General features: G+C 39.8%; 2 protein-coding genes across 3 annotated transcripts in view; both read right to left on the bottom strand.

Annotated features, from left to right (window-relative positions):
- Positions 1 to 13,864: 13,864 nt before the first annotated feature.
- On the bottom strand, positions 13,865 to 50,948 carry Tcea1 (transcription elongation factor A1). Of its 2 annotated transcripts, XM_032906398.1 has the most exons (11): positions 50,748 to 50,948; positions 40,500 to 40,562; positions 31,100 to 31,205; positions 24,499 to 24,586; positions 21,800 to 21,945; positions 20,667 to 20,723; positions 19,560 to 19,714; positions 18,249 to 18,395; positions 16,734 to 16,805; positions 15,215 to 15,242; positions 13,865 to 14,523 (listed from the first exon to the last, which is right to left on the bottom strand). In XM_032906398.1, the coding sequence occupies exons 1-10, from the start codon at positions 50,808 to 50,810 to the stop codon at positions 15,234 to 15,236; spliced, it is 906 nt and encodes a 301-aa protein (XP_032762289.1). In that variant the 5' UTR covers positions 50,811 to 50,948; the 3' UTR covers positions 13,865 to 14,523; positions 15,215 to 15,233. The 2 variants fall into 2 exon arrangements, with proteins under 2 accessions (XP_032762289.1, XP_032762282.1); XM_032906391.1 differs by having other exon boundaries at positions 13,865 to 15,242.
- A 10,896-nt stretch (positions 50,949 to 61,844) lies between these two features.
- Positions 61,845 to 72,089, bottom strand: part of Lypla1 (lysophospholipase 1) — a 28,752-nt gene continuing 18,507 nt past the window's right edge. Inside the window, exons 6-9 of the mRNA XM_032906381.1 lie at positions 70,624 to 70,697; positions 68,243 to 68,344; positions 67,156 to 67,332; positions 61,845 to 63,492 (exon numbers count right to left, since the gene is read on the bottom strand). Of these exons, the coding sequence (XP_032762272.1) occupies positions 63,439 to 63,492; positions 67,156 to 67,332; positions 68,243 to 68,344; positions 70,624 to 70,697 (407 nt within the window). The 3' untranslated portion in view covers positions 61,845 to 63,438. The remainder of the gene's footprint in view (positions 63,493 to 67,155; positions 67,333 to 68,242; positions 68,345 to 70,623; positions 70,698 to 72,089) is intronic.

The raw sequence follows: 72,089 nt of genomic DNA, 5'->3' as shown, positions 1-72,089 counted from the left end.
ATCTAGGAGAAACTAAAAATTAGCAGGTGATTTTCCTGACATGGTTCCACCATGGACTAAATCTGTGACAGATTTGCTTCTCTAGGCAAGGTCAAGAGGATCAAACCAGAGGAAAGATCTCTGCGACTGATATGCTTTTTCTTTTATTACTAATTATATAATAATCACTAGGTATTGACCCACCCTTTTGGGCAGATCTCTACAGACCTACAAAGATGTACTAACTTATAGTGATGTTATATAGACAAATACATAATGATTCTATAGAATTCCTGACTTGATTCAAATAATTTTAGGAAGAAAGTTTTTAGAGATGGTCTTAGTTGCTAGAGAGATGTAATAAAGTTAGAATCAAGACTAGAGTGTGTCCACTCCTCATGATAATAAATAAAGGCTGTGTTTAAGAAATACAGTGAGCTTCCATAATTATACTAAAAAGAGAAATTTATGTACAAGGAAAAACATTTAGGTCCAAGGATAAAGTCACAGATGTGCACTATGATAAGGCAAGGCTGTGTAGAAACTGTTGCTTTGAACTTATAATGAGCATATTATAATAAAGTACTGCTTTGAACTTAATATCAACATCCTTCTGTATCTCCCATTCTCTGGAACATTTTATCTCTGAAGCAATTTTCTAAGGAACTTTTTGTCTAAGAAGGTATAAAAAAGACCAGAGAAAAGAAATAAACTTGTTGGTTGAATGGTTTGTCTTGGGGAGCTTTGCCCCATTCACCCATTGTGATGGCTTGCATATGCTTAGCCCAGTGGCACTATTAGAAGATATGGCCTTGTTGAAGGAACTATGTCACTGTGGGGGTGGGCTTGGAGACCCTCCTCCTAGCTGCCTGGGGATGCTCAGTCTGTTTCTGACTTCCTTTGGGTGAAGATGTAGAACTCAGCTCCTCCTGCACCATGCCTGCCTGGATGCTGTCATGCTCCCGCCTTGATGATAATGGACTGAACCTCTGAATCTGTTAGCCAGCCCCAACTAAATGTTGTCCTTTATAAACTTACACCGATCATGGTATCTGTTTACAGCAATAAAACCCTAAGACAGAAGTTGGTACCAGGGACTGGGTTATTGCTGTGATAGGTTTGACCATGATTTTGTTTGGAAGAATGTGGATTTGGGGACTTTGGATTTGGAAAGCAGAGGAATGCTTTAAATGGGGCTTAATGGGCTATCTTAGTAGGAATGAAGAAGTCTTTGTAACTGAGAGTGATTTGAACTGTACAGGCCTGGCCCAAGAGGTTTCAGAGGAGAAGAATTTCTGTATGTGCTGTAAAGACTGCTTTTATGGTATTTTGGTGAGGAATGTGCCTGCTTTCTGCCCTTGTCTGAAGAGTCAGCCTGAGGCTAAGGTGAAAAGATTCAGATTAATTGCATTGACAAAGGAAGTCTCAGAAATGCCCATCATAGACTTTGTTCTCTGGTTAAGTCTCATGGAGAGCATTTTAATGAAAAAAGGGAAGTTGAAAAAGGAAAAATACAAAATATATGGTTTGAGTATTAAAGGGACACCAGGAAGTGAAATGGAGCTGAATCCTGTGTTCAAGGGTATTAAATTGAATTAAGGGAGTAATGACCTTGGGGCAAGATCCCACCCAGCTAAATTAGCTCCAGGCAACTTAGTACAAACCTTTAATCCCAGGAGACAGGCAAACAGATCTCTAAATTCAAGGTCAATCTACAGAGCAAGATCCAGGACAGCCAAGAAAAGAGGAAACTAGTGATAATGCAATAGACCAAGGGGTCCATGTTCCAGCTCCTGCAAGCAGCAGAACTCAGCAGCTTCAGCCATGTGTCTCTGGCTTTATATCCAAGAGGAGAAGGAGACAGTTGATGCTCGTTAACTGGGGCTAAGAAAGAGACCAGCATCTTTGAGGTGAAATCTTCTGGGAAGTGTATTTTGAGAGCTGTGTTCCAGAGATGCCATGGTTATACTTTGTGCTGTGGCTGGACTTGATAATCTGTAAGAGTCACCCAGGTGGTACTGGTTTTGAAGGCATGAAGGTGTCATGAAGAGCAGTTGTGGCTGGGCACTGTGAGAGGCTGTGGAAGGCCATTGGTGAAGGTGCATCCTCAGTTGCAATTGACAGCCCAGGACTGAAAGGGTCATGCAAAGGAGTTGCGGCTTGGCACCAAGAAGAGAGCCTAGGAGAGGCTATTAGTGAAGCCTAGTTGCAATGGAGGACCCTAGTGTATTAGAGATGCCAGTACTATGGGAGGATCACCAAGAACATCTGAGGCAGTGGAGTGGATCAACAGAGGGCAGAGCTGGAGAAGTGAAGTCAGCCCTTTGGAGGATCATGTGTGGATTGAAACAAGTTGCCTTGGGGACCCAAAGATGTTAAAGATGCCAGAGCCATGGGCTATCTGCTGAGGAAAGCTGCTAACAGGGATGGAACCAGCTCAGGAGAAAGAAGTTTGTTGCAGTCAACAAAGATGAAAAAGGAGTTGAAGATCTGAAAACCACTTTGACATCAGACATGGAGATGACAGAATGTGAAGTTTGCCCAGCTGGTTGCCTGTCTTAATTCAGGGATTACAGTTAAGTGATTGGATGGATCTCAGAAGAGACTTTGAACTTTGAAGTTTTGACATTGTTGAGACTGCTATAAACTATGGGGACTTTGGAAGTTGGACTAAATGTACTTTTTTATTATACTATGTTTAGGTATGGTCTCTATAGACTCATGTGTTTGAACAAGCCTATGGAGGCCAGGGAGTGGAATGTGACGGTTTACATATGCTTGGCCCAGAGAGTGGCACTATTATAAGGTGTGGCCTTGTTAGAGGAAGTGTGCCACTGTGGGGGTGGGCTTGGAGACCCTCCTCCTAGCTGCCTGAGGATGCTCAGTCTGTTCCTGACTTCAGTCAGGTGAAGATGTAGAACTCAGCTCCTCCTGTACCATGCCTACCTGGATGCCGCCATGCTCCCACCTTGATGATAATGGATTGACCTGTAAGCCAGCCCCAATGAAATGTTGTCCTTTATAAAACTTGCATTGGTTATGGTGTTTGTTCACAGCAATAAAACCCTAAGACACCTATCCATTCATCCAAATGTATATGTGTTTGTCTATATGTTTGTATGTAGGTATATGTAAGCATTCACGAATACTTGTGGAGTTGATTGTGTCAGTCAGGCCCAACCAGAATGTGGGTGTATGAATGTTTGAATGTATGTGTGTCTGTGCATATTTGCCTGTATTATGCATCTTAATTCTTTTCCTTTCCTTTTTCTCTGGTTCACAAAGAGTTAACCAGCTTAGCCAGGGAGGTTTCTGGCTGATTAATTCCCTGCTGCTAAACAGTATGTGTTAATTGCCAGATATTAAAGCTTATCAAAGCACAAGAAAGAGTTAAGAAAGTTAAGTTCTGGGGGTTGGGATTTGGCTCAGTGGTAGAGCGCTTGCCTAGGGAAGCGCAAGGTCCTGGGTTAGGTCCCCAGCCCCGGAAGAAAAAAAAAAAAAAAAAAAAAAAAAGTTAAGTTCTTAGTACAGAACAGTAAGAAAGAATTGTTTCCCTAGAGCTTATTTAACCATAAAGAGTAAAATAAAGCAACGAGTTACAATGCTTAATAAAGCACAGAGTTGAGGAGAAGCTAGTGTTTTTAAACCATAGAATAAGAAAGAAAGTCTTTAGAATCTTTTAGAAGTTCTCAGCAAGCACTCAGTGTAGTTAGTGAGCTAGAAGGCCAGAGACCATCAGGCTTTAAAGCCATGTCTAACGCCATGTCCCACTTCAAGCCCATTCCAGTCTGGGCAGGCTCCCAGCATGCATCTGCCCATTTAAATAGTAAACATGTAAAAATGACTCAGAGGGTAAGTACTTTCTGTGCAAGTGTGATCACCTAAGTTCTAATCCCCAGTACCAGTGTAAAACTCTGGGTTCATTAGTGCATGCCTACAAGCCCAGGGACTTGAACACAGGGACTTAGGGATGAAGCCTGGGATCTTGCAAGCCAGCTAGCCTAGCCAATACGTCAAGTCTCCATTCAGTGAAAGAGCCTGACACAGACCATAGGGGGAAAGTGATAGAAAGAGACATCTTGCATTATCCTCTGCCCTCCAGAGTGCACACGCCCAAGCATCTACACCTACATTTTTATGTGTATTATGTATATGTACACATGCATTGTATCAGGGCCCAGATCTTAGCACAACTAATTCCATGATGGAAGTACCATTTGGGCCATAAAATTCAGCACATACCACCTGCCAAAATAAAAACAAACAAACAGGGGCTGGGGATTTAGCTCAGTGGTAGAGCGCTTACCTAGGAAGCGCAAGGCCCTGGGTTCGGTCCCCAGCTCCGAAAAAAAGAACCAAAAAAACAAACAAACAAACAAACAAACAAACAAACAAAAACCTACACACCTAATCCACAGCTCTGCAAAAGTATCTAAATGTATTAAACTTGCTTTTTGGCCTCTACAGTTCTGCTTCTAGCTAACTACCCTTGGTAACTGAAGTATGTCAACCCAGAATATGGTTTTTGTGCTTAAAAGCTCATTCTGAGAAAGGCTTGGGGCTTCACTGGGATCCCAGTGGCTGGCTAACAACGACGTTCTACTGGCTTAAAACCATGTCCAAACAGTCTTGTCTAGTGAGTACCCCTCAACAACACTGTGTGTGGTGCATTCAAATACATTATATATAACTCCATAACACAATATTAACAAAAACACCTGGCTTAAAAAAATAGATCAAGAAGAAATACTTGGACAGTTATTTCTCTAAAGATGTACAAATAAAAAGAAGCTTATAATCATTAATAAATATTTCATATCTGGTACAATGAGTGGGCATCAGAAAAACAGCCTAAGCACTCAGATGCTGAGTCAGGGGGATAATAAACTAAGGCCAGCCTGAACTACAGAGTCAGACCTTCTCTTGGAAATGCCCAAACGAAAGAACAAATAACAAGTTCTGGGGAAAGGGGGGCAAATGGTGGAATCTGTGCATTGCTGGAGAATATTGGAAATCATCACAAAAATTACCCAAAAATTAAAAATGAAATCACTATTATTACAGGACTCAGTAATTATTATTATCACTATTATTTCATTTTTTTCAAAAGAAATAAAATTGGGATCTTGAAAAGAAATACAAACCCCCAATTACTGCATTACTATCACAAGAGTTAAGAGGTGAAATAAATATTCAGTGGTGGACTAGTGGAAAAAGAAAATGTGTTCTATAACACACACACACACACACACACACACACACAGAGAGAGAGAGAGAGAGAGAGAGAGAGAGAGAGAGAGACAGAGAGAGAGACAGAGAGAGAGAGAGAGAGAGAGAGAGAGAGAGAGCTGGAATGGAAAATATTTGGTACAGGAAAAGGAAATTCTGCTGATTTTGAAAATGGCTGAATCCTACAGACATTATGTTCAATGAACAAGAGAGACATAGGACAGATGTTGCATAGTCCTGTGTCAGTAGAGTAGAGGGCCACAAGAGGCATCAAGATAGCTATAAGAAAGAAGTCAGTTGAAAGAAAGGCTAGAAAGCCTGCATAAGGGTTACACAAGGGTCAGAACATGTGCCAGGAAAGCCCACACCCAAATATGGGGGAAAGTGCATGCTATGTAAACGACCTCTACAGCTCTCCACTGCCATGGCTGAGCCTGCAGGTGTCTAAGCTATCTTGGCTCTAGGCCTGCTGCCTGCTGCCACCCTCTGAAGTGCTCTTAATAACCATCTCTTTCTCTGCCACTATCTAGTGTTCCTGGTCCAGTTCTTTGTCCCTGGACCAAAGAATCTACATGTCTCAGAGGGTGCCCTCCAGAAGTAAGCCACACCTGTAACTGCTAGCAAGGCATCTAGGGGTTAAGATTTTTGTCTCTAATCTTGTAAAAATATCAACTCAAAAAACCCCAAAAACCTGAGTGTATTCCTTTCTATGTTTCTTTAACGAGGGTACCCATCTCACCAGCTAATCAATTTGTTCCTTCTCCTCAACCTTTTACTTTCCCCAGAGTTCTTAAAAATCCTGGGCAAGCTCTTATGGCCAGCAGCCATTCCTATTCAAACCACCACATAGGTCAGAGGCACATCCAGACAGTGAGCCCTGCTTCCCAACACCGCATTTCCAGGTTTACTGTGCTACCTCCACACTCCATTCTTCTCTCCTTGTTCTTTTTTTTTTTTTTTTTTTTTTTTGTATTTTTTTTTTATTAACTTGAGTATTTCTTATTTACATTTGGCAAACATCCCCTTCCTCCCCCTTCCTTATGGGTGTGTTCCCCCCCACCCTCCCCCATTTGTTCTTTTTTTTTTTTTTTATGAGTAAATATTTTATTTTGATAAAACAATTTATAACAATTCTTTTATTATTCCAATATTAGCACTTTATTTACCATTCATATTTTAACCTTTTTATTTTAAAATTCAGGTTTCAATCTCATTATATAATTTTAAAATAGTAATAGAACCACACTTATGAGAAAGTTCATAGATATAATTTTTTTTATCTTTATTAACGAGTATTTCTTATTTACATTTCGATTGTTATTCCCCTTCCCGGTTTCCAGGCCAACATCCCCCTAACCCCTTTCCCTCCCCTTCTATATGGGCTTCCCCTCCCCATCATCCCCCTATTACCACCCTCCCCCCAACAATCACGTTCACTGGGGGTTCAGTCTTGGCAGGGCCAAGGGCTTCCCCTACCACTGGTGCTCTTACTAGGCTACTCATTGCTACCTATGAGGTTGGAGCCCAGGGTCGGTCCATGTATAGTCTTTAGGTAGTGGCTTAGTCCCTGGAAGCTCTGGTTGCTTGGCATTGTTGTTCATATGGGGTCTGGAGCCCCTTCAATCTCTTCCAGTCCTTTCTCTGATTTCTTCAACGAGGGTCCCGTTCTCAGTTCAGTGGTTTGCTGCTGGCATTCGCCTATGTATTTGCTGTATTCTGGCTGTGTCTCTCAGGAAGAGATCTACATCCGATTCCTGTCAGCCTGCACTTCTTTGCTTCATCCATCTTATCTAGTTTGGTGGCTGTATATGTATGAGCCACATGTGGGGCAGGCTCTGAATGGGTGTTCCTTCTGCCTCTGTTCTAAACTTTGCCTCCCTATTCCCTGCCAAGGGTATTCTTGTTCCCCTTTTAAAGAAGGAGTGAAGCATTCGCATTTTGGTGATCCTTCTTGAGTTTCACGTGTTCTGTGCATCTAAGGTAATTCAAGCATTTGGGCTAATAGTCACTTATCAATGAGTGCATACCATGTGTGTTTTTCTGTGATTGGGTTACCTCACTCAGGATGATATTTTCCAGTTCCCTCCATTTGCCCTAACAATTTCTTGAAGTCATTGTTTTTTGATAGCTGAGTAATATTCCATTGTGTAGATGTACCACATTTTCTGTATCCATTCCTCTGTTGAAGGGCATCTGGGTTCTTTCCAGCTTCTGGCTATTATAAATAAGGCTGCTATGAACATAGTGGAGCATGTGTCTTTTTAGTATGTTGGGGCATCTTGTGGGTATATGCCCAAGAGAGATATAGCTGGATCCTCAGGCAGTTCAATGTCCAATTTTCTGAGGAACCTCCAGACTGATTTCCAGAATGGTTGTAGCAGTCTGCAACCCCACCAACAATGGAGGAGTGTTCCTCTTTCTCCACATCCTCGCCAGCATTTGTTGTCACCTGAGTTTTTGATCTTAGCCATTCTCACTGGTGTGAGGTGAAATCTCAGGGTTGTTTTGATTTGCATTTCCCTGATGACTAAAGATGTTGAACATTTCTTTAGGTGTTTCTCAGCCATTCGGCATTCCTCAGCTGTGAATTCTTTGTTTAGCTCTGAACCCCATTTTTAATAGGGTTATTTGTCTCCCTGCGGTCTAACTTTTTGAGTTCTTTGTATATTTTGGATATAAGGCCTCTATCTGTTGTAGGATTGGTAAAGATCTTTTCCCAATCTGTTGGTTGCCGTTTTGTCCTAACCACAGTGTCCTTTGCCTTACAGAAGCTTTGCAGTTTTATGAGATCCCATTTGTCGATTCTTGATCTTAGAGCATAAGCCACTGGTGTTTTGTTCAGGAAATCCTTTCACCTTCCTGGATGCCTGGTCCTGATAGGCCTGTGTTGCTACAGTGGTGACAACACTTCAGCTCATGCCCTTCTGTTCAGAGCACAAAGGTCCTTGTGCCCACAGATGACCAGGAAAACCAGGAATGCTAAGCATCTTTCAAAAGAAAAGGTGTAAAACCTGTCTTTTCACCTAGAAGGCTGTTTCTCCTGTTTGTTTTCCCCTGCGGGTAGCCAGACCTGTTATGCACCAGGCTAGACTGTAGGGCAGGGGATACAATACAGGATCTTGGTCAGCTGTGAGTGCACAGGCAAAGAACACACACCCAGGGAACAGCTTCAGAGAACTAATTCAGTCCATTGTTGGGGGGGGGGTAATTTATGCTCCTGAAGAGATCACCAGGGTCTCTGGGACAAGATTTGTGTGGTCATGTACAATTGGCCAGGACAAGGATGTTGGAAAAAACTTCATCTGCATATTCAGAGGTTGGAGGATCAGGAGTTGGGGCTGCCTTTTAAGGTCAAGGAGTGAAATCTGATACTCTCAGAGTGGTAAATTTGTTACTAGAGTTAATGGTGGGAAAGCTGGCTTTCTGGTGCCAGGTTGAAAGGAGAGGAAATAGCCAATTCCTACTGTCCTGTCTCTGAGGTTTCTGGGGTTGAGGCAGTCTGACCCTTCTCCATCCTTTCCTCCACATCCCAGGGCCATTAAGGTCCCGTGGAAGGCTGGGAATTGGAGATGATCTGTCATTAAGGGCCAGGTCCTATGACGCTCCCACAACCAGGAGCATAATACATAATACATAAGAGTCTAAATGGCCCTTACATTATCTGTATAGCTAGGGGCTTCCCTGTGCTTCCACAAGGACTGCAGGTGGCTAGCAGCCCAAAAGAACTCTATGCTACTGTATGACTTTGACCATACCAGATCCTTCCCTAGGCCCTAAGCTAATACAAGTAGTCTATCTCAAGAACCCATCTTTTGGGAAGGAATGACATGTACTTTGAGTTGAGTTGCTATGTAATTATGCCTCCTTGTACACCAGGTCTTGTATTTACACCAGGAAACTTTTTCCCAAACTGTACTGTTAAAGTGTGCTTACAATACACTGCCTGGCCTCAGACTTCCGAAGTTTGGTCCAGCTTGGCTGATTAAATCAGGCTACACTGAATTCCTTTGCCTCTTTGCTGACTGCTTTGCAGCTGGTCCCAACACTTGCAGGGACTCCCATACCCTTCTTTTACCTGAGGTAACTTCCTCAGAGACTGACTGGTGTGTGGTGGTTTGAGGCAGACCGATGCTATTGATGACTGTTACCTGAAGAGTCCTAATAGCCATGTTTCTCTCGATGTCTCTGGCTATTCTATAGTGTCAAATCCTGGCTGGAATGGGGGGTTTCAGGTCTGTGTTCCAGTCTCAGTAGGATAGCGAGATTGTAAAACTGGCATGGCTTCGTGGCAGGGAGGCCATGGCCACCATTGTGCAGGGCTCAGTGGCTGAGAGCGAGAGTCTGAAGACTCACATGGTGCACTTTCCCTCACAGGCTCCCAGAGGACTGTCACAATAGTCTCAGTGCTATATGCTTTATTTCCATTTCCCACTTCCAAATTATGAGGGAATAATCCCAGTTCGAGTACAGTAAGTAATCTCCTATCTGACAGTAAGGACTTAGTCCCTAGGGTATTAAGACAGTCCCTTGAACATGCCTGACCGGTCAGGGGTTAGGGCCAAATATTCCAGCACATTTCCATTTTAACCTGGAGGGCAATCTGAAACAAAAGGCAGAACCATTCACACAGGAAAACCTTCTCTGAACCAGGCTACCTACCAACTCTGATCCATCCTTGGAACCCCACACTATGCTGCTTAGAAGAGAGACTGAGAGAATAAATGTCAGAGACACTCCTAACAGGAGCTTGCATCCCAGTATTCAAATTCAAACCCTAGGTGGGCGAGTGTTTGCACCCATGTTTGTATATCTTGTGGTCATGTGAAGGCTCACCAAAGGATGGGAAGCCTCTTGGCTTTGATGCTGCAGAACAACTCAAGGATTCGGAAAATGGATGAAGCTTCTCTCCTTATTCTAAAGGCCCTCTGTATTTGTTTCTCCTTATGAATGTGATAAAAACACTTGGACTTCTTGCTGTCGTGCATTTTCAAAAGTGGGAATATGGGGTTAGAGAGATGGCTCAGCAATTAATAGCACTGACCGCTCTTGCAAAGGACTCAGGTTCAAGTCCCAGAAACTATATGGTGGCTAACAACCACTCATTTCAGGGGATCCATCACCCTCTTCTGGCCTTCAGGCATTCATGGCCACTCGGCACATACATGGTACATCGACACACATGCAGGCAAAATGCTCATCTGCATCAAATTTTAAAATCTTTTTAAAAAGAGAATGGGAACGTGTTTGGTCCTGAGATAAGACATTAGCACTAGCCTCAATATGAGCCAGATGATGGGAAAGTTTACTACACCTGTACCTCTACAGGTTGCTTTGGGGTTTGTTTTTGTTTCTAAGTCAGGGGAAATTGTCTGAAGTGCCTTATATTCAAGTCTTCATGGCCTTCTTCTGGGATAAGGGGCAATTAATGAAAAACCAAGAGAGGTCACCTCTGATTTCTTGGATGAGCCTCATTTGTTCCCAAACTTGTTTTGAAGCAGATCTACAGAGTTCTACCCCATCTCCTTACTTTCCTATTTATCCAGGTTACCAGGGAAAAGGATACTCAGCCCTTGGGGGTATACCATAAACAGCACTTCTGTCATCTCTCCACTACTACCCTTTCAATATTTTCCTTTAGCAGAAGTACATGAACAATTAAGAGCCCACGTTCATTTCTCAGTCATGGAACTGCAAAAATGCAAGGAAGAGGGAGGAGAAATAAGGAAGTTTTGCTAAAGATTCATCTCAACTTACCTGTGGCTTCCAGACCTTAACTTTGGCTCTGATTTTACAGGGAAGCCTTTATACTGGGTTCTAGTCTTAGGGTTTTACTGCTGTGAATAGACACCATGACCCCGGCAACTCTTGTAAGGACAACAGTTGGGTCAGGCTTACAGATTCAGAGGTTCAGTCCATTATAATTAAGGCAGGAACACAGCAACATGCAGGCAAGCATGGCATAAGAGCTGAGAGTTCTACAAGACTGCTTACAGGCAGTTAGGACGAGGGTATTAAAGCCCATGCCCACAGCAACACACCTACTCCAACAAGCCACACCTCCAAATAGTGCCACTCCCTGGGTCAAGCATATATACAAACCATCACAGTTCTATTTGCTGCAACCCTCAGGGAAAACAGAGGAATTTTGTTTAATTCTGAGAATTAAAAAGCATGCAGATAAATAAACTATTTGTTTTAAAATCGTACTGGCTATTTATCAGGAGGGTGTAAGTTCTCCTAGATCAGGAGTTACCTATTGCCTGAGATTGTCAAACAACAGAAGGGAAGTAAGACATACTAATGATAGGCTCAGTACAGGATGGAAAACTGCAGTAAACCTGTTCATGACAAATTAGACCCATACCGGGAAGGAAAGAAAATCCCAGCTGATTTTTCAGCAGGCTGAGGCTTTCAGATTTACCAACCTGGATCTCATCTCTCAAAGGCAAACTGTTCTAGGCCACCATTTTATCAGCCTGTCAGCTCACAACATCTGTACAGCGTGAGCAGGGACAGACGGAATCCCGCACCCAGACTCAGCTGTGCGACACTGATTTTTCAGTGTGAGAATGAGGACAGGGAAAATGAGAAGGATTTCAGATGATTACACTTGTCCTTGTAGGCAGCACTAGCCAGGCCCATCCAAGGGATTTCTCTGATAAAACTAAGAACAGCTGTTTGAAACACAAAGACCCAGGCCATAAAGCACATGAATACTGTCCCCTGCCCTCCCTTAGCCACGTCTGATATCTAAGGTCCCAGATGCCTATCAAAGTGCTGTGTCTGTTCCCAGAGCACCCTCAGATATGACTGTGTACACAACCGAAAATATTCAGTGAGAGAAGCTGGCAGACAGTAAAACAAGAGGTTCATCTACAGATGCCCCATGAGTCAACGTTATTCCCTCCGACAGATAAAAGCCTTTTTACTTTGCTCATGTGCCATGTGTCCATAAGAAATATTTTCACGAATGTCAATCTGTGTCTAAGGCAACATGAAACAAGACTTAGTACTCCTCTAGGATTCCCCAAAGTAACTGAGAACAAAACTTGGAGCCACTTCGTTTTCACACTGCTTTTACTGTGTGCTAAAATTCTTTTTGGCACGCCTCATTTAAAATGTGTGTGTGTGTGTGTGTGTGTGTGTGTGTGTGTGTGTGTGTGTGTGTGTGTGTATCTTGAGGACAATATACGTGTGCCCTGATAAATGCACACTGTCTTATAAATTTAGTTACTATTAACTTTTAAAAACCTATTAAAATGGCACACACAACTAAATAAGAAACCCACCAAAACTAGTATCTTACATTTTAAAGAGAATTTTTAATTTACAGTTATGATATAAACCCAATGGCTAGTCTATCAGTGCTTTCCTTTCATTATTATTACATTATCACAGAAAACCCCACACTTTTCAGGGTTCTTTTCATACCCAAATTTAAAACCAAAAAGGAAAAAGGGTCACTTAAAATGATGTTGTTGACGCCTGTTAGGACTATTTAGCTCTTTACTGATTATTAAATTAGGCTATGACCATTGAGGCACTTCAGGCGATTCTGTAACTGTTTAAAAACTTATTTCATTAAGTGTGTGTGTGTGTGTGTGTGTGTGTGTGTGTGTGTGTGTGTGTGTGTGTGTGTGATCCCCTGGACCTGGAGTTACAGATAGTTCTGACCAATCTAACCTGTGTTTGGAACTGGCAATCCATGCTCTTAACTGCTGAGTCAGCTCTTTAGTCCCACCTTGGTGACTCTTGGTAAGTTTAAACATGTTTTCTCTTCAATAATAAAACTTCATTCTTTGATTTAATCAGTAACTGAGGATCCCTTTATCAAATGAACTTATATACTGACAGTGTTAACAAGAGCGTCCCAAAGCACAAGAAATCATACCTGTCAATCCCAGGATTGGAAACGCCCAATAAGAAGGCACAGCTTGGTAGTCCTTTGCCTTAAGTCAGAGACATTCCTAGACCCATAGCTTACTTCGTGTCTTATTTACTTTGCTTTCTATAATAAAACATGTATTAAAAAGAGCTGACTTTCACAGATCCAGATGGCTAGTTTCTAAGCACACGGCAGGGCCCACAGTAACAGGAAAGCATGCATGGCACTGAACAGTATCTTTGTGGGGGCTTTTGAAACTTCAAACCCCAGCTCCAGTGGCAAACACCCTCCAAAAAGGCCACATCTCTTAATTTTTCCTAAAAAGTTCCATAACTATGGACCAAGCATTCAAAACATTTGAGCTCACTGGGACCATTCCCCTTCAAACCTTCACAATTCTCCAGCCAAAAGTTGTACCAGGTGGCCAACTAGGACATTTACAGCAGCTATGATAGCTGAGCCTAGTTAAAAGCACAGATATTCTGATGTTTGCTGACACGGTCTTAGGGTAGATAAAGACCTACACTACTCAGACCTATTACGTTCTAAACAACAAAGTTTTACCCTTTGAATATCAACTACCTCAAAAATATCTCAACTTTTAAAAATTACCTCCGTGTATGGCTGTTTACACACGATTATGTACATTATGTACCACATGTGTACAGTGTAATCAGGCCAGAGGAAGGCAACAGATCCTCTTACGAGGAAATCATTCAATTAAGGCTGGCTTATACTTACAGAGATCATCAAAATAAACCACAAAAACAGTTATATTTAACAACAAAAAATTTTATTGATTTACAAATTTTAAAATGGATCACTTAAAAGTGGGGCTATTTTAACCTTATTACTTTTAAACTAATTCTTTCAAAATGTACTTTATTTTTAAAGTGACAGCAATTACCCATGGACCAATCCTTTTAGCATATTGTTTTCTATGTTATGTCAAACGGTCTGCAGAGCAGAGCAGAGCAGAGCAGAGCGCAAAGCTTGTGCAGTGGTCTTTACACAGAAGTCTGAACACAGGCAGAGGCACTTAAGTTGTAAACTTTAAATAGTGGCCTTTGCTCTGTGCATTAGGACGTCTGTGTCAAGAAAACGATGTGAAAGCCACTGCTTAGTACTAGCAAAACAAGTGGGACACATTTAAACAAAAGTAAAACTTAATTGTGAAGTATGTTTTGTAAAACTACTTGCTACGGCCTACATTTCAGTTGGCTTGACATCATCATGTAAGAAAAAATTTAGCACAAAAGATTCAGTCTAAAGGATTTTTTTTGCATCCTCCATATGCAAAGAGCACAGCTTAGTAATTTACATAGTTCTCAGGCTTAATCCTTGGTCAGTAGGTTTCCAAGTGCAAGTACAGTCATGCTGCCTCCAGGAACTCTACTCAGATACTAATATTTTCTTCACAGCATGGCTTCCTATGGGGGAAAATTCACCAGAAGTATGCCTGTGAGGGGCTTTGTGAAAAGCTTAGCTCTGTAAAACTAAAATACAGCACAAAATCAAATAAAATAAACTGATGGCAACCAAGTCAGTTTTCAAAGTAAAATCTATTAAAAAATGGTAATATACATGTGTGAGAAATACAAGAAATGGTCACTGTGGTTAGTCACAGACGCAAGAGATCTAAGGATCCGAGGCTTGTGAACACAGTAATTAAGAGTAAAGTAATATGCGAGTTCCAATTGTGTGCACAACTTTGAGAAGCCGGTCAAGTACTACTAGAAAACATAGTATAGTTGGTAACTCTAAAATTTATATTATTCCTTTTCCTTTAATATTTTTAGGTACATACCAATGAGAAAAGCAATTTATCTGTATGTAAGATCAACAGAATTTTTGTGTTCTAGACTATAAAAAGTTAATATTTAATAAAATGCAACATCAACTTATAAAAAAGAAGAACAAAGCAACACATTATATAATTATTTTATGGTCTCCCAGCTGATCTGAGACCACAGAAGGCATTTAAGAAAGACTGTCAGGTAAACAACAAAGACCAACCCATGGGATGTATACTGTTTACGAATTTCACTTGCAGGGAAACGAGTAGCCTGGCTTAATTTTAAAGCTAATTACAAAATTGGTTTTTCTTAATGGTCCAGATACCTTGCCAATTCTTCCAAACTCAACAGAACTGCAAAGACAAAAGAAATATTTTGTAAGATTTTAAAAATATAAGCAATGTGTATATATCTTAACTTTATATACTTTATTAAAAAGGTATTTTTGAAAAATAATGTTTTATGCATAGTAGTCACTCATTTTTATCCTCCATTATAGAATTACAAGAACTATGTAACTATAGAACAAATATATCAAGTTTTCATGTTTTTAAAAGTATTTCTCTAATGTTTCTTGGCTAAATAAATAACACTTCTTATTAGCTTTCTATATTAAACTAAATTTCTTAAATTCATTAAGAACCATGTGGTACAACATGTTTTAGTAGACTATATTAAGACAAACTGTACACTGCTCACAGCAGTGATAAAAAGCTCTAGCATATATAACAGATTTAAGAGCTATCTGGACAGGTCAAGTTTGTTCAGCAGGACTGGAAAAGAGTGATGACAGAGGGAGCTTAAGTATTATTTATGCCTAGTACATGAAGAAATAATAGTTGAGTGAGGGTGAGAGGCAAGGGAGTGCCAATTATTGTGTGACTCCAAAGACATCCCTACTATGGGTATCTCCCGACCCCACACTACTAAGATCCCCAGCTTTATTAATAATAAAAGTAACACTGAGATTGATGTGTAATCCTAATTTCATATTTTGCTTTGGAATTCATAAAACAAAGTCACTCAAAAATTAGCTTTCCAGTGGTCTATACAAAAAGGCGAGTGTCACCAACAGTCAATCTCAAGTCAGGAGGGCATCACAACCCTACTCCTTAATTATTGGTAAATTCTGGGGCAGAAGCAATGGAAACTAATGAACAGTTCAAAACCTGTAGTCATAGAGGCTGCCCTGATCAAACTCAGCAGGTCACAAAACAAAACAGCATTAAGGTGGGAAAGGGCCTTGGAGGGAAGGAGGGGCGATGTGTAAAGGAGAGATGAGGGCTAAGGGTGAGTAACTGAGTACATCATATACATGTGTGAAGTAAGCAAGGAAAACATACGATGAACATTAGAATAGAAGAACACTAAAAATATGTCCTTTAAAAAATATAAACTTGGGGTTGGGGATTTAGCTCAGTGGTAGAGCGCTTGCCTAGCAAGCGCAAGGCCCTGGGTTCGGTCCTCAGCTCCAAAAAAAAAAAAAAAAAAACAAAAAAAAAAAAAAACAAAAAAGCAAAAAAAAAAAAAAAAAAAAAAACAAACTTGCTTGTATGAGACAAATTCACAAATACAAAAGCAAAATAAAGGCTTACTAAAAAGCTACCAATCCACAACTAAGCCCACTATAATTCCTAAAATAAACACTGATATCAAAGAACTCTATAAATTTTTCCAAGATCAAAAATGTATACACATGGGAATGTGTGAAAATAATTTAGTATTTTTCCCTGGTGTTAAACATATGTGTTGGTAAGATCAATTCCTAGGAGGGTACATATTTATATCTTAGTCCACTTACAAAGAAACAGCAAGTTATGATATACATGCAAGGGGGGCCATACCTTCCACCGATTTCCACATTCATTACATACAACAAAAGTTGTCATTGGTTCATCAGCACTACGAGTTTGCACCTGCCGTAAAATTAAATGAAAATTATTGCTTTTTGAATGACCATTAAAAATAATCCAACATATAGCACATTCTACATAAATTTAGACAGTAACTCCAGTGATATTACCTTAAGATCTGCAAGAGCTTACACAAGTTCAAATACACCATTGGCAAAAGAGCATAGAATTTCAAACTTCATTTTTTTTATCTGTTCGTCTTTCACGTGTAATTTATCCAGATAAGTGGGAAGGAAAAAATCCTCTAAAAGTCACTCATTAAATTGTGCTGGTACATGCCTTTAATCCTAATACTAAGGAGGCTCTGTGAGTTTTAAGCCAGCCTGGTCTACAGAGTTCTAAGACAAGCCAGGGCTGTTACAGAGAGAAATCCTGTCTCAAAAAAAACAATCAAACAAACAAATAGCAACAAAAAAGTAAAGAAATATTCTAATGAGGACTGAAGAGATGACTCAGCAATTACGAGCACTTGTCATTCTTGCAGAAGAGCAAGGTTCTATTCCCAGCGCCCACTTGGTACTTCATAACTCCATAAATCCAATTCTAGAGGACTGGACAGCCTCTTCAGATTTCCAAGGGCACAAAGATGCACAACAACATGCAGGCAAAACACTCAATGCATAAGACATAAAATAAATAAATCTAAAAGGAGGAGGAGGAGGAGGAGGAGGAGGAGGAGGAGGAGGAGGAGGAGGAGGAGGAGGAACACACACTCTAAAAACAGTAGTATACAAGGCCTTCTGGATTAAAAACAAAATGTCCTTCTGGCTCTGTGAGATGGATCAGTATGCAAATGTTTTTGCCATCAACCCTAACTTGAGCTCAAGTCCCAAATCCATGGTGGAAGGAGAGACTCAAATACCCCTCTGGTCTCCATGTACACACTCACACAAACACACACGCATGCACGAGCACGAGCACGCGCACGCATACACACACACACACACACACACACTCACACACACACACACACACGCACGTACGTACGTAAGTATCTCTCACTTTAAAAAAAATCCTCTGCCATTCTGTACACAAAGGCAATAGTACCTAGGCCCCTGAAGTAGGCAACTTCCTGTTGCCTGTGAACATCTCTCTGTAAGGCAGGTAAACCTCAGCACTCACAAGCCATTTGAGAGTGGACAACTTTCCTTAAACTATATGGTGCTGCTTACCCTGACACAGTAACCAGTAACTGCTTATGAGCTGCTAAAAACAACCTGGTCATTGTAGGACATCTTTTATTTTATGTAACCATTACAGTTTTTACTGTAAATATTTTTATGACCACATAAATGCATCAACTTCTCTTCAATTAGCTGGAATCTACCAAGAAAGCACTTTTTCACTAAGAAGTCATAAGAGTATGAGATTCTTTAATTATCTTTACTCTTGAAACAGGAGTGAGACATTCTTAATGTGAACATGAGACCCGAGTCCATCACAAACCTGTGTGTAAGTGCAGTTCTTCTTTTTACATTTGCCACAAGTGAACAAGTCAGTCTGGGTCCCACCGGTCTTGGCCATCTGATGCTCCCTGATGGCTTCTTTGGTCAGGTTTTTCCTCATCTCTTTGAGCTCATCACTAGCCATTTCCTATGGCAGTATCAATCAGTTAGATGCTTCCTACAGTCATTCCTTATCCTCAATGTTTTCAAGTTCACATAGCTTACCAATAATCAACAATAAAAGTAAAATCAGCTTGTAAAGTTTTAAAGGCTTGAAACTAATATCCCTCAAAAGACTTAAAATAGTTTGCTTCCTTTAAAAATTTATTTAAAGACTTGTAAATATTTATATAAAACTTAGGTCCACATACTGTTTATAAACTAACAATGCAAAATTGTAGCAATCAGTAACTCTAGTATTCTCAAAGTGGTCTAAATATTATCAACTACCCATGCCATCCTCAACCCAGGGACCTTTGGAGGAAGATCTGGATTTGTTTTGAGCCAAGTACACAAAAATATGCCAGGAAAAGTAGCATCAAGGACAGTGGTGGTCCATAATAAGAGAGCATCTTCGGTCACTGAAATAAATACTTTTAAGAAAAAATATCCAGGAGGTCGATAGGCTCCAAGTCCCTAACAGGACTTAGTAGAGGGCATAGACATACAAAAGAATTATGCTTGACATAATTCAAGAGAAAAGAATGAAAAAGAAAAAAGTTACTTAGAAAAAAGAAAGACAAATTCTCAAAAGTAGTTAGAATTCAGGAAACGGATATATAGAATCTGATTACATTGTGTTCTCTGCTTTACAGAAGTTTTAGGTATTTTTTAATAAGATTTTAAGACAAAATTTCTTAAAGATAGCAAATTTTATTAGCTATTTCAAAAGTTAATATTACTCTGCTGGGTGGTTAATAAAATCAAGATTGTAGATACACTATGGCTAATGTCTATACATAGCAGACTGAATCTATCCCATTATTTTCTACATATATTTAAGAAAGAACCAGTAAGATGACCAAGCTTATCGTTTTTAACCATGGTAAAAGGGTTAGAGGATACAAAGTCTGCTCAAAACTAAAAGATTCATAATTCATATAAATTCACATGATAAATGGATCCAGGTGATTTAATGTACCACACAAAGAACATTTGGACAGCTCAAGACAGAAGGAATAAACCAACAATATCAATGGAGAAAATAATCTTGAGTGTTTCTAATATATAAATATATTATAGTTGTTTTTGCAGTATATGAGATACACAGCACATAAGATATTTATATAGCTTTATATACAGACTTGCTCACCTCTGCTGTCATTCTAGCAAACAGGTCAGGAGGAATATTCCCACACAGCACATTTTTCCTTAAATTTGGATTCTTTGCATCTTTAAGATTTGATATCCTACTTCGTACTCTGTTTTTGTATTTCATGTCTGTATTCCTTATTTCTTGATATATAGGTACTTGGCCATTAAGGGAAAAAGAGTAAGTTATATAGATAAGAACTTTCTTTGATCTGCCAAATTCATAATTCTTAAATTTCAAGCAATTTGCAAAACTGGTTTGCAATTTAGATAAATGATAAGACAACACTTTCTAATTCCTTCATCTGTAACTGGTCATACTGTTAATCTTTACAACTGTGACTAAGTGATGCTTTTTATTTTTTAATTCTTAATTTCAGAAGCATGCAATAACATGATTTCAAAGACTAATTGCCACAACCAAAGTTAGCAAGTGTTTGAGAAATTACAATTATGTAAGCTTTTAATTTGCCCAAGTCTAAATCCCACTATGGACCTCAAATTTCTATGAGCATAGCCATAGCTCCCTTAGAGGTCTTCTGAGAAGAGACCATTGGTGGCAGTACTGGAAGCTCATCTCATTAACCAGCTCAGTGACAAAATATTACAGCTGGTTCTTTTCCACAGAAGACCAGGTCAAAATAGAGACCAAGGCCTAGAGGAGCTTACTTTTTACAAAGACCAGTTCCTCAAAAAAGATGGTCCCATCTTATACTGTCACCTAGGTACTCCACATGCAAGGCCTCTCTCACAGAGTCTTTTCTATGGTGCCAGGAATAAACACATGGTCTGCCAGAAAGAACAGAGGACTCTTGAATATTCTGCTGAGGTCCTCCACTGAGTGATCTTTGTATTTTTCCTGTCAGTTTACACAACTTAAATTCAGATGCTACATTCCCAATTTGCAAAGACAGAAAGACAAAACTACCATCAAACATGTGCTGTTAAATTTTGAATAACAAAGAAATAAATGAAATAACATGAATAAATACCCTTCTCCTTCCTAAGAAAGTATAAAATAAATCTCTGACTTATATAGCAGAAGAAAAGGGACAAGAAAACCTCACAGACTACTAAACACAGCTACAGATGTGCACACAAAGGATATCTTCCTCAATCTGAGATCCCAGTTCTTCCTCATCAGCTCCAATAGCAACATAATCATCTAGAAATAAGAAAGGAAAACTCATTATTGTAAAGCGTAAGCAAACCATTTCTATTTCTTCAACTCCATTTGCCTTCTGTAAAGAATGTCTGCGTTAGATCTTGCCCACTACTCTTCCAGACTTTGTCTAAGATCTTTGCCATAGTACTCCTGCATTGATGACTCCTTTTCCTGAGGAAACAATTCCTATACTAGGCAATTCCTCATTTCATAAGACCATAAATGCTGGGTGTTCCAACAGAGAGAAGAGAAAGAACAGATATTAGGAAGAACTGTCCTGTCTCTGTGACTCAGGGTTCAGCACAGAGAAACTACTCATTTCATCTGCCAATCACATACATAGAGATACTCAGAAGAATTACACAAATGCTCAAAAGGATAGAAAGAATAAATAGAACTGCTAGAAAGAAAAAGGGGGAAAACAGAGACAGTAAAGAAATTAAAGTAGCAAGAGCCAAATGAGGAGCAAAATTGGTCACCCTAGTTATACATGGTTCAGCATAATTGAAAGGGAAGAGGATGAGTTTGTATAACATGTCAAATATCCTGCCAATCAAGCTTACTTCTGTAGCTAATACACAGACATTCGACATAGTTTATGAATACCACATTATGTTTCACTGTATATGAATCCTTAAAGTCTAAAGTTTACATGTTAAGTCTAAGAATCAGTCCTTTGTAGTACTTTCTACATAAGTATAATTGTAAATACATACTGCTTTTCCAACTATAAAAAGTATAAAAATGAATTATTAACATAAATACTGTATGTCATACTAACATTTGACAATTCAGTGTTCGTACCTCTCAACCTAAGGTCAGGGTAATGAGTTTGCAGATTAAAGATTTGTGTGGGAAAGCTTAAATTAGCATGAATCAGGAAAGGCATCAACACCCTAGAAGGCTCTGCTTGTTGGAGGTCAAAATGTCCTGCGTTCCTCTTTTTACTGTCCTCTACTAAGTGCTACTGAGCAACAAACCCCTAAGCTAAGCAGCGGGAGCTATCAGCAGGATGACACCTATAAAATACTAACACAAAGGTAGAGGTGACATGGGAATGAAAAATGTAAACTTACCTCCTGTCCGGAGAGCTGCAGCAAGCATCTCCCTACACTTGAGCCGCACAGAATCAGAAGTGCTTGGTGCCCGAGGAAAAGATGAAACATAAGTATCTCGAGCATTTGTCTCATCCTTTCTGCTGCTTACATGGCTGCTAGAACTACTAAAATACAAAAGACATACACAGAGCAGAAAACAATCAGGAAATCCTTCATAATAGCATTATCATTACTTCTCTAAAGATAAATATTTGAGGTCTCTAAAGTAGACCAGGCTGGTCTCAAACTCAGAGGTCTTCCTGCCTCTGCCTCTTGAGTGCTCAGATTAAAGTGAGCGCCACCACCCGCCTGCCCTACACTATTTCTAGTAGAAAAAAAAGGTATACATTATACCTCAGTATAGTACATAAAAAGTAGGGATCTTGGCTTTATAAAAGGAGTGAGGGGACAGGACCAGAGAACAGGGCAACCTGCAGGCAAAATAGGAAGAAAAAAATGCTTAAAAACCTGTTGTAGTTAGACAATAAGGTTCTAATGAAACTGTCTTTAAGACAAGAGCAGATTAAGTTTCAGAATTGTAAAAAGATTTCTTCCTAGAAATACTGGCTTCGTCTCAATAGTGTAATAATTTTCTAATTAACTCCAAAATTTCAATTACATCTGATTAACTTCTGTTAGACATTCACCAAAACAAGTTCTTTTCAAAATGTTTCTGTCTAGTTTCAGTTTTGTCATATTAATGGTATCTATCACAAACCTTTTTAAAAGACTAATTATGCTGCCTTGTACCCTCCTGTCCATCGTAGAACTAACTAGCTGTGCTTGCTATTAAGAATACATCTCATCCCCTTTTCTCCAAGACAAGGCCTGTGGTGGTGGTCACTTTAATTGAGCACGCAGAGGCAGAGAGGCAGAGAGGCAGAGGCAGAGAGGCAGAGAGGCAGAGAGGCAGAGAGGCAGAGAGGCAGAGAGGAAGAGAGGCAGAGAGGCAGAGAGGCAGAGAGGAGAGGCAGAGGCAGGAAGACTGCTGAATATGAACTGTTAAACACCAGAACTGGACACTTCATCTGTATCATCTAACTTGTCAGTTTCTTCAGAGACCATCTCTTATGACCTACTTTACTTAGAAAACACTGTTTACACAGAGGTTTGCACATAGCTTTTCATACACGCTCCCCTGCAAGACTAAGTTTCCTAAAAGCAAGAGCTAGGATTGAATCCTGTGTCTATTTTCAAGGTATAAATGATATCTGTAAGTAATAAATAAAAAAGGGATTGCTTATTTTTGATGATGTCACCTTTAACTCTCTATGTAAGCCAAGAACAATCTTAAATTTCTCGTCCTTTTGACTCTACCTCCCAAATACAAGGATTACAGATGTGTGCCAGCATGCTCTATTTTATGGGGTTCTGGGGGTTCCAGGGCTTTGCATATGCTCAGCAAGCACTACACCAAATTGAACTACAACTCTAGCCCCCAACCAATGTTAAACAAACATAAAAAAACTTATTGAATAATTTAAAAGCTTTCACTTCTTTGCCTATGGGCAGACTTAGTCAAAGCACTGCAAACTGCCAGTGTGGACTAATGAAGACTAACCTCACTATTCCAAGCCCTACCTCTTAAAATGTGATGCCTAGATTTGACCCATTTAAATAAACTGTTTTTCAAATTCTTGCACCAAATGATAAAACCTTGCTCAGCTCCCAATCACTCAGCTCTGACTTTTCCTTATATTATACCTCAGACTTGTCTGCACAGCCCTCTACCGTTTCCTCCTGTGTTCTGTATTGGACAGATGACAGGCTTTAGCAGATAAATACTCCACCTAAACTTCAATTACAAATAAAAATACACTAAAAATTAAGTTTCTTCTAAATGGCTAAATTTGGGAGGAAAAGTGTTCAAAAGGCAAATGAGTTCCAAGATCAATCCCTAATCAGTACCTTCATATCGGATTTATTATTGCTAGCCCTTGCAATCTTATTCAAACTTATTAAAAGTAAATATAAATAATCTCGCTTTATGTTGACTTTTATTTTCCTTTTACAATCCTAAGAAATCTTGCTAAATTTAAGTTAGCTATTCATGTACACTAGTCCCATTTGACTAGATAGTGGGAAGAGGAGTGCAGGCATGATCAGACGACCAAACAAAGTGACAGACAGAGCAGGTAAACTACCTAGTTTTCTGGCTGCTTGCTTGTTTGTTTTTGTTAATGTGACATAGAGTTATTTGGTAGGAGGAACCTAATTGAGAAAATATATCGTAGATCAGGCTTTGGGACACTTTTTTCTTTTATTAGTGACTGATGTGGGAGAGTCCTGCTCACTGTGGACGGTGTCACTACTAGGCAGGTGGTCCTGGGACGTACGAAAGAGCAGCCAGCCTTAAGTACTAAGCCAGCAAGGCAACAATCCTCTATGGCTTCTGCTTCAGCTCCTGCTTTGGCTTCCCTCAATGGACTTGTCCTGGGATATGTACCCTTCTGATCATTTGCTTCTTTTCTTTTTTCTTTTCTTTCTTTTTTTGGAGACAGGTTTTCTCTGTTGCCCCGGTCTCAAATTCAGAGACCCAGTTGACTGTGCCTCCTAAGTACTGAGATTAAAAGCATGCATCACCCACCACTGCCGAATGTGACCATGATCTTCATCACAGCAATAGAAATCCTAAGACAGCAACCTCAGCAGAAATTAATTTACACAAAGTGAGCTACCTTTCTTCTCTTGCTTCAGGGCTATTCTGTGATGAAATTGCAGGTTCTTTTTTCTTTTCTTCAGAGTCTTTATCAGTTGATGGTCCATCTGAAAAATTTATCAAATTCCTAAACAGTCTACTTTTGTTAAAAATGAAAAACAATCAAAGTATCATACATTAATAGACAATACACAGTAAATAATCAAGTCCCAAAGATCATTAAAACCTTCAATTTCCCATAATTATGTATAAATATAAGCAAAGTATTATACTGGCATATGTCCTGGGGTATTTTTCATTAATAGGCATATCATCAACATTCCTAAATTGTCACTTGGAAAGAAACAGATATTCACATACCAATGGCAACTGAAAGTTTAAAAGAAAAATATACAAAGGAAAGAATGTGGATGAATGTGAGCACATCCATTCTGAAAATTAATGATCTGTCAAGAGAGCATTCTTTAAGACTTAGAGCAGGGGTTCTCAACTTGTGGGACACATATTCTGCATATCAAACAGTCCCATTACAATTCATGTAGCAGTAGCATAATTAAAGTTAAGAAGTAGCAATGAAATAATTCTATGGTTGGGGAGAGGGGGGTCACCACAACATGAGGACCTGTATTAAAGGGTCCCAGAATTAGGAAGGCTGAGAACCACCGACTTACAGGAATGCGATTTAACACTGTAAATACATGTAAAGTTAAAGCAATTATTTTTGCAACAAGAAACAATCATCTTAAGCAGAAACTGCCTCCAAATTAGGTTTAGAAAATGTTTAGGTCTACTGTAGAAATTATTTCACTTATCTATACTTTGCTCTCTAGCTATATATATATATAAAACCCTTTTAATGTTCATCTACTCCCTGCATAAAACACTGGAGAACAATATTCAATTGATAGGAAGACCACATAGGCAACTTTTAAACATGATCTCATCCCATGCTTCAGTCTAGATCCATTCAATTTAAGTCTCTGCCAATGAAGCAGAAGCATAAGCACAACTGGTAAATTCCAGACAATTCTTACACTGCCTAGGATTATTAGCATGGCTACAGAAAGGTCTATAATTGTAAGTGTAATTTTATCAGCCCAAAACACAATTACCTGAAATACAAAATCTTCTGTGCTATAGCATGAATATAAACTTTAGTTTTTACATAAAACTAAATTCTATCACATTTTGTTATTTTCTATCATTTTCCTTAAAAGCCTAAAAAATTGCACCCTTATGATCCCAAAACCCAGGAGGCAGAGGCAGGAAGATTGAGAATTTGGGGCTAGTCTGGGATACATAGCAAATCCTTGTCTCTTAACCACAAAGCAAGCAAACAAGAAAGCCCCAAACCCTAAGATGCCTTAGTACTGAGAAGCAGAACACCAATATGAATAATGGCATAGGGTGCGGTAAGGTGTACACCCAGCACTTGGGAGGTAGGGCAGGCAAATCTCTGAATTTAAGAACAGTCTAGTCTTTATAGGGAGTTCCAGGTCAGTTAAGACTACAGTGAAACCTTGCCTCAAACAAAAGTAAGGAATGACTTATGAGGAGTAAGAGACAGCTCCAGAGTTGTAGAGAAGAAAGGCAATACAGGCAATATAACAATATACTGCCCTCACCACTCTGGCACTGTACATGTTCAATCCTCGAAGACAGAACAGTTTAGAGGCATGAACAGTTTCACATATAACACTGGCATGTAACAGGCTTAATGGCAGAATGGCATGGTCAAGACCCTGGGTTGATGACTGCTACTTGGGGTAGGGGCATTCCTATTTAACACAGTGTTGTGCCAACACAGCACAACTGGCAGGGAAAAAAGTACTTAGACCACCTACAGTCATATTCAAGCCCAGGTATTTACCACTGACCCAATGTTTCAAAGATATATGAACTGGTCTCACCATACAATAGGAGTTTATAAATAGCACCTAATGCAGTGGATTACAATGAGGCTTTGACATGTCCAAAGTTTAAAAAAAAAAAAAATGCACTGCCTACTAGCAGGAGTTCTAAGTCTTTATATCAAATTAAGAATCTTTAGAAACAATTTTAAGCAGAAACTCATCAGGATGTACCATCTACTAAATTAAAAGCAACAATAACAAAGCTAACAATAGCCAACAATAAAATCTTTGCATCACAAATCGAGTGAATTATTTTGAAGCAAATTAAATGACAATTACAATGAAAAACAAAAAGTGCCTTTATATGTAAAAATGATACACACATATAACCAGGTAGCCATACGTAACAGGGACAAGAAAAACTGATGGGCCTTGTCCTGATTAGTGTTGTAGGATATATGATCACACTGTTAACCTCAGAATTGTGTTGTTTACTGGGAAAGTCTGTGCTAGTTATGGTGGGCTCAGCTTTGGCACATACCCTAAATCCCTATGGCTCGAATACAGACAAGTCCTTACAATTTTATATCCCAAACACTGAAACTAACAATAAAGTTAGTTTGTACAAGGAAGTACCCATGTTTGAAAGTGATGTCTAATTGAGTGACAAATCAGAGAAATATCTGATAGACAGGATATGTCCACCTTTCATAAAGACAGCCAGGAAAAAGTACACCACAGAAAAGAGAGAGAAAAAGGAAGGAAGCAGTTTTACCGAGACAGGTTGAGGAGCAAAAAACTAGACACAGGTGAAGACAGAACAAGCCAGAGAATAGGACTAGAAGATTAGAATAGTTTGCTAGAGTTAGTATGAGGCCACGCAGAACAATTCAAGAGGGGCCCAGAAAGAGAAAGCAGATTTAATTAGTCAACTTGGAGAGCTGTTTGAGCCAGAACAGCTGAGTTGAACCAGTCAGTCAGAATTCAGGAAAACAAACAAACAAACAAACAAACAAACAAAAACAAGAAAGGGTGACCCTATTCAGCAGTAAGTCTCAGAGGCGGAGAACCTTCTAGGCCTAGATGAGATTGTATGGAGGCTAGAAGCTTCCAGGATTAAGCCTAGGTGAGCAGATGGAGGCAGTAAGCCTTGGGGGGAACAATTATATTGGGTGAATAAAAGTTACTTTAACAGGTTAGTCTTTTGTCAACTCAACCAGAATTATCTGGGAAGATGAAACTCTGTAGAGAAAATACCCCCATCTAATTGCTTGTAAGCCAATCTGTGGAGCATTTTCTTGAGTAATGATTGATGGGGGAGGACTCAAGTAATGTGCTGTCACTTGCCTAGTCCACTTTCAAGTAACCTGCCTAGCCGACTCTAAGTGGTGTCAGTCCTGGGCAGATGGTCCTGGGTGTGTAAGAAAGCAGGCTTAGCAAAATATGAGAATCAAGCCTGAAAGCAGTTTTCCTTCATGGCCTCTGAGAGCTTTAGTTCTTGCCTCCAGATTCCTGCTTAAGTTCCTCCCCTGACTTTCCTTCATTCCTTCCCAAGTTGTTTTTTTGGTCATAGTATTTACCGCAGCAGCAGAGACCCATACCAGCCCAATACATACTATGGATACAGAATGTTACTAAGTACTCAAAAGCACTGAAGAGTGCTAACCTAGAAACCAGCCTGAGGGGTCACCCAAGAGCCAAATTTGGGGAAATATACAAATGAATAGTAGTAGATTGCAGCCCATCATATGGAGTAAGTATCCACAAAAGACAATGTTTTCTTAGTGATGTTTTGAAGGGTAAAGAAATAAAAATTGTGTAATCATCACTACAAAGACTGAGCTGAGCGAAAATAATGGATTCTAAATTAGAGGAGGGGATCTTATAAAATATAAGACAAATTCAGGGTCTTAAAATCTCCCTCAGAGTAACTCCTACAAGAGGAACAATAAAATACATACTTTTATTGGGTATGAGACTAATTCACTTAGGGAGTATTCCAACTGTGGATGTACAATCTGATCTAATCATGAAACAGTAGACAAATCAGCAAAAGGAACACACCACTGAAAACAAATGGGGAGTGTTAGGAAATGGCTGAGGCACCTATTTAACATATCAAAGTGAACCTGGCTGCCAGGTTCTCCCTGCACCCCCAGTCTGTACTAGTTACAGGACCTTCCAGACTGGCATACATAACCCCTACCTTAAATTCACCACCCGAGGCTGCCTTTCGCTAGGTGTTCTTCCCTACATTAATCTAGCCATTTTGGTTACTTCTCTTTTGAGCTTCCTGGCTGCTGCACATGATTTCCCTCCTCCCTCCACAACGTATGGTTTAGGGTGACTACTTGACTCTGGCTATGTCTCCCATTTATCTACAATAAACTTTCTCCTCCAGTGTACCTAGGAATAGTCATGTTCTTCTGTTTAAACTCTTTTTTCATTCATTTAGTGCTGAAACTGAAGACTGGAATAGATGAGTCCCATGTCCGTCATCCCCCAATCCCCAAAGAACTGCTCCAAACCAAGCTGCTGATCTGACTCTCCTAAAGTATGTATGGATCAGTTGTTTCTGCTGGCTTCTGCTACTCACAAAATTTGATTCCAAATTCTAGAGTCTGGTTCTTCAAGCTGCTGCTTCTTTCTACCTGCTTTTTCTGGACTCCGGTTTGGTATGCCCTTTATGTGACTTCTGTAGCCTACACTTCTAGCCTACATGCCTGTAATACCAGTACTTAAGAGATACAGACAGGAGAATCAGAAATTTGAGGTCATCACTTGCTATATTGAGTTCAAGGTTAACCTGGATTAAATGACACCTTACCTAAATAAATAATAAATAACAAAACAGAACAAGAAGTCTGTTATATTCTCCACCACAGAAAAAAATTAAGGCTCAAAGAATGTTCAGATTGAAGGGGAGGGATGGGGAAAGAATTGTGGGAAGGAGTGACTGAAAGGGGGACAGTGAGAGGGATGTAAAGTAAAATAATAAAATCAAAACAAAACAAAACAAAAACAACCCCTAAACGTGATTCTGAACTAGATATTGGAGGAGGTAAAAAAAAAGTATAAAGATATTATCGCTTGTCCTAGTTTGTTTCTCTGTTGTTGTAATTAAACACTGACCAAAAGCAACTTAGGTAGGAAAGGGTTTATTTGGCTTACTATCATTGAGGGAAACCAAGGCAGAAATTGAAGCAAGGTAGGAAGCAGAACGAAGGAGAGATTCTGGAGGAATCTCTCCAGGTCTATTTGCTTACAACTCAGGATCACCTGTCCAGTGATGCCACCCTCATAGTGGGTGGGGCCCTCCCACATTAATTAGTAATCAAGAAAATGTTCCACACACTTGCACACAGGTCAGTTTTATGGTAGCATTTTCTCAGTTGAGGTTCCCTCCTTTTTGGATAACCCTAGCCTGTATAAAGTTAACAAAAAAATTAAGACGTACATAGGGATAGCAACAAACTGGAGCGTGGACTGTAAGTTGTTCCATTACACCAAAGTTTGGTATGACACCAGAGCTTATTTTCATTTATTAGAATTGTATAAGAAAATGTGCTTGGCCTGGGAATGATGGCACATGCCTATAATGTCAGTCTCCAGACACTAGAAACTGAAGCAGGACCTCAAATCCCAAGTCAATTTGTCAACATAATGGGAGACTATCTCAAATAAATGAAGGATACTAAGATAGAAAAGGAAAAGATTGGGGCTGGAGAGGGGGCCCAGTGGTTAAGAGCACTGACTGCTCTTCCAGAGATCATGAGTTCAAATCCCAGCAATCACATGGTGGCTCGCAACTATCTGTAATGGGATCAGATCCCCTCTTCTGGTGGGTCTGAAGACAGTGACAGTGTGCTCACCTACATACATATAATAAATAAATAAATAAATAAATAAATAAATAAATAAATAAATAAAAGGGAAAAGCTTGTTCTGAGATGTACGCTTAAATAATATAAAATAAAAGAAAGTAACACATTTAACCTACTCTGAGGTGAAAATACAAGTGGGGGCTAGAGATAGTTTATAGGTTAGAACCCCGGTTCCTGGGTTGGGATTTAGCTCAGTGGTAGGCGCTTGCCTAGAGCGCAAAGGCCCTGGGTTGGTCCCCAGCTCCAAAAAAAAAAAAAAAAGAACCAAAAAAAAAAAAAAAAAAAAGAATATGATGTATTTAAAAAAAAAAAAAAAAAAAAAAGAACCCCGGTTCCTCTTCCAGAGGACCTAGGTTCAATTTCCAGCACCCACATGGCAGCTCACAACTGCCTGTAACTCTATTTCCAGTAACTCCAGTTCCAGAGGCTCTGACACTCTCACACAGACATATATGCAGGCAAAACACCAATACACATAAAAAATTTAAAATAAAAGAGATGATTATGAAAAATAATAAAAGCTGATCTGGACAAGAGAAATATATGCAGTCATTATTGTATCCTTGCTAAAAGTTAGTTTTCTAAAAGTTAATAGTTATTTTAAAATCACTTCAGAAAGCATGCATAACCTTTCCTAGAGAGCTTATCCCATACAAGAGCTTATCTATAGTTAAAACTGCCAGAGACCACAGAATTAATAAACTAGTATATATACAACTTTCAAGCAAATTAAACTAGGCCCCTCATCCTTATTACAAAGCACTAATTTCACTAAATGTAGATTTATAGAAAAAAAAAAAAAAAAAAAAAAAAAAAAAAAAAGCAGCAATCATTTGAACAAGCCAAGACATCATAAACATGTGCAAGCAACAATCAATTTTACCTAGTAATTTTTTCCAGGATTTGATGAGTGATTTGGCTAGAGATGTGACTTCTTCATCTGTACTCTGCTTGCGAATAGCATTGACAGACATTCCAATTCTCGTGGACTGTAAGGCAACAACAAAGTGTCCATCAATGCTGTTTCAAACAATTTAGTATATTTCTTCTTTTTCAAACTCTTTCATATATAAAAACTTCAATTATTTATTTGCATTCTGTTGAAAGTACACACTACAAACTTGAAGGACATATATCTTTAGATCATGCACTAAACTGATCAATGCATGATCAACTGAGACCAACAACCCTGTAATGTGATATCAAGGACAATGGACTATTGAAATGAAATCAATCTTTCAGGGAGAAATGAAGGTGAGATGTAACATGTAAAACGTACTTGCATAGAAAGTAAGCTGAGATACTCATGGCCAACATGAGAGTATTCACACTATACTTTTCTACAGAGATTACCTCCAAGCACTGCTCGTAACTTATAACAAAGCTATCCAAACAAAACGTACCACCTAGAGAGGATTAAAAGGAATCTTTATTTTTTGATCCTACCATATAATTAGATACTAAAATGGAGTTCACAGAATACAGATAAACTTAATATGTAGTAATATTTTACACTAGGATTATACTAGAATAAATAAGTGTGTAAATCTTCCAGGGTCTCTTTAACACTGAGCTCACTATAACTATTTTTAAAGACAAGAGACTGGAAATACCAATACAACCTGCCCAGCACTATACCACGGCCAACTGGAATTTTCATCTACCCTTGATCACCTCCAGAATGAACGTTCTTTCCAACTCACTAAAAATCATAAAAGCTATGACAGCTCAATTATGACCAGCAAATAACAATGGTAAATTATTCAGCAAGTTCAAGTCGTTAGTAGACATCTTTCAAAATGTAGTCTATGGGAGAAAAACATGACAAAAGAACTTAGCTGTTTAAAAAATAAAGGAAAATCCCTGCTGCTACCACCTTTAAGGTACAAAAGTAAGCATTTAAAAGCTTCCTTTTAAATTATTCAACACTTGGTACAATAGCAAAAGTTTTGTTCAAAAATTTAGAATATGTAGTGGGCTGCAGTAGCCTGTATTATATCTCACAGAAAGCAAAGCGAAGCAAGTAAGGTTAAACAGCAGAACAATAAAAAAGACCCCAATATTTCTCTCTCTCTCTCTCTCTCTCTCTCTCTCTCTCTCTCTCACACACACACACACACACACACACACACACACACACACACACACACACCATTTAGGGTTAGCAAAGCAAGTTTTCTAAAAGAAAACCTAACTTTGGATGTGTGGAAAAAATAACTTGAATTACTGAGTTGTTATGAGGAGTAGACTGACAAACAGTGGTAAAATGTGCATCATAGACAGGCCTCAGGAGACCAAGGCATAAAGAGAAGAATAAACTGTGCTGTTGGCTGACTGCTGTTTAGCAGTTATCACAGTATGCTTTGACTACTAAAACCAACCATGACCTTCCTTGGCATCTTAAAATGTAGCTTTCTACAATAAACATACTTACTTAAGTTAGAGACTATTTACTTGCATAACAAGAGGTCAGGCTGCTGGAGTGGAGTGGAAAATAAAGAATTACAGCCTATTGCTTTTTTCCTATAGGGAGTATACTCTTGAGAAAACGTAAGAAAACAGAGGATGGAAGGGACTTAGCTGGGCAGACAGGCCTGGATTTCTCAAAACATTTCCTAAAACTGGTATCTAAGATTTAACAGAAGTTATAAATAGGCTGTTTTAAAAAAGTGACCTGTGATGCTGTAACAGAGGAATTACCATCTTATACCATTTTTATTTAAAATCAGGCACACAGGAGAAAAAGGAAGGAGGAAAGAAAGGAAGACTAGGAATTGGATTGCACACCTAGACTAAGCTGCTGTAAATCATAGATTCTCTTCACCATCAATTCACTCACAAGGTCCTCTGATTCAGGTTTTGGGGACAGAACCCAGACCTTATTTTTCCCTTTTTCCCAACTCCTCCCAGATCCTTTCTACCTCCCTACCCACCTAATTTTGTGTTCTTTCTCTCTTGAAGAAAAAAAATTTGCATAAAATGCACTGAAGTGAGAAAAAAACTAGTAAGACCAAAACTGACTAACAAAATGAAATAAGTTCACAAAACTACCATTCAGTTTATTTTCTGTTGGCCAACTATTCCTGAACATTGGACCTGACCTGGAGTGTAGTCGATATACCAAAGTGAAATCCCACTGGGAGAAAAAAAAAGATTTCCCCTTTCCCAAAAGGTACCGATTGAAGAAAAACTCTTGGTTATGGTGGAACTCTGGATCCACTTCACTTTCTCAGTGCTGGGACCCCATCTAGCCTGAACCTATACATTGTTGCCAGTCTCTGTTGAATTAGTATGTGCATTGGTCCTGCTGTGTCTGGAAGACACGTTTCTTTGGAGTCATCCATTACCTGTGGTTCTTACTAATTTCTTCACTTCCTCTCCCAAGCTTTGAAAAGCTATGAGAGCATCCCATTTAGGATTCCACAAGTCTCTCACTCTCTCCACATTGTCCAGCTGTAAGTCTCTGTATTAATTACCATCTATTACAAAAAGAACCTTCTTTGATGTCGGCTGAGAGAAGTAAGGAACTGATCTATGGGGATAGCGAGGTGTGTGCTATTACAAGTTACTTTATTACTGTTCCTTTAGTGAAATAATGTTTTCTGCTAAGTCCACAATCTATTTAGTCTCAAATCCCTGGTCACTTTATTAGTTTCAAATAAGTTCCATCTCATGTAGTGGGCCTCAAATCCAATAAAAAAGTGATTGATTACTTACTTCCATAGCACTTGTACCAATACTGTACCAGTGATATTTTGCAGGCGGGTTACAGGATTTGTAGCTGGGTGATACTGATGACTGACTACCTTTCTCCTTCAGTATCATACCAGCACCATAAACAACAGGAGTGAAGCTTCTAGTCAGGTACCAGTTCAACTTCTCCACATTTAAGTGTATTCAGCAACAAGGTCTCACCTTCAGGTTGTAGAGAACAACCCATTAGCCTTGGCAATGGCCTGTGATGTTTGAGAATTCCATCGTAGCCCTTTGGCCAATAACTCAACAAGATATAATGCGTTCCTGACACTGGAAGTTTGACTTGACAGGATAAGATGTCTGGTTGGGACATTGTCTCTGCTATTATTTGATGACTCCATTTAGATTCCTTCTACATATTATTTTAGGAAGCATCTACACCACTAGGTTTCCATATGGTTTCTCATACAGATCAGTGTTAGCAGTCACCCTACTAAGTCCCTTCCCTCCCTATTAAGTCTTCCTATTTTAGTTTCCCCTTTATTCTCTGTAATAGTATTCTCCCTTCTTTGGGAGATCCTCCCCTCCCTGGTCCCAGTACAAGGTACCTAACCTTGGAGGTTATTTGAACTGTAGCATACATATTGCAGCACACACATTAAAGGCTTAAAAACTAACATTCACATACAGAAGAAACACACAATACTTGTCTTTTGGGGTCTGGGTTTACCTCACTCAGGATGATTTTTGTTTTTTTAGCTCAATCCATTTACCAACAAGTTTCATTTTCTTACCAGCTAAATACTCCACTATGTAACTACACCTCATTTTCATTATTCATTTATCAGCTGATGGTCATCTAGGCTGTTTCCAATTTCTAGCTATTATGGATAGAGCAGTAATGTGGATTGCTGTCTGTAAGCAGGTGAGGACAGGTGAAGGACAAGGCTGGAGCCTGTGAGTGGACAGTGGAAAAGGTGGGCTGAGAGTTTTTGAGAGGCAGGAGAGATAGTAGGGAGGGAGAGAAAGGAAGATGGAGGAAGAGAAAGATGATCCAGATTTTGCCTGGCCTTAAATAGCCACAGGTAGCTATGAATATCTTATAAGGAATGGATAATTACAGGACAATTTCTCTTTTCTAGGTGGGCAGTTTATATCAATATCAATTGGCTCTGAGTTCACTGTGTGGACGTTTTGTGGGGTGAGAATTAGCTGATATAAATCTGATTGATAAATTACAAGCCTCTAGAATTTTGATTTTTACCAGGTTATGGGGATTTGTGACTATAACCACAGGGGGTGGATATAGTCCCCTGTGACTGGGAATGTGAGCAGAATCCAAGAGAGCTGCAAGATCGGCAGTTGGTTAATACCCAGGGCTAGCCATGGTAGCAAGACTCCTGGGGCCAGAGAGTAGTCAGCCAGCGCTAGCATGGGGTGGTGCATTTTTTTAGTATTTCCCGCTACACATGGATGAGTAAGTATCTCTGTAGTAAGATGTACAAATCAGGGCTGGAGAGATGGCTCAGTGGTTAAGAGCACTGACTGCTCTTCCAGAGGTCCTGTGTTCAAATCCCAGGAACCTCATGGTGGCTCACAACCATCTGTAATGAGATCTGATGCCCTCTTCTGGTGTGTCTGAAAACAGCTACAGTGTACTTATATATAATAAATAAAATAAATCTTAAAAAAAAATAAATAAAAGAGGCAAAAATCCTTTGGGAATATGTCCAAAAGAGGCATAACTGGACTTTAAGGTAGATCTATTTCCATTTTCCTGAGGAACCTTCACACTAATTACCACAGTGGCTGTACCAGTCTGTGACTGGGGTTAGAGAAAATCTCAATGTGATTTTAATTTGCACTTCCCTGAAGGATAAAGATGTTGAACATTTCTTTCTGTTTAAGTCATTTGTGTTTTCATCTTTTGAAAACTGTTTAGCTCTATACGCCATTTTACAATTGGATTTCTTTATGCTCAGTTACTTTTTAGTTAATTTTATAGATAGTAAATATTAATTCTCTGTCAAATGTATTGTTTTATTTTCCATTCTTTAGGTTGACCCTCTGCCTAAATGATGACATCCTTTGTCATATAGCTTTTGAAGTTCATGAGGTCCCATTTAATGATTGTTGGTCTTAATGCCTATTAGTATTCCATTTGGAAAAGTACTCTCCTTTCTCAAGGTTTTCCAAAAATATCCCCCATTTTCTCTTCTATTAAATGCAGGGTATCTGGTCTCATGTTGAAGTCCTTGGTCCATTTAAACTTCAGTCTTTGTGCAGACTCACATAAGTATGGATCTATTTTCATTCTTCTCCATGGAGTCATCTAGTTTGAGCAGCACCATTTGTTGGAGATGCTGTCATTTCCCCAGTGTACATTTTTGGCTTCTATCAAAAATCAGGTGTCTATAGATATATGGAATTATGTTTGGGTCTTCTATTCAATTCCACTGATCAATATGTTTTTAATGCCAATACCATGCTGTTTTTATTATTATGGCTCTGTAACAGAAGTTGAAATCTAAAATGGCAATACTTCCAGTTCTTTTATTATTCAGAATTGTTTCAGCTATCCTAGGGTTTTTTGTTTTTTGGGTTTTTGGGGTTTGGTTGTTTGTTTTTTGGTTTTGGTTTCTCTATGTGGTGGTCTGAATAAAACTGGGCCCCATAGGCCCATAGGGTGTGGCACTGTAAGGAGATGTGGTTTTGTTGGAAGAGGTATATTACTAGGTGGCAGGCTTTGAGGCCTCAGAAGTTCAAGCCTGTTCACTTCCTACCATTTTTGGATCCCCATGTAGAACTCTCAGCTCCTTCTCCAGTATCCATGCTGCCATGCTTCCTGCCATAATGATAATGGACTAAACCTTTCAAACTGTAAGCCAGCCATAGTGATTAAATGGTTTCTTTTACAAGAGTTGCTGACATGGTCTCTCTTCACAGCAAAAAACCCTAAGACATGATATAAAGTTAAAGACTTTTTCAATTTCTGTAATGAACTGTGCTGGAATTTTGATGGAGACTGTACTGAATGTATAGTTTGCTTTTGCTAAGATGGCCATTTTCACAGTATTAATCCTACCAATCCATAAGCATGGATGAATTTTACATCTATTGGTATCTTCTTCAATTTCTTTCTTAACTGTCTTTTATAGGGGGAAATGATGAATGGCTGTTAAAAGGAGGCAGGGCTTTTGTGGGGTTTTTTTTCTTCTTTTTTTCAGAGTAAGAAAAATTTCAGAAATTCTTATGGCTAAGGATAGGAAAATTCTTTGGATATAATAGAAACTACTTGTCCTAGGGTTTCTATTGCTGTGACAAGCACCATGACCTAAAGCAACTTGGGGAGGAGAAAATTTATTTCAGCTTTCAGTTTTTGACTGCAGTCCACCATAGAGGAAGTAAGTCAGGACAAGAACTCAAGGTAGAAACCTGGAGGTAGGAACGGAAACTGAGACCAGAGAAGAGTGTTGCTCACTGGCATGCTCAGTTTGCTTATATACCCCAGAACTACCTGCCGACGTAGTAGGCTAAGCCCTTCAACACCAACCCCCCTCCTGCCCCAGAATTGCCTACAGACCAAGTTGACAGCATTTTCTCATTTGAAGCTATCTATACTCTAATGATTCTAGCTTGTGTTAAGCTGACTAAAAAAACAAAAACAAAAAACAAACCAACAAACTACTAAAGTATACACTTTAAAGAAATTATGTGGCATGTTAAGTTATTGTAACAAAGCTGTTAAAAGACAAAAGATACAGAGCTAGAGATGTAGCTCAATGGTAGAATGTTTGCCTAGCTTAATGAAGGATGTCTGGGGCTTGGTCCCCAGCAGAGCAAAAATAAATAAATACAAGAAAAATAATCAAAGATAGCTGTATTTACTAGCCTTTTGGTATGTTTCATACTAAATTCTTCCTTTTACCCTCCCTACTTTCAATCAGCTAACACTTCTTATAAACTGCCCATCATCAAATTCTCCTCAGGCTAAAGATGGAGCTTGGTGGTGAGTCATTGCTTAACCTATGCAAAGCCTTAGACCCTGCTTTGATCCTTGGTTTAAAATAAATGGGGGCATGCTAGGCATGCTGACACATTCCTGTACTTCCAGCACTCAGGAAGGGAGGCTAGAATATCATCAGGACAAGTCCTACCTCAAATATATGGTGAGATTCTGTCTCAAATTTTAAATAAAACTAAAAAAGTAACCTATTTTGCCTGGTATGTTGACACATCCCTTGAATCCCTAACCTAAGAAGCTAAAGCAGTAGGTCTGCTGTGAACTAAAGCCATTCTGGATTGTTTACTGCTCCCACCCCTTCACCCCGATACTGCCACCATCTCAAATCCTTCTTTCCCCTTTTACTGCCAATACCTTTATCAGAGCATTCTTGAATAATCTCACTAGTCAGCAAGTTTTCCTTTCTTTCAAGTCTCCTGTTTCTTTCAACGTGCAGATCTGTTTATATATTCTCCTAACGCCTCCAGGCAGGACTGCTCTTCAGAGTATATGAAGGCCTGTGTGCCATCCTGCCTCTAGCGTTTCCTTGTCCTGCACTACTCCAATGTGCTACACTGCTTTCCTCATTCGACTTCTGTTAGAATATTCCTTTTTGTCCTGGATGCTGAGGGAGAACCTGAATCGCTTTGGCAACCACCTGTGTGGGCTTTCTTGAACTCTCAGATAAGTGACTGTGTTAAGAAGTCAACTTCTGGGGCTAGATAGTTCAGTGGTAAAGATCATTTGTTGCATTTGAAGAAGACCCAGATTCAATTCCTAGCATCCACATGACAATCCCCAACCCATTTGTTAACTCTATTTACAAGGGATCTGATGCTCTCTTCTGGGACACAGTGCAGACATACACGTAGGCAAAACAGCCATACACACAAAATAATAACTTAAAAAAAAAGGAAAGACGTAAACTTCATTCTCCTCTACCCCTACTCAGACTTTCTCTATCTTGGTACACTGTTGTTTTTAAGTACAATTTCTTCTCTTAGTCTTTGAGCTCAGATGGCGAAAGATCTTAGTTTACTGACATTGACAAATCTACAACAACTGTTAACCATATTAAGGATTCAAACATCTGTTATATAATTAGACTGAAAGAGAAATTAGAGGTGGATATAAAATGCAACCCTACCCAGCTTCCACACTTGTATAAATCTATACATCTCTAACTGCAGGATGAGATCACTAAGATTATTTTCAATGTATTTTTCCCATACAAGCTTACTACTTTCTGGTATTGAAGGGAGTATGTAGGTGGGAGATGGGGTACTATCCAAAAGGAAAGGGCTGCTGATCCCAGAACCCAGAAATTCATACTTCATCACTAGTTTCTTTGCTCTTGAGTCTGTGTGTAGAGTTCTTTTTACTTGGTTTCGTTTTCTACTATAGATTTTTTTGTCCGTGTGGTAAAACTTACTGACATCTTTCTCAGAAACCTTTTAAATCACATTAAATAAAAAAATGTAAGATTGAAAAAGAACAACTATATATTAAGCATAGTAATATTTGCTTCCTTATTAAAATATTAAGACCTAGAATAAGGAACATAAGTAGTCATCAGGATGAACAAATGGATTTTAATATATCTACAACAACAAACAAGTTAACAAAAGTGAAAATATTTGTGATTCTTTTAGTTACAGTCATAAATGCTACTAAAAGGACTGTAGTTTTATCATCATTATAATAAATGTCTGTTTCAGCTAGATTTTTCTTGAACATGCATTTCCTAAGGCACATATACCTTTCTAATTCTTTCTTAAATTTTGACTTAATAAAGTTGAAACATCAAGGAAGTTGCTCATGAACAAGATATGTCTACTAGAAACAACTATATTCAGGTTATTGACCACACTCACTTTCCTTTTTAACGCTGACTTACTTTTCTACTTCAGAGGAAACACTAAGGTTTCAGTACTGACTCTACTAGTATTTAGTAGTTTACATGTCTGGCTGATGCTGAAAAGGGAGAAAAGTGGTGAGTCCCTCTTATCCTAACACTAAGCTTCATTTGAAATGCTGAAGGTCCAAATCAGGGTCAGGAATCTGTATACCCCTTACAGTGAGATTTCATGACCCCACAACTGTTCCAGGATATTAATCATACTGTGAATCCCAAGATTATTTACTGGAGAAATCTGTTTGTAATTGGGGTGTGGCTCAGTCCTCGCACACACCTTTAATCCAAGAGCTTTCTTTTTATTATAAATAGGATTAAATAAAATCAACCATAGGTCAAGAGACAGAGCACACAACCAGTTGACAGGGAGTAAACATAGGGGAAAAAAAAATCAAGAGGAGAAATAGATGAACAGGAAGTAGAAGGGAGGGACATCCAGTTTAAAGGGTTTTTGAGAGGATACAGAGAAAGGCAATTTCCTTTTGGTAACAGAGCTTTACCTCAGCATATGGCCTCCTAATCATTATTGACAAAATCAAACATTTGAGATTTTGTTAAAAACAACACACAACCTTGGAAAGTTCTTTTTGAGGAACACGTAATGACGATAACTCATTATTTTATACCAATTACCAATTCAAATACTGTGTGACACACCGAAGCACATACCTGTAGTAATTCCAGGGTCATGGGAATATTCTTAAGCTCTTTCAGCAAATCCAATGCACCGGCCTAAAAATGAAACATGTTTATTGAATTCCCAAGGCAGTAAAGCAAGGACTAGCTTTAGTCAATTAACAACTTGCAGTGGCTCATCTATACACACAAGTACAAAGATACATGTATACATATGTACACATACATTATCCTACAATAGAGGTTGAGATATTAGAGATACCTAACATCCAATTTCTGAGTTATGGCTAGCACTTGTGAAACAATTTTGACTTGTATTCCCAACAGTATACGTTCAAATATGTGTTCTGAGAAGAAATGTAAAATTTCTTACTACAATAAAAAACATACTACAACTTCCACAGGATATATCTACATGAGGTTAAAAGCCAGACTGAGAAAATGGGAGGCTCAACAGATGCCGCAATCCCTCTAGTGCTGCAATCCCTCTAGTACTCATCTGTCAACAGGGCAACAAGGAGAAGGCGTTGTTTTGTTGGGAATTTGAATGAGAGCTCCATTTCAATGCTCACAGTAACAATACTACCTGCTTCTTAAAGAATAGCAAAAAGCAATTTCTGACAGAAAATTCAGAATTTACATCTATGTTATGCCTTTAAGACTATCTAGTGCCAATTACCACCTGGTGTCAAAACCTCCTAATGATGCTGAAGAACAAAAGCCATGGAAAAAAATTACAAAACCTGGAATTAAAGAGGAATAGGGGCAACAGTGCCACCTATAGCCTTTGATCAACTATCACCCCTCATCCTACCCCACTGCCTTTTTTTTTTCTTTTGAGAAAACAGTCTAGGGGAAGGGGGATTGGAGAGATGGCTCAGTGATTAAGGGCACTGACTGTTCATACAGAGATCCTGAGTTCAATTCCCAGCAACCACATGGTGGCTCACAACCATCTGTAACAAGATCAGATGCCCTCTCTGGTGTGTCTGAAGACAGCAACAATGTGTACTCATATACATAAAATAAATAATTCATTAAAAAAAAAAAAAAGACAAGTCTAGGTAGCTCTAGCTAGCTTGAAATTCCCCACGTAGATCAGAATGGCCTAAAACTCAGACATGTGCCTACCTCTACCTACCCTCTAAGTAAGGGAATTAAAGGTGTGAGACACCACATTGGTATTCACTTAATTTCATGTCACCTAAAATGGTCACTTAATCATTTCATTAACAAAAACAGGGGAGGAAGGCTAATGTTTCAATTTGGTTTTCTATGTGTGTGGATTTTGTGTGTCAGAGAGCCCCGAGAGGTCTTGGGCTGACATCGGGTATCTTCCCAAAGTCCCTCCTCATACTCAGGCAAGGCCTCTCTTGTTCCAGGGATTCCCTGTCTGCACCTTCTGCACTGGGGTTATAAGACAGCTACCATATCCATATTTGTCATGCCTTACTCCCTGTCCTCTGCTCAAAAATAACTTTTAAGTTATGGTACATTTTTTAAAAAGACTTGTGTATTATATATAAGTATACTACAGCTGTCTTCAGACACACCAGAAGAGGGCATCTGATCCCATTACAGTTGGTTGGGAACCACCATGTGGTTGCTGAGATTTGAACTCAGGACCTCTGGAAGAGCAGTCAGTGCTCTTAACTACTGAGCCATCTCTCCAGCCCCGGTACATTTTCTTATAATTCCTTTTTCTTCTGCTTATTGACAAAATTTTTTAACCATGCACGGTAGTATATGCTTTTAATCCCAGAACTCAGGATGCTAAGACAGATGCATTTCTAAGAGTTGGAGGTCAGTTTGGCCTACTTAGAGAATTCCGACCAGCTAGGGTTATGTAGCGAGATACTGTTAACTAACAAACAAACAACAAATCTGAAGAATTCTTATATGTGAATTTTTTATTTTTATCATATATTACCTCATATACATAAGATGGAAAATATGAATGAAATAAATTAGCTAAAGTATTCATATTCAGAGCCAGACATTTATACTTACATATCACCTTTTGACTCAGATCTGATAACATCTATTTCTACAGAAGGCTGGATGAGGTGTCACATAACTTTAATCCTAGAACCCAAGGGGCAGACAGACAGCTCTTTGCGGGTTCCAGACCAGCAAAGATCGGGGTGATTATGCTGGCAGTGGTAGTAACATATGCCTATAATTCCAGTGCTGGGAGACTAAAGAAAGAGCATCACTAGTTTAAGATCAATCTGGGCCGTATGGGAACACCTTGTCTCAAAACAAACAGACATGAATGTGATGAAAAAACTCCATAAAAGAATCCATAAGAAAACTAATGGCAGCTCATTTTGCAGCATGGAGAATTAGTTCCACTCTTTATATTACTATTTACTTTCTTGGGTTGGGGGAGGGTCAAAGGGTATTCTACCAATGTATCTAATTTTTTCCATGCTAATGATACCAACTCTGCAAATTATTCTTACTGTGCATGTGTGTGGGGATGAGCAGGGGTGCAAGCATGCTGCACTTGTGGATGGCAGAGGACAGTGTTAAGAATTGCTTCTCTGAGGCAAAGATTAAAACAGACACAGAAGGAACACCCATTCAGAGCCTGCCCCACATGTGGCTCATACATATACAGCCATCCAATTAGACAAGATGGATGAAGCAAAGAAGTGCAGGCCGACAGGAGCTGGATGTAGATCTCTCTGAGAGACACAGCCAGAATACAGCCAATACAGAGGTGACAACGCCAGCAGCAAACCACTGAACTGAGAGCGGGACCCCCGTTGAAGGAATCAGAGAAAAGAACTGGAAGAGCTTGAAGGAGCTCGAGACCCTTATGAACAACAATGCCAACCAACCAGAGCTTCCAGGGACTAAGCCACTACCTAAAGACTATACATGGACTGACCCTGGACTCTGACCTCATAGGTAGCATTGAATATCCTAGGAAGATCACCAGTGTAAAGGGGAAGCCTTGGGTCCTGCTAAGACTGAACCCCCAGTGAACGTGATTGTTGGGGGGAGGCGGCAATGGGGGATGATGGGAAGGGGAACACCCATAAAGAAGGGAGGAGAAGGGGTTAGGGGATGTTGGCCCGTAAACCGGGAAAGGGAATAACACTCGAAATGTAAATAAGAAATACTCAAGTTAATAAAAAAAAAAAAAAAGAATTGCTTCTCTGGGGGTTGGGTAATTTAGCTCAGTGGTAGGCGCTTGCCCTATAAGTACAAGGCCCTGGGTTGGGTCCCCAGCTCAAAAAAAAAAAAAAAAAAAAAAAAAAAAAAAAAAAATTGCTTCTCTGAACCCACTTTGGGTTTCAGAGCCCACTGGGCATCTTACCAGCCCCTTCTCCAAAAGTTTTGACATTCTGTTATGAGTACACAGTTCACTACAAATAGCCATCTAGCTACTATATATGTAATACATGCTGCCTTCCAAACTCAAAATATAAAAACAAGGCAACCTACAAATCAATAAAAATATAGCTTTAGAACAATAAAAACCTCTTCACATTGTATGCTATAGAAAAAGGCAAGGACTTTTATACTATGTCTTAAAAAAGTTTTTAATGTATTTTTAAAAAATGTGTATGAGTGTTCTGGCTACATGTGCTTGACCACCACATGCATACCCAGTGCCTTTGGAGACCAAAAGATTATGTTGAAAAACCTGGGACTATAATTACAGTCAGTTGTGAGTCCTCATATAGATAATGGGAATCAAACCTGAGTCCTCTGGAAGAGTAGCCAATTGCTGGGGCATCTCTCTAGCCCCTTGTACTGTTACTTTTGAAAAATAAGACCAAAAAAGGATTTTAAGGTATGACTGTTTGAAATTATCTGACTTGACCTTCCAGAATAAAATGGCATTAACTTCTCTTCTGGAAATATCAATATAGAACATTTTAACTTAACTATAAACTTAAAACACTAGAATTAAGCAGGTTATTACAAAGGATTTTAACAATTTGTGGCTTACAGATTTCCCTTTTATGTTAAAACTCCATACATGTCTTATTTACAATGAACTATCGTGAAACACTGTTAGAGAACATTGGTCTAAGGTTCAATATGAATAAAAAAAAAAAATCTAGGGATGAGAGAGATCGCTCAACAGTTAAGACCACCTGCTGCTCTTGCAGCAGTATCCATGATTTGGTTTCCAGTATCCATGTGGCAGATAATCACCTGCAATCCCAGTTTTAGGGCACCCAATATCCTGGTTTTCACAGGCACCTGCATGCATGTGGTGCACATACATAGACTTAGGATCACACATATATATGTAAAATAAATAGACACATATTAAAGAATTTCTATAGAATTTTTTTTTAGTATGAATGAGGTCTAATTCCTTACATGCATATGTCTAACATTCCTCCAGATCAAAAACTTTCAAAACAAAAAAGTTAAGTCTTAAATCCATTTGGCAGCAAAGGCTACTGTCAACAGATGTACAGCTAATGGGTCTACTTACTCCACTTAAGTATTACTATTGAAATATTAATGTCTGATTACTAGAAGCTGTCCAAATCCCTTTAGGGTATCACATAATACATGAGGTATCATAATATCTTGTAATCTGAAAAATTCTGGAATTCTCAAGAGTCCAAAGGCTTTTAGCAGATGGTGCAACTATCTGTATTCTCTATTAATGATAGCATTTTTTTCTACCCATATCTCCATGGACTTTCTTACCATTTCTAAAGATCAATAAGAATTTAACAAATCAAACTGATAAGTAGTTCTTAAAAGCAGCTTTGCTCTTAAGGTATACAAGCTGTCACATATAAAGCAGATTTTTAAAAAACACGTCAGTAATACAATACATACTATAAGTTATTTCCCAAGTAGAGGTAACAGATTTACCTTAATTTGACTTTGTTTCTATTCAGCTCTCTGGTGAGTAGCTATGGCAGGAAGAAAATGCTGAGTGACTGATGGGATGCAACAACTGTGACTGCTCTTGACAACTAACATGTGTTCAGTTGAGTATCTCACTCAAGGTACTTTACAAAATAAACTATGATGAACTGAATGAAACTAGCAAAAACCATATGAATATACACTAATTCAGTGACAACTTACCTTTGAGAGCTACTGTGTACCGAGTATTGTGCTAAAAACTTCGAAATTTTATGTTTTATGTGTATGAGTGTTTATACATATTTATGTGTAGTGTATTGCCTGCAGAGGCCAAAGAGAGCACTGATCTCTGGAACTGGAGTTATAGTTATTTATAAGCCCCCACTGTGGGCACTGGGAACCAAATCTAGGTTCTCTACAAGAACAGCAAGTGCTTTTAACAAATGAGCCATCTCTCTAGCTCTTCAACAAATATTCTTAATGTGACATATTAAGTTCCATTCTGAGTGAGCACATAGCAGTAAACAAAACAGCAATCCCTTTGGACTTCAGAGAATTTTATTTTGATGTTGAAATTGAATCCAGAGCCTCGCACGTGCTAACCTATTACTCAACTACCAAGCAATATAACCTGCGTCAGGAATTAAAACAAGCAACAAAACCTCTATTGTTTTGTGACCTAGCACAACTGTGTTTTCCGTTCCTCTGGCCCAGCACTGACAGTGGTGCTTTCTGAACTCACTACCAAACCAGAAGCTGAATTCCATCCCTCCCTTCCCATTTATCTATCTCCTAGCATCAAGTCCATTGCAGCATCTTCTATAGATAATGATGCAAGAGAAAAAAAGAATCGACTGTAACTTCCAAAGTCACCTTTAGTTCACAGTACTGACTGAAAAATAGACTACAAGTATCACACTATTTTATTATATTTTTAGGAGTGTTAGAAGTACTTTTACAAAAAAAAGTATTTGAAACTACAGGGAATCTAATCTACATAAAACTGCAGGCTACAAACATCCTTTTCCACATTCGAACAGAGGTCCAGAGACTTATAGGTAAAAACATATGTTGTGTTTACCCCAGACCCAGATTTAATGTCATACTCTTGTTTCCTAATTTAAAAAGTTGTCCTTTTCGAGCTTCTCACATAATGAAGAGAATAACATAGCTAGTAAGTAGATTAAATGGTCAGGTACACAGTGAAGCATTATAACACAGAAAACACCTGACACAGGAGATAGCTGAGGGGGAGGGAGGAGATAAAGGCCCTATATAGATGTTCCTCCAAAACAGACACACATTCCAGTAAATACAAAAAGATGTCCATAGCATTTTATTACAAAACTGTAATTTAAATGACACATATCAACAGATATTAAAAGAATATGCTAAGATAGAAACAGTCAAACACTCCTGATGGCAATGTAAAATGGCCATTTTTGTGGGAAGGAAAAGAGAAATGCATTATTTTTGGATTAGTTTCTCAAATGGTTAGTTGAGTTTGGAGTGTAGGTACAGTGCTTGCCCAAGAGTCCAGCCCCAGGATTAAAAATAAAAATTACACATAGATACTACATGGCCCAGTACTTCTACTCTTAGGTATAAACCTAACAAATGAAAACATGTCAACACACATATAAGATTACTAACATTAGTTTTATAGCACAAAGTGGAAGCAGCACAGATGTACAACAAAAGATGAATTTATGCATCAGTAAAATGAAATACTATTCTGCCATAGAAAAGAATGTAATTCTAACAAGATATGATACAGATTGGACTTTAAAATGCACATAGTAAGCTGAGCATGTGCCTAGAGTTCCAGCCATCTACTCAAGATAGAAGAGGAAGAAGAAGAAGAAGAAGAAGAAGAAGAAGAAGAAGAAGAAGAAGAAGAAGAAGAAGAAGAAGAAGAAGTAGTAGTAGTAGTAGTAGTTGTTGTTGTTGTTGTTGTTGTTGTTGTTGTTGTTGTTGTTGTTAGACAGACTCCAGAGAGCCAAATAACCCTACTGAAAAGTGGAGTACAGAGCTAAACAAAAATTCTCAACTAAGGAATATTGAACGGGTGAGAAACACCTAAAGAAATGTTCAAAATCCTTAGTTATCAGGGAAATGCAAATCAAAACAACCCTGAGATTCTACCTCACACCAGTCAGAATGGCTAAGATCAAAAAGTCAGGTGACAACAGATGCTGGTGAGGATGTGGAAAAAGAGGAACACTCCTCCATTGTTGGTGGGATTGCAAGCTGGTACAACCACTCTGGAAATCAGTCTGGAGGTTCCTCAGAAACCTGGACACTGCACTACCATCTATACTTCTCCTGGGCATATACCCAAATGATTGTCCAACATACAATGAAGACACATGCTCCACTCTGTTCATAGCAACCTTATTTATAATACCCACAAGCTGGAAAGAACCCAGAGGAATGGATAGAGAAAATGTGGTACATCTATACAATGGAGTACTATTCTGCTATCAAAAACAATGACATCATAAAATTCATAGGCAAATGGATGGAACTAGAAAATATCACCCTGAGTGAGGTAACCTGATCACAAAAAAACACACATGGTATGCACTCACTGATAAGTGGATATTAGCCCAAAAGCTTGAATTACCCAAGATAAAATCTTCAGACCACATGAAGCTCAAGAAAACCAAAGTGCAGATGCTTCCGTCCTTTTTAAAAGGGGGAATAAAAATATTTATAGGAGGGGATATGGAGACAAAGTCTGGAGCAGAGACTGAAGGAATGGCCATTCAGAGCCTTCCCCACCTGGGGATCCTGCCCATATAAATTTAGCCACCAAAACTAGACAATACTGATGAAGCCAAGAAGTACATGCTGACAGGAGCCTGATAGAGCGGTCTCCTGAGAGGCTCAGCCAGAGAGTGTGACAAATACAGAGGCCAATGCTAACAGCAAACCATTGAACTGTGAATGGTCCCTGTTGGAGGAATTAGAGAAAGAAGTGAAGGAGCTGAAGGGGCTTGCAACCCCATAAGAACAACAATGCCAACCAACCATAGCTTCCAGGGACTAAATCACTACCCAAAGACTACACATGGACAGGACAGACCCATGGCTCCAGCTGCATATGTAGCACAGGATGGCTTTACTGGGCACCAATGCGAGGAGAAGCCCTTGGTCCTGACAAGACTGGACCCCCCAGTGTAGGGGAACGTGAGGATGGAGAGGCAGGGATGGGGGGGGGGCTGGTTGGGGAGGAGGGACACCTTATGGAAGAAGGGGAGGGTGATGGGATAGGGAGCTTATGGATGGAAAACTGGGGAAGGGAATAACATTTGAAATGTAAATTTAAAAAAAAAAATTGAAGAGCTCTTAACTAGTTAGGATGGGACTACTAACCTAGCAAAATTACCTGAGTAATAAACAAGGTAAGATTGGTAACTACTTGAGTTAACAGAAAACTTGGTTTGGAGTACTAGTTCAAAAATTGGTAGATGGTTTTAATTGACACCTACTCATTTAATTTTATTAAAATGAAATTTTATCAAAAAGTAGTGGCAACTATCACGCTTCAAGCAGTTTTCACTTTTATGGTCTGAAATAACTTAAAAATAGCTCCTGTCACAGTTCATGCCTATAATCCCATTTATAAAGATACTTACGTCAGGAGAATCTCGAGAGTTCCAGGTCAGCCTGGGCTACATAGCAAGATGCTATATTTAAAACAAACCGAAACAAACTAAAGAATAGGGGTTGGGGATGGTCATGGCTGTGGCCCCAGGACTGTAATTGAACTATATTATGACATGCAGTCTCAAAAAGTAAGAGTGTGTGTGTGTGTGTGTGTGTGTGTGTGTGTGTGTGTGTGTGTGTGTGCATTGGCGGGGAGGGGTGCCCAAGAAATGTCTGAACAGGTAAAGGCACTTGATTTCAAGCTTAATAAGAGAGTTCAGTCCTAGGCCAATGCCTGTAATGCCAACACTCAGGAGGCAGAAGATCTGAGATTGAGGCTAGCCTAATCTACAGAGCAAGTTCCAGGACAGCCAGGGCTACACAAAGAAATCCTCGAGTTGTCTTCTGACCTAGTCATGTACACATACACACAGGTTTTTAAATTTTAGAATGTATAGTGTCATTTTGATCTTTTTATTTCATCAACCTGTTTGAATTTCAGAACAGGAAAAAATGAAAGAAAAAGCAATTAAAAAGAACCAGCTTTGTCTTTCTTTTTCAAGGCAAATTTTCATACTGGTTAAAGTTTTGCACTACAAGAAAGCAGATTTGAGAGTGACTTTAAGTCTGTCCTGATGTATTTGGGAAAATAAGTTACCAAGTTAATGACTCCCCCCACCCGGACCTGAGAGCTTCCTCTGTGACAATCTGGTAACCTCCAGGCAAACTGAGAAGTTTCCCAATATAATCCAAAAAATGTTCAACCTATCATATAACCAGAATTCATTTCCTGCATCAAGGAATGAAATGGCTCACAATCGGTAAGGAAGATAAACAACACAGGCTAATATCTGGAACAGAAAACAAACAGGAAATATTTGAAAAGACCAAAATCACACATACAGCTTAACGGGGCATGAAATTAGATGCTGAGCAACGCACCTGTTGAAGAAAGAGGAACCGGGGTTGTCTGAAGTCTTAAGTTATTTGTTATTACCACTAATTCCTAAGCAGGCAGTGAGTGGACAATCAGCGAGCTCCTGGCTCAACCAAAACTACACAGTATTTAACCAACAATACTTTAAGTTTCTGGACTCATAAAACCGAGAGACCATGCACTCACAGCTGGGTCCTAGTCACAAAAGAATTTTGCAGAGGTCTGTAAAGCACTGCACAAACGTAAGCATCTCTGCGCGGCTTTTACTTCACGAACGGGAACGGTCTCTGGTATTTTTGAGAATGCAAATCTGCTGAGTACGGAAGAACAAATTCAGGTGAAGTTGGCTTAAGGGAGGTCAAGTGTGAAGCAAACGGATGGAAAGTGGTACGCACCGGTGGACTCATAAACACAGACCAATGAATGACCGGAGGATAGCATCCGTCCCGCCACTACCTCAGCACCATACCCACCTACCAGCAGCCGGCTGGTGAGGTTTCAAACTCTGGCTGTCCGGCAAATCGCACCCAGGCCTACTTGCTAAGAGACGGCGTTATTTTCTGTTTGTAATTACGAAGTGGGTCGGAGGTAGAGCTGGGATAAACACACTTTATGGCCCGTCTGAAACTGACCGCGCCACCCAGCGAAGCCGTTCTGAGGTAACCGGCGGCGGCCACCGTACATTCTCTCAGCGGCTGAGGGCTTCAGTCCTGGGCTCACTGCGGCCGTCCCCAGCACGGACGTATAAGCCCGGAGGGCGCGCGGCCCGGCCCTGACTGACTCCGCGTGAGCCGGTGTCGCGGTCTCGGCCGCGGCCTGCCCGGGGCCCGCCCGCTCACCGCGTTCTTTTTCTGCACCATTTTGTCCATCTTCTTGGCAATGCGAACCACCTCGTCCTCCATGGCTCCGGAAAGCCCCTCTCGCCCGGCCACAGCGGACGGGAAGCGAGAGAAGCTGCGCAGACGCTCGACGAGCCCCGAAGCCGACGGCCTAGGCCTTCCTCACAGACCCGGCCCGCGGCGGCGGAGGCAAACGCTCCACCCCCTAGGTAGTATCAGTCGAGCGCCACGCGCACCGCGCAGGCGCTACCAATCGATCGCAGGAGCCTGGAAAGCAAAAGTCGCTCGCTCTGGCGCGCGCAGTCCTCTTAATGTATTCCCGGCCCCTTCAGTCTGGAACTTCCGGATCTTTCGGGACTCGCCTTGCTGGAGAGTTAGAGTCGGATTACCCTGGTTTTCATGCCGGAGAGACACCGGCAATAGGCGGTAGACAGCTACCGGTTCCAAGGGAACCCCTCCGGAACCGCACTCTTTGGGACGCGGGGCAGTCATAGCCGAGGGCTTAAAGTGCATGTGCACGGAGGGTCATTCTTGGTCTCGGCTATTCAAACCTTATCGCCTGGGGGTGAAAACCGACTTAAAAGAAGGCCTTGAGAATTGTGCCTTAAAAAAAAAAGCCAAGGTAGAAAACTTACGAGTATAGTGTCTGGGATTGTTTTTACTTCTGTAAAACGTTGTGTGAAAGTTTTTAATAAGTCAGGAACCACTGAACATTACAGACTTTAAACCTTAAAATGTCTTCTTTCCCATGAAAAACTTAACTAAAACACATTTTGTGTTTAATTAAACATGTGTCACCAAGCATGAAAGAAGGCCGTGGTGTTTAACTAACGTGTCTTTTCACGCTTTAAGTTTATTAATGAGCAAATAAAGTAGTTTCCCTGGGTAACAGTAAATTCCACTTCAGACAATCAGTTTCTATTGAAAAGAAATAGTTCAGTACCATTTTCACCCACAGTTCACTTTCCATTGCTTTCTTTGTCCTTTTCCTTCAATTTCCTTGTGAGGTAATAAAGAGGAGACAATCATTTTCTCATTTGCAGATGAGAAAGTGGGTCTGTGCCAGGTAAATCATTTACTACCGATTCATACTATTCTCAGTTATAACAGCATTTCAAAGTTAATTACCATTAATCAAAATCTGCCCCTTAGCAAGATTCTCCCTATACTAAGGCTTTTATGGTTCAAAATATCTGGTCTCCACTTCACTGCCTTAAGACAGGGTCTCTCCCTGAACTAGAAGTTTAGGTTGTCAGCTAAGCTGACTGGCATCTTCTAGACTCCCAGGCGTTGTGGTTACAGGAATGCACAACTATGTGCTGGGAATTCCATCTCAGATGCCCTGGTCCTCATGCTTGGAAAACAACTACTCCTGTCCACTGAGCCATCTTCCCAGCCCCAAGTTGATTAATGTTTAACTGTGGTATGAGAAACATCAAGTTTACTGTTTTAACTTTTATTTTTAGACAGGGTCTTTTGTAGCCTAAGCTGACCTTAGTTTTCTATGTAGCCCAGGTTAGCCATAAGATCCTGATCTGCTAGGAGTACGGGCAAGCACCACCATACCCCGTTTAACTGATTTCAAGTACAAGTATGAGACATTTACGGAGCCACCAGGGCTGTACATTATGACCACTGACAGTCTCCAAGTTTTCTATCATTTTATTATCAGGTCCAAAAGAGAGTGAGGACAAATGGATGACTAAGGGGCCGATTAGCATAACTCCATTAGCATCACAAGCATCAGTTACAGAGTCTGGATATCCAGCATCCTAGCCTCTTACCCTAAAATTCTCCAGCTCATGGGCTTCCTTTCCCACAGCTTCTGATTCCTATCTAAAACTGTCATTCCGGCATGCACCTTCTAGGTGCTTGGTCCTCCCGCGCCCTGCTGGCCCCTCTCGTGGCCTAATCCATTCAGCAGGGATCTACCACTTTCCCTGCTCTCGACTCTTCATGACGCTCTGGCTGTACTCTTCCTACAATACTTTCTCCTTTACAATACAATAATATAGGTCATACCCTCATTTTATACATTTATCATCTCAAAAAATGCGCAATTTTGCCTGATTTTTACAAAAGATTTATGTATGAATGCCTGGTGCCTGTAGAAGCCAGAAGGCGTCAGGTGCCCCGGAACTGGAGTTACAGGCAGTTGTAAGCCACCATGTGGATCCTCAGTGAGAGCCCACGGTTTGACTTAGAGTCTTGCGTCACCGCTCCCAGTCTTCCCTTCCTCAGGACCTTTCTCCAAGTCAAGGCTGGTCTTTGACACACGCTTAAGGTTGAGGTTGCTCCCCAATACTTTGTCTGGGGCAGCTCCGCTGGCAGTGAATAAAAACTCCATATGACTTATTTAGACTTCTTGGGAGGTTTTCCTCTTCAGGTACCCCATAGCAGAGACAAATCTCAGAAGCAATGGCCAGATCCAAAGTCATGCAGAGTAACCATTGCCATTTTAATATTGTCCTCTGATGCATTCAAATAGTTATTTCTATTGTTTTGAAGCTACTTTAGGTTCAATTGACAATTAAAAAAAATTATTTATAGGAGTACTCTGTCACTGCCTTCAGACACACCAGAAGAAGACATCGGATCCCATTACAGATGGTTGTGAGCCACCATGTGGTTGCTGGGAATTGAACTCACGACCTCTGGAAGAGCACTTTACCTCTTAACCACTGAGCCATCTCTCCAGCCCTTTTGACAATTTTAAAGTGTGATTTTGTTTGGTTTGGTTTAACTATGGCTAATTTACTCAGTATTGCAGTCTTTAGAATGCGGTTGTAAATGGAGTCTTTCTTCAGTTCCTCCTTCACCCTACTCATTGCTAGTGTATGGAGCTCTTCTAAATTTGTTGGTTTATTTGGTTGTTTTTTTGAGACAGGCTTTGTGGTTGGCCTCTGTTGACCATCACTACCATAGAGCCGAACAGCCACTATTATCGTGAGTTCAGTTGTGCCTGCGTGGGAAAGCTTGTTGACTATCGAATGTCCACAGAAGTAGGCCCAGGGGACCATCAGACCTCATCTGAATATTCAGTCACCCCTCCCCAACTAGTTGGCAGTTCTGCCCTAAAAGGAGATGGCCGCAGGTTCCTGGGGAAGGGATAGTCTGTAGGCTGGGATCCATTATCCACATTATCTAGAGGAAGGGGATGGGAAAGGTGCAGACTTTCCCTTGTGGTTACTCTAGGGTCTTCTATGTACTGTGAATAAGTCTTATAAACTCACTGGTTACCCTGAGTTAACTTTTTGTCCTTGGAACTTTAGGAGTGGGTAGACAATACCTAGGTCCACTCCCAAGGTGAAAATACCCAAGCTTATTGTGTCACTGAGGTTGAATTTATTTCCTGCTTCCACCTCCCAAGCACTAGGCTGATCACCACATCTAGCTATCATCATTTAAAAAAAAAATAGCCTTGTGTTTCTGAAGGCCTTTAAGCCCAGCACTCAAAATATAGCTTGTTTTGGAGCCATTTTGAGTGACCATGGTAGGAAACAAAGAGTTAGTTTATCCCAAATTCCAGGTTCCAAAGTGGAAGCAGTTTCATGAAAGTTTATAGTTCTACAGAAGAGAAAGTCATAAATCAGGGCAAGTTTAAAATACATTGGTGGATACATCAGAGAGGTGGTTGCAGCAAGATGAAGCTTTTGGGTTGATGGAAGCTAATGGTTTGCTAAGATTCGAAGAGGTTTTTCTTTTCTTTTCTTTTCTTTTCTTTTCTTTTCTTTTCTTTTCTTTTCTTTTCTTTCTTTCGGAGCTGGGGACCGAACCCAGGGCCTTGTGCTTGATAGGCAAGTGCTCTACCACTGAGCTAAATCCCTAACCCCTCAAAGAGGTTTTCATCTATTAGTCACAAGATTTTAGACACAGAAGTGGGCGAGAAGTAATTATTTCAAAGGGCTTGAACTAGCCCAAATTTAGGAGGGTATGCAGAATTCCAACCTTCACAGTATTGCAGTTCTAACTGGGCAATCAGTCTCTGAAGAGGTATAGTTGGAGCTCTACAACTTTTAGTACACTTTACCATACAAATAAAAACAGTTCTCTTTTCCTTGTCTTTGACTGTAGTTGGAAAACTTTCTTTCCTTTGTGGCATATAATGTCCACGTTTTTTTTGGGACACGTGGTTTTCCTATTTCTAGTTTGTTGTTTCTATTGTAATTTGGTGTTGAGATGATTAGGTGTTATTTCTCCTAGTTTCCTGATGAAGGACTATATATTTCCCAACTTCCCTTATAGACTAAATCATTTTCACCCGTTTGGACAGTTAAACACATGGATGACAAGATGTCCCCTTGACGTGAATAAATAAATATGGTCTCACCTAAGGTCAAACCAAGCCCTTCTTCCTGCCTTCTCTCTATAGCTGGTAAAAACGAAATGAATCTAACACTATTAATGGTACATACACATGATTGGTTTAATATGTTGAGCCACTCTTACTTTCTGGATAGCCTAGAATTTTAAATATGCTCTTAGATTGGGTTTGCTTGTTTTTTAAGATTAAAAAAAATCTTTACTGATGGAGAATGGGATCTTGCAGTGTGGCCTTGGTAGCTGGTATTACTGGTGTCATAGACTGTTTTTTGTTTGTTTGTTTGTTTTTTCGGAGCTGGGGACCGAACCCAGGGCCTTACGCTTGCTAGGCAAGCGCTCTACCACTGAGCTAAATCCCCAACCCTGTCATAGACTGAGGGGTGTTCTTTCATGCAGTTTGACACAGGTGAAAAGTATTCTTGTAGGCAGGTCAGAATTACAATGTGAAAGTCTCAGTTGACTGCAGCACCTTATTTCTTTTATAAAGGACTTTTTAAAAAAAGAGTTATTATATCCAGAGTACACTGTAGCTGTCTTCAGACACACCGGAAGAGGGCATCAGATCTCATTACAGATACTTGTGAGCCACCATGTGGTTGCTGACAATTGAACTCAGGACCTCGGAAGCCATCTCTCCAGCCCGACTGCAGCACCTTATTTAGTCAATAAAACATTCCACTGAGTGGGAAACATGTTCAGAATGGCCAAGCACAAGAACTGCTATATAGGCAGGAAAAAAGCTGAAGGAGAAATGTAAAAAATAAAAATAAAAAAATAAAAAGAGTGGTTGGTTACTTTCTTTGTAAACTAGGACAGAGAGAATGATTTTAAAAGAAGTCAGCATTATGTTACGTTTGTGTGAGGACTGAGGATCGTGAATTTTACCAGTCAAACTGAAACTGGCTTATTTGGTAAGTCTGATCCCTCCTCCCCCTTCCAAATCTGGGAAGGTCAGATAAAGAGTTTTCAAAAAAACTTTGGGAGAAGTGGCTCCACTCTGACATATAGCCTGGTATTATGCCGGGCTCTAGTGCAGTTCAGACCACCCGAAAACAATGGTGCCTTGTGGGTTTCTCTTTAGCTGATAGAACTCAATCACTTCTTTAATCCCAGACTGAGTTTCCGCTATAGTGGGAATGGTGCAAATGTCTGTAATACCGAGTTCCCTATGTAGGAATAGCAGACACATCTTTACTAAGTTCTAAAAATAACACCCAATCACTGCTAAGTCTCATGTCAGCTGACTGCAAATGGCTGCCCTTTTCAAGTGTTTATTTTGGTTGTATTTTGCAGTGATTTAGGGGGGAAACTGACCATGAAGCAAGTAAGTAATGAGAGCTCAGGAGACCAGGCAAGGGGTTTAATTAAGCTCAGGGGCTCAGGTCTGGTAGGGTAAACCATCTGATCTTGGGCTTTTCTGGTTTTTTTTTTTTCTCTTCCCCCCTCTTTTCTTCCCCCACCCCCATCCTGTCTCTTAATGGATCCAAGCTCATTTTTTTTCTTCTATCTTCTTGGAGCCAGTCTGGGCAACTTGTATATTTATAGACATTTTGTTGATGTTTATCTATATTATCTAGGATTTTTGCAGCACTGAGGACTGGACTCATGGCTTCTTACATTCTATTCTATCCACAGCCTACTATTTTTACATAGAGTTGTTCATAGTATTCTAAAAATTATATCAGGCTGGACAGCTGGTTCAATGGTTAAGAGCACTGACTGCTCTTCCAGAGGTCCTGAGTTCAATTCCCAGCAACCTCATGGTGGCTCACAACCATCTGTAATGGGATCCGATGCCTTCTTCTGGTGTGTCTGAAGACAGCTACAGTGTACTTACATATAATAAATAAATAAATCTTAAAAAAACAAAAACAAGCAAAAAATTATTTCAGTAAGGATGCCAGGTAGTTTTTGACAACTTGATACAAGCTAAGTCATCTGAGTCAGGTTCAATTAGGAAAATGGTCCTTACACAATTGGGCTGTGGGCAAAGCCTGTGGGGCATTTTCTTAATGATTGATGGGGAGAGGCCAAGCTCACTGTAGGTAGTGCCATCCTGGGCAGGTGGTCCTGGGTTCTAAAACAAAGCAGGCTGAGCAACGCATGAGGAGCTGCACTCCTTCGTGGCCTCTGCGACAGTTCCTGCCTCCAGGTCTCTCTGAATTCCTGCCCTGACTGCTCTGTGATAGACTATATTACCTGGTGGTGTAAGCTGAACCTTTCCTGCTGTTGTCATGTGTTTCAGCACAGCAGTAGGAACCTAAGTCTTTATTTTCCTTAGTAGAAAAGCTGTTCAAAAAACCCTCTTTGGCTTGTTTGACTTTGTTCCTCCTCTAATCCTACTTCTTGTCTATCTCCTCTTTAACATTTCCTTCTAATAGCTTAAGTGTAACTGCTTGTAGTCTCCTGCCAAGTATGTTCTTCCAGAAAACTTTTCGCAGTGTCCCACAGGTAAGACACTGAGAGACCCTGCCCCTAAACGGGTTCTGACTGGTAAATAAAGATGCAGACAGCCAATGGCTGGGTAGGGCAGAGGTGGGACTTTTGGGATGCTCAGGCTGGGGACAGACATGAAGGAGGAGGAATGAGAGCCACCATGCTGGGGTGAGGTGGAGGAGAGGAGACACACCGTGCCTGAGAAGGTGCAGGTCAGAGAGCTTAGCTGCCATGTAGGCTAGGTCTGCCTGACTAGGTCTTGGGCAGCAATGATGGAATAATAGATTTTATTAAGTAATGACTTGAGAATATTAGAGGGAGGTGGATTAACCACGTGGAGGTTAGGAAGTGGCCCAGCCGTCGAGCTGTTTTAGGCTTATTAAAATATAAAGGCTGTGTTCCATGTGTCTTTCATTCGGGAACCCAGAACACTGGGGCAGGTAGCCACCAGAGAGATCAACTGAGTAGATTAATTGGGTTCTGCTACATAGCCAAACTTTTTTGAAACAACTATGCCGTTTGACATTCTCACCAGCACTGTAGTAGACATCCAATTTCTCTACGTATGTATCATACTTGGCATTATTATTTTTACATTTTCATTTATTCCTGTGTATATGTTCACATGCATATATTCACATGCACAACAGACAACTTTATTTCTTAATGTTTGGTTCTTTCCTTCCGGCATGTGGTGCCAGGGATTGAACTGAGCTCATCGGACTTGCAGCCAATGTACTTAGCTATTGAGCAATGTCACTAGCGCCATTACTATCATTTTACTTAAGAAGATCTAATAGGTATGCCAGTCTTTCTGTGGTTCTTACGATTGCTTTATGGTCTGTAATATCAATCAATCTTAACCATTTATGTAGCTCAGCGAAAGGTTTTTAAAAATTAGATTTTTTTAATGTTTAAAAAGCCATTTACATAATGTATATGATTGGTTATCAATAGTCTGCAAACATGTTTTGGAAGACAGGGTCTTTTTTTTTTTTTTTTTTTTTTTTTTTTTTTTTTTTTTTTCGAGTTGGGTTCAACCCAGGGCCTTGCGCCGCTAGGCAAGCGCTCTACCACTGAGCTAAACCCCCAACCCCGGAAGACAGGGTCTTGAACTCACAGAAATCCACCCAGCTCTTTGGGTTAAATGTGTGCCACCACCTCACGCTTGCTTGGCTTTTTCTCCTGGATAGGCTTGTTGAAAGAGCCGACTTTTTCACTTTTGTCCAAGGTTAAGGTTTAGAGGGAAATGCTCTGTCAATGGCTATCCATTTGCTCAACCCCTTGTGCTTTTGTAACTGTCGGCATTATTTTGTCCCGTTCATCTGAATGCTTATCTCTATCAATATGAATTTCTGGCACTATTTAGTCATTTCTAAGATGCCACACTTCACTTTCACATCATTGTTTCAGCCAGGCTCAGTTCTCTTGTCTTCCACATAAACTTTAAAGTACCTGTGTCTAACAACTCATTGGGACTATTTAGGAACTGCAATAAATTTGTGCCCCTATGTGGGGAGAGAGAAGCCATTTACTATGCAAAATCTTCCAATTTCTGCTAATCAGTTTTTTTGGTTTTTTTTTTTTTTTTTTGAAGGTAAAATACAGGATGACATTATATTGGCAAAGGTCCATGTGGTGACACCTTCTTTGGTTGGGATTACCAAGATGGTGCAGGACATTGTCTATCAAGAGGTAGGAGGAATGTGTGGCTATTTTCTACCTCTTATAAAGTCACTGTGATCGCAACATACGGTTCTCAGCCTGATGGCTAATCCTGAGCATGTCACAAAAGTCCTCCCTCCAAACATCATTCTGTTTTTGTGATGGTTGTTAACCTGACAGAAATAAGGATAATCAGCCAGACTAGCCTCTGGGCAAAACCCCACTACTACTACTCCCCAGGCAGGGGGATGTGGAACTGCATAAAGCAGAACAGCTATTGAGCACTGAACGCAATGTGACCAGCTCCCTTTAAATCTGTTGTGTCTTCCACACTAGAGTGGACTGCAGCTTAGAACTGCGATTTGAAACAGTCAAACTATTTCAGCAACAGGAAACCGAGAGTTGAATTCTAATATATGAACCTCATCCCATCCACAGCCTGATCCACAAACTCCACATGTTAGATGTCCATGTCTGCTGCTGTTACTTTGTAGAAGTTTTTGACCTCCAAATCCTGTGATTTATATTTATTTGTTTGTAAGAAACTGTGAATGATGATTTAATTTTTATTCCTACAAACTAATTGCTAGTATATAATCTCTAAAGTGGTAAACCTAACAAAAATGTCTGAATTAAAAGTGCATGTGGGAGCCAGTGAAGGGTGTTGGCTCCCCAGAAGCTGGAGTTACAAGGAATTGTGAGCTGCCAGACATGGAGTCCTGGGATTTGAACTTGGGTCTTCTGGAATACCAAGTACTCTTAACTGAGCTGTCTCTACACCACACATTGTGCATATTTTAAATAGTCACTATTTGAACATACCCTGAATCAGTCCCAAACTAAGACAATGCCTGTTCATTCTTTTCTGAAAACCACTTTTGTACTTCAGTCCATTCTATGGCATTCTGTCTATCTGGCCCACTTTTGACATTTGAGTCTTTCAGGTGTTTTTGCTACTTTTCCACAGAGATCTTTCACTGGCGTGGCTGATTTTCACCACATCCCCACTCCCTCCAAATCTGCATTTTAATGCTGTTTCTCCCTGCTGTCTTTAATATTCTCAGACACTAACCCCAGAGTCTATTTCTTCAGTTCTTGGTATCTCATCACCATATACTTTCGTCATGGGCACTCCCTCGCGGCAAGTTCTATATGGTTTGAGGGTGCTCACTTCTAATAGGGCTAAACATATGGAACTCTCCACAAAGCATTTTTAAATGTCTACCTCTTCCACATGCCCGAGTGCCCTGATTTTAATTTATAAGTTTATGCATTGCCTATATGTATTACATATATATATACATTACATATATATCAGATTTATAATACATATTATAAATTTAAGACCAACATGCATGTGAAAACAAGTTTCTTGTTAAAGAATTTCAGAAGGACAATTTCTCCCCTTTTACAATTCAGTGTAAAAGAGACCAGTGGTCCTTTATTTGTTGTTGTTGAAAGCAAGGTCATTTTACTGGTTCACCTTGTATAGAACCTCCAGAGGATCATGACTTTGTAGTGGTGGATATTTCTGCATCTTTCCTCATCTGCCCAAAGTTAAATGTGCCACATGATCTGTTTCATTAAACCTCTAAGGCTCTGGAGATCACAATTTCTGCACGGTGTAATGATTTGCATCATAATCTGACTCAGCATTTTAAAGGTGTTTCGTAATATATGAACTATACCTTTGTTTAAAACATATTACCCCATTGGGGCTGGGGGTGTGTGTACAGATAACGATGGTAAACACCATAGAGTTAGGCGAATTAATCTGAGTGCCAACAGTTCTAGTCCCAGGCACAGCTTACCTCCGCACTTTCTCCTTGTTCAGTTTTTAGGTATCTTTACAAAACTGAAATGTTTTTATTAGGAGTGTGGCAAGGGTCACATACATTTCTTTCCAAAAAGTAATTTAAGACATACTGCAAAAGCTGGCAAAATTCTGCTGTTTATGACTACAATTAATTAAGCATGGAATGTATTTTTTAAAAAATACAGTTGATGAAATACATATCAATACCTGAAGTTAGGGATGTTATTCAGCGGACTGTTTTCCTAGTGCATACATAAGTACCTGGGTTTAATCTTCAGCATTGCATGAACAAGTAATTAGAAAATATAACGTAAGCTGGGTATGGTGGCCCACACCTGTAAGTATTGTGGAAGCTGAGGCAGGAGGACTGCTGTGAGTTCCAGGACAGCCAGAAGTATATTACAAGACCTTACTTTAACTCAGAAATAAAAACCACAGGAAATGTGGTGCTGCTTTGCAAGGTAAATCTGCAAGACTGGATGCTAGAAATGACAGTATTTTTGCTACACTTCTCAGATGGCATTAGTTGTTTTTTTTGTTGCTGTGATACAACAGTAGCCAACATCAATGTATAAACATAAAGAGGGGCTTATTTTGGCTGACTATTCTAGGGGTTAAATGTATATCGAAACACAGTGGCACACATCTGTAATCCCAGCACTGGGAGGCAGAGGCAGGTGAATGTGTGAGTGGTGGGTTAGCATGATTAGTTATTTTTCTGTTGCTGTGATACATCACCACGACCAAAAGCAATTTAGAAGAGTTTATTTAGGCAAGTTCCAGGCCAGCAGGGGTATGTAGTAAGATCCTATCTTAAAAAAAAAAAAAAAGAAAAGAAATAGTACTATATAAAACAATTGATAAAGCCAAAATTAAATTTTATTTCACATTGATAGAAACTGTGAAAAACATGACATTTTCCCACATTACAGCACACAAATTCAACGGAATATTTCTTACCCCAAATAAATTTTTACAGATACAATAACTGAAGTAAATGTATGCTCTTCAAAGTAAAGCAAAATAGTAAATGATTGTTTGAAGTTGTTTTAAATCTAGACATAAACAATCGGCTTCATTGTTAACACTCTATCTTGGACACACCAAATGACCCCACATCAGTTAGCTCCTGTTTACAAAGATGCTTCCTTCTTCTTGGTCGGTTGAAAAACAGCAGGAAAAGAAACCGTTCAGAAATAACCATAATTTTTGTAACATATTCAACTGTGTGGAAACAGTTATAAATATGGGTTTATATATGTGGGTTCTAACCAGTCCTTATTATCCATAAATTAAATAATTTTCAGCAGTATTTTGAACATGTTGATGATTTAAAATCAAATGATTGTTATTTTAATATTTGCACAGGAGACTGATTATCAAAAGCTCCTTTACTGAAGATGAAAATTTCAAATTAGTATGTTACCCAGTGAAAATAAAACAAGTTTGACTGCTCATCTTGAACAGTATTTGGTTTTAAGCATAACATGTACAGAAAATGTAAACTTAAACTCTGCTATGTTTAAGAAATTATATTCTAAAACCAGTCACAAGTATTTCTAAACACGCTAAGATATTATTTACCCTTTAAGTTTTTATAGAAAAATAAAACCACAGAATTAATGACCAGCACTGAAGATTCTGGTCTGAAGATTGTTATTTGAAATATGTACGCTTAAGTAATGTGTGGTTTCTTTTCATATTACCTATATTGGAAATACTGTATGTCTGTGTTTCAGAATGTCAAAATAATATATAATGACAGATTTTTCTTTATGACAGGGAGGCAATATTACTTTTCTATGGAAACCAAAAAGAATCTACCTTTTTCTTCTTGAAAGGAGAAAAGTTACATCGAAGGGGGGAAGCCTGGTCCCCCAGTAGCAGGGCAATTAATTGCAGAGAGCAGTATTACTTTTGACACTTAAGAGCACGATCCCTATGGTCAGGGATGATGTAATACCATCTTAGGTATCCCAGTCACGTATGTGTGAATACAAACAGAAACACAGACACTGCGTGGTGACTCAACACTTGTGGAGTAAAACTATAGTCTAACTCATAGAATTAAGAAGTCACTTACATCTTAACAGCTTGTTTAGACCTGAACAAAGTTTCAGAGAGCATACTAGTAATTGAAATGATGTAATAAAACTCTGCTTGTGTTATCTTATTTTGCTGAATTAATTTGAGACAAAGAAGCTAGTTGCTTCACTTACCTACTGTAATACTAGTATATTCTGAGTTGTATTATACAAATATATGCATAGAAACGTAAAAGGATCATACATTTCCCATGAGGGAGACATCATTTAGTCTGTCTCATTGGTATGTATTTGCAAAACATTTTAACACTGCAAACATTAGCAGTTTTATGATCAGTCATGGGGAAAGGTTTATACTCCACTACTGTGATGCTGGTGAACGTCTACTCAAGGCCTCTTAGTGACGTCAATCAATTGCAGGTAGGAGCTTATCAATGAAGTACTTGACATCCATCATTTCCTGTTTGGAAAAAATGATTTATTAACAGCTGAGTTAGAAACTACATTTCCAAGAATGACACTAATAAAATCCATGCGGTGAGGATGTTTTACTGCTACAGTCAAAGGAAATGTAAGAAAGTCGAGGCACCAATAGAAATCTCTTAACATTTCTTAGGATCTAGTTCTGTGCAAAGTCTGTTTTCTGATGCATAAATAAAACACTGGGGATTCAGGAGGGTCAGAATGCTGCTCCCTATCCAGAGAGCTTTCAGTGATGTCTACTTACTGACAACTGAGCACTAGCAAAAGAGCTTCGCTTTCTGCTTTCCTCATTAAAATGAAATGATGCATAGCTCATCTTTTTTGCAATGCATGCCTTTCATGAAGAATTACATACAGCTACACATCTGAAACAAAGTATGTAAGGCAGACCTTGGGATAGATGAAGGTCGCTTTCTCCTGGAAGCCTCCTAGGTCTTATATTTTTGGTTGTGAGCCTAGCCTTTAATGGCTGAGCCATCTCTCTAGCCCAGCCTCCTAGGTCTTAATCCATTTCCCCCTTTCCTAAGTCTCTGGCCTTCACTGGCCAACAAGCTAGCCATGCAGTGAACTTCCAACCTTGTTTCTGCATCGCTGAGAAGAGCCACCATATGAAAGCCATCTATTTTACAGCACTCTGAAGCCCTACCTAACAGTTTCCTGTAATATTCCAACCTCATCCTTCCACTCTGCTCATTCAGCTCAACGTCCTCCAGAGCCAGCATAGGCACTCATTTACGTGCACGGTACTCAGGGTCTTCAGGCATTCCTGAGTCTCCCTACTCTTCATTATTCAACAGTTCCTCCTTTCATGGTAGAGTGGGGATGGAGGGCTCTGTAGGATCCAAGGCACACTGGCCTTTTGGGGTACGTCATATTATTATCCACTTCCTTTGTGCCTAAAGCAAGTGATTTAACCTTACTTGGAGATTGTACAACAGTGGACTATAACCCAGAGATTAGCCATCAATCAAATTTTATTCTAGGCCATTACAAGTACCCTAAATCCATCCAGGTCTTTCTCATCTAAGTAATTATATCTTCTACTTCATCCTGAAGACAAAAAGCATGTAATGTAAGCTCCCAATAACTCTGCCCGTCTTGACAACTCCTTATAATACTTGTCCAATCCTTTTCTATCTCAACTCAGAATGTTCTCCTCTTTTAAGGTAGCAGAATCCAGCTATGGTTCCAGATGACATACGAGCTAAGATATCCCCTGATCTTTATCACTTCCTACTCACAGATGTCTTTCTCCCATTTCATTAAAAAAGAAGACTCCCAATCGTTCTTCCTATTTAAAATGTGTTATCTTCTGTAAGACAGAGTTAAGGTGGTCTAGAGTTACAACCAGTTCAATCTGGTCTTAAAAGCAAAGTCTTTCTGTCCCAGCCTCCTAAGTGCTGGGATTGCAGAAGTGTGCAACATTATTTCAACAAACTTTTTTTTTTTAAAAGTTAAATGCTTTGAAATTCTTTTTCTTTTGTAATTTTATTTTATTACTTTATATCCTGCTCACTGCCCCTTCCCAGTCACCCCTTCCCACAATCCTTCCCCTCAACAAAACTTTTAAAAAGAGATCTACATATACTGTGTGTGCCCTCATTCCCTTTCATTAATTTCGGCCTCCCCTCCTCCTCGTTGCAGTGAACTGGTCCTTACACCTACTTTATGGTGGCATATTTGGTAATCAAGTGAGCTACAAATCCTTAGCCCCTTTGCTACCTCCTGTCCTATCCATAGAATTAACCTAAATATACTACTGGATTCTGCCTCCCCTGGTTCAGAATCTAGACATCTCGCTTCAATAGAAAATAGCTTACTGCTACCTAGAGAACATGTCCTTCCTCTGCACACCATGTACATTTCTGTAAGAGACGAGTCCTTACTCCCTTTATGATCTACCCTCTCCTTTCTCTCTCCCACGCCTGTCCTCCCCACCCCCTACCCCAGGCTGGCCAGAGTAATTTTGAACTTCTGACCTGCTTCCACCTTTCAAGTGTTGAGATTACAGCTGTGCCATCATGCTGTGTGTACATTTGAGGTGGTTTGAATATGCTTGGCCCAGGGACTGGCACTATTAGGAGGAATGGCCTTATTAGAGGAAGCTCATCTCTTGTGGGTGTCTGCTTTAAGAACCTCATCCTAGCTGCCTGGAAGCCAGTCTTTTCTTTGCCTTCGGAACAACATGTTGTTGCTGTAAAATTATTTAAAAAAAAAAAAAATGTTCTCTTTTACCCCGCACTGGTCTGGCACTGTAGTGCCCCAAGATATCTGGTAGACATCTTCATCTCAGACAGCAAAGCCTCTCACCTGCTCTGCTCCATCCCATACCACACTGCCATGGCTTCTCTCTGAGCCTGGCAGCAATCTCCCTACCCATCTAGTTCCCAAGGCAGGTTGCCATGCCAGACATACACGTCTCCAGCCAGCACACCCTGTCTTGAATTCAATTAAATTGCCACATGAAAGAACACACAGCACAATAAGTTCTGATCCAATTGATAATACGTAATTTGCTCACCCAGACACACAAAGCCCTGTTCATATCCATCCCTTAAGAACATTCATAACAATCTGTAAAGGTGCAGAGAGGAATCTTAACATCAGCCTCCATGGTCTCTCTGCTGTTTCTTCTGCCTCGCTCCAGTCTCCTCCCCTCTCTAAAACTTCTCTGCTGCCCATCTTCCTTCTCGTCCAATGACAGCCTCGTTCTATCTTGTACCTGCCTTCACCTGTATGACATCCTACACCATGTAGAACTCTCAGCTCTGCCTGCACTGTCTGCCTAGATGCTGCCATGCTCCTGCCTTGAAGATGGTGGACTGAACCTGTAAGCCAGCACCAGTTACATGTTGTCCGTGCAAGAGTTACCTTGGCCGTGAAGTTTGGTCACAGCAGTAAACTCATAACTAAGACAACATCACAGGAAGCACAAAGTGCATGGAACCCTCTGTCCCAGTAGGCCCACTCTACCAAGTGACAGTTGCATTTGCCTGTCAGCCACCTAGTTCCTTTACCTGCACACTTGGTATGGACATCCTGCCTCCCCACACAGTCTAGCTATCTCACATCACGGTCTCTGTGCCTTTTAAGATAAGTTTTATTTCACTCTTTTCAAGTTTTTTAGGGTAGTCTAAAAGAGCAACCTACAAATACAATAACACACACCCCAATCTATTCTGTCAGTAGCTATTTGGTTATGTATATTTTCTTTTATTAAACTTTAATTATGATAACTTAAATTTTACTAAATAAGAAGGCATATTTATAAATTGGGTTTCTGGAGGGCTAGGTATGGTGGCTCACACCTTTGATCCCAGCACTTCAGAGGCAGAGACAGGTGGATCTAGGCTGTCTACAAAGTGAGTTCTGACAGCCGAGGCTGTATCGAAAAATTTGTCTTGAAAAACCAAAAAATTAAAGATAAATAAGTAAATGATCATTGGATTATGTTCAACGCTCATTTGTAAAAGGTGATAAGGTTTTTTAAATTTAATTCAATAAGATATTAAAAAATTTGTTAATCTGATTCAACAAGAATTCATTAACTCCTTTAAATCACCAACATCCAACATCTTGGAAATATAACATGGAAAAAATTAAAATAGTGGCTCCACTCACTGCTTCCAGAGACACCTACCTGCTGACATGAGCTGTGCATCATGCCTTCATAGACTTTGAAGGTTACATTGGCTGGATTTACCAATGCTTTTAGTCTTTCAACAGTAAGAGAACCAAACATTAGGGGAACTAAAGGGTCACTGTCTCCATGACACTGGAGAACAGAAATATCTCGATTAGCACTATTGATAGGCCCCTGGAAAACAAACACAAAAGCACTGTTAGGTATCAAGTACATAAAGCGCCGTGGCAGAGTCTTAAAACCTATAGATATGAGTGCATGTGCTATTACTCATAACTCCATCAAACATCTTGGCCAAGTAGAGCCCCCCTCTATTATTGTACCCCCGACATCTTTAAACGTGGCATATGGGATCACATTGCATGTACTATAATAACAATCTATATGTATGCACACTGAAAAGCTACCACATGGCAAAAAGACTAAGCTCTGGGTTAGTACTGAATGCGGCTGTGGCACATATTGGTACATCTGCAATCCCAGCACTTGGGAGCTGGGCTAAGGGGTCACAGATTTATGGTCAACCTGGGCTATACTGCCTCAAGAGCAAACGATGGCGACTGGAACACAGCAGTGATGTACCTGACCAACAATGTTAATCCCCAGAAGTGACAAAAAAGTAAAATTCTGCTGCCAAATGCTATATTAAATATTTAAAATATAAACTAGAATGTGTGTTCTTAGAATGCATCTTAGAATGTATCAAATAATTAAATATAAGACAGGATAATAAGCTTATTCTACTCTAAGTCACAGAAAGGACATACAGATCAAGTGTAGTAATACGTCACAAAGGTCTACAGAAATATCTTAAAATACAATGCCTGATGTAAGCCATGAACTCCGGGTTGGCTCACCAATTGAAGAAAGGGACCACTGTAGTGTGACACGTCTACCTGAGGGGAGGCTGTGTGTGGAGTGCAAACAAGGAATATGAGAATTTTATTTCTCACTCAATTTTCTATAATCCTAAAACTTCTTAAAACATAAAAAGCTCATTATTAAAATAAAAAAGAGGACTTGCTCCTAAGCATCTGCTAACTCCTAGCTCTGTAATCTTGTTTATGCACACCATGCAGGCTACCTGTGAAAACGAAGCCCGAAGTGGAAGCCAGCAACTGAGTGCAGTGACACCAGCCAGTTTCTGCTGTGTGGTGAGAGCAGTGTATAAAGATAAGGCGCCTCCCTGGAACAGAAGCAGGGAGTTAACCGGAGCAGTTCTGCCAAGAGCATGTTAGAGATTCTTATTAGCAATGTCCATAGAAAAGATACTGTGTGAGCAATGCTAAATCCAACCGGGTAAGAATGAAGTATATATTCAAAATGTATGAACCTTATCTCCAAGAAAACATAACAATGCAGATTTTCACATACAGATTGGCTAAAAAATGGTTTGAATTTATAGTTTTCATATTCCTCTCTTAGATATAAACTCAAAATCTAATTTTAAATTATTTCCCCAAAACAAGAATTAAAATAATACAGATGGTGTGTACCAGACTCCTTAGGATTCACTCACATAACTCACAATACACCGTGTTGGGAACTGTAATTCTGTCATCCATCTAGATGCCACTACCCTGACCAGGCCCCCAACTTGCTCCCCAACGTGGAGCTATGGGAGACTTTCTGACCCCAGCAGTGATGTTCTTTCTCTCAGGACATCTGTGGAAAGTGGAATTCAGTTACTTCTGGGCCGCCCCTGCATGGCTGGAAACGCAGCAGGTAAGCCTAGAGCTGTACAGCTTATATGCCAGTGGTTGGTAGAAAGCAAACAGAGAAACAGAGAAACAGAGAAAAATGAAGATGAGACGTCCTGACTGTCTTCCAAACAGACCCTGTTTCCTGACTTGTAGTTTTATTTTCCATTTCCTTGATATAATGATGCCTCAGACTTATAACTGACTTCTTGCCGAAGGCTTTCAGAACTGTTTTCCTTAGGTGTACAGGGTGTTAGTGTGAAGACCAGAGGTTGAAGTCCAGTCTCTTCCACAGTTGCATTCCACCTTACTTTCTGAGGCTCGCATGGGTCATGCTCAGAGGCTTGGGGGCGGGGCGGGGTGGGGGTGAGGAGGGGTGTCGGGTAGCCTGTCATCACTTCTCCAGCACTGGGGCTATGGAGGTTTGCTGCGCACTCAGCGCTCTTGCAGGTTCACAAACCCGCACCTTGTGGTTGCACGGAAAGCACTTTACTGCCTGAGCCATCTCCCCAGCCTAGGAATTAATTTCTGTAGGCTGTGATCGGTATCAAATGACATAACTTTGTGTATATTATACTTTAAATAAAGCATTACTTTTTGACCTTATCATGTGTGTGGACGTATATTGTATAGCTAGACAAAAACACCTATCAATAACACGTTTTGTTTTTTTTTAAGATTTATTTATTTATTATAGATGAGTACACTGTAGCTGTCTTCAGACACACCAGAAGAGGGCATCAGATCTCTTTACAGATGGTTGTGAGCCACCATGTGGTTGCTGGGAATTGAACTCATGACCTCTGGAAGAGCAGTCGGGTGCTCTTAACCGCTGAGCCATCTCTCCAGCCCTCAATAACACGTTTTTATAAATTATGTTTTAAAACAATTTATTTTCATGCTTTGTGCATTGGTGTTTTATGTATGTCAGATCCTCTGGAGCTGGAGTTATAGAAAGTTGTAAGTTGCCATGTAGGTGCTGAGAATTGAACCTGGGTTCTCTGGAAGAGCAAGTTCTCTTAATCAATAACACCTTCTTAAAATACTAACCTTATTACTGCAATTATTACCTTCTATTGAGTTTTACTGTCACAAATGATTCCAGAATTTTGACATTTCTCATAGCAAGTTATTGAGGCGATAAGGAACTAGAGCATTCTGAGACCAGGAGCTACATGAAAACTGGAGAGTAAACACCTAACTTCGAGGTGTGGATACAGAGCTTTTTGTTCAGCTTGGGCTAGGACCTAGAGCAAGCACTAGCCTCACAAAACAAACCAGGAAGAATCTACCGTAGGAACCTAGGCACTTACACTTCTTCTCCTACAGTCCTCGTTCACTGACAGAAGTCTGAGCGCAGTGTATTGTGATTATAAAGGACATTATAGCCAGGGCTACATAGTGAAACCCAGTCTCAACACCAAAAACATGAAACAACAACAAAACCAAAACACCCCAAAGTACATTCTAGGTCCCAATCAATTATTTAATGAATCAATTTTGAAAGCAATCTAAAAGACAAAGGCAACTGTGATAAGAAACTAGGAAAGGCAAGAATGAATGAATGAATGAATGAATAAATAGAAGTGTGTTGGGCAGAAGTTATTTCCAGTCCAACCCAACTTAATTCAGTTAATGAGCTTAATGCAAGGTAGCTAAGGTTCTGTAACAGTTCCAAATAAGGAACTCTTCCAGAGAAATGGAATTGAGGTTGCATTCCTGTCAGTAAATATGCTGATGGTATGAACATGCCAATCTGACTTACCTGAGAAAATCCTCCCAAAATAATTCTGTTAGAAGGAATGCCATTCTTCACTTCTTGATCTATCAAGGCTTTTACTAAAAGAAAAGTATCACACACACTTTCTAAGTACACAAAGATGACTATTTGAAAATAAGTAACAAAGGTAAAGCATCTTAAAGACAAATGAGTACAAATACGAAGTGGCAGGTAGTTTCATGATTGGACTCCTCAGACTACAGGTGCCGCACAGCTCAACACTGTAATAGCTTCGTGTCATATAGTTTCTCTTCACAGAGAGATCTATGTCCTGTTATGGTTGATTCTCATGTGCATTTCTACTTCTCTCTTCAATAAACTAAATGGAAATTAGGTAAAACTTGTTATTTTAAAATCGTATACATTTAAAGGTTATGCAGCTTATAACTTTATAGTGTGTAAAATCACTGGTCATGTTTCTAAAAACCACATTACTTTTCCCTGTAAGTCAAATGGCAACCGTAACTGTTCTTTCTCTCTCCCTGTCTGCCTAGCTGAGTCCTTGACCCTCATTCTCTTCAGTATTTGAGAGGAAAACCCTGACCAACTCTACTGTCATAAGAGACTCACTAAAGCAGGGCTTACTTCACCAGGACAGTTCCGTAATCTTCCACAGGCTCCAACACACTAACATAAAACCTTAGCTCTAGGATTCTAGCGTTAATATTCATCCTGATATCTAAAACGTCCGTGATCATGGTTTCACACCCCAAATAGCTCATGCGCGTTGACTGTATGTCCTCTATTTCATATTTTAAAGATTTTTTTAAATAGAATAAAAGAATTTTTCTGGATTCGGGGGTTTTTTAATCTATTTTGGAAAACTTTGAATAAATATAAAAGTAGAAAGAGCAGCTCATGTATGCAGCTCCAAGATTCTGTGGTTCCCAATTCTCAGCTGGGCTGGTTTCTAATGCGGCCCACAAACAGCAGTCGGCATATATTCTAAGTCATTTCAGGGCATTGCACTGTATGAAACACCAAGGCTGCTCTAACCCCCACATGCATCTAAACATAAGAAAAGGCTGCTGCTGTGTAGCTCTTAAGAACTGTGTCTCTCAGTTATAGGAAATGTCCAGCTGGTGAGGAGCTCTGTGACTAATCGGTGCCATTGCCACTTCACTAATACCAACTGTCACTTTAACTGTACCTTTACAGTGTTACATTCTTAGGTCATCATTACTTCAAGCCTCTTTAATGACTACATACAACTGTTAAACAAAGTTCTATTTTGTCCGTTGCCTATGTACTTTTGTTTTGAAACATGAGTTTGCTGTGCAATCTAGGTTGGCTTGTCTCTTACAACAATCGTGCCTCCGCGTTCCACAAGTTGAGATTATAGATGGGCACCGACATACTCAGCTTTGCCACGCCCATCAAAACAAAGTCTCTCCACAGCAGAGCTCAAGGTGGATGACCACCAAAGACTGTAGATAGAGAAAGTGGACCTA

This window comes from Rattus rattus, chromosome 1 (genome assembly GCF_011064425.1).
Source record: "Rattus rattus isolate New Zealand chromosome 1, Rrattus_CSIRO_v1, whole genome shotgun sequence".
Classification (NCBI taxonomy): domain Eukaryota; kingdom Metazoa; phylum Chordata; class Mammalia; order Rodentia; family Muridae; genus Rattus; species Rattus rattus.
This window is presented reverse-complemented; position numbering and strand designations above follow the sequence as displayed.

Coding starts and splice junctions, on each gene's coding strand:
- Tcea1 (XM_032906391.1), bottom strand. CDS start 50,810: ATGGAGGACGAGGTGGTTCGCATTGCCAAGAAGATGGACAAAATGGTG. Junction 31,206..40,499: donor TGACCCTGGAATTACTACAG/GTATGTGCTTCG, acceptor GTTGCCTTACAG/TCCACGAGAATTGGAATGTC. Junction 16,806..18,248: donor AGAACTGCACTTACACACAG/GTTTGTGATGGA, acceptor ATTTTACGGCAG/GTGCAAACTCGTAGTGCTGA.